The sequence below is a fragment of the Pseudophryne corroboree genome, unplaced genomic scaffold (genome assembly GCF_028390025.1).
Source record: "Pseudophryne corroboree isolate aPseCor3 unplaced genomic scaffold, aPseCor3.hap2 scaffold_383, whole genome shotgun sequence".
In the NCBI taxonomy this organism is placed as follows: domain Eukaryota; kingdom Metazoa; phylum Chordata; class Amphibia; order Anura; family Myobatrachidae; genus Pseudophryne; species Pseudophryne corroboree.
The window spans coordinates 127371-197594 of record NW_026970030.1 but is presented as its reverse complement, the minus strand read 5'-3'; the positions used below and the strand labels follow the sequence as shown (position 1 = coordinate 197594).

Below are 70224 nucleotides of genomic sequence, written 5' to 3'. Positions count from 1 at the left end.
GTCAGGGAATCCGACCACGCGACTCCAGCACTGCACATCCAGGCTGAAGCGATTGCTGGTCGCAGTATAACACCAGTATGTGTGTATATACTTTTTAGGATATTTTCCAGCCTTCTATCAGCTGGTTCTTTGAGGGTGGCCGTATCAGGAGACGGTAACGCTACTTGTTTAGATAAACGTGTGAGCGCCTTATCTACCCTAGGGGGTGTTTCCCAACGCGTCCTAACCTCTGACGGGAAAGGATATAGTGCCAATAATTTATTAGAAATTAGCAGTTTTTTGTCGGGGGAAACCCACGCTTTATCACACACCTCATTTAATTCATCTGACTCAGGAAAAACTATTGGTAGTTTTTTCACACCCCACATAATACCCTTCTTTGTGGTACTTGTAGTGTCAGAAATGTTCAATGCCTCCTTCATTGCCGTGATCATGTAACGTGTGGCCCTACTGGACATTACGTTTGTCTCCTCACCGTCGACACTAGACTCAGTATCTGTCTGAGACGCCTGGACAGGCACTAATTGATTTGCCGGCTGTCTCATGTCGTCAACAGTTTTTTGCAAAGTGCTGACATTATCACTTAATTCTTTAAATACGATCATCCAGTCAGGTGTCGACTCCGACTCCCTAGGGGGTGACATCACTAACCCAGGCAATTGCTCCGCCTCCACATCATTTTCCTCCTCATACATGTCGACACACACGTACCGACACACAGCACACACACCGGGAATGCTCTGATAGAGGACAGGACCCCACTAGCCCTTTGGAGAGACAGAGGGAGAGTCTGCCAGCACACACCAAGCGCTATATATATATACAGGGATAACCTTATATAAGTGTTATTCCCTTATAGCTGCTGTTTATTATTATTATTAGCTGCCAATAGTGCCCCCCCTTCTCTTTTTTACCCTGATTCTGTAGCAGGTCTGCAGGGGAGAGTCAGGGAGCCGTCCTTCCAGCGGAGCTGTGAGGGAAAATGGCGCTTGTGTGCTGAGGAGATAGGCTCCGCCCCTTCACGACGTCCTTATCTCCCGCTCTTTTCTGTAAAAATGGCAGGGGTTAAAATACATCCATATAGCCCAGGAGCTATATGTGATGTATTCTTTTGCCAACCTAAGGTATTATCTGTTTATATTGCGTCTCAGGGCGCTCCCCCCCCAGCGCCCTGCACCCTCAGTGACCGGAGTGTGAAGTGTGCTGAGAGCAATGGCGCACAGCTGCGGTGCTGTGCGCTACCTTAGTCTGAAGACAGGACCGTCTTCTGCCGCCGATTTCACCGGACCTCTTCGCTCTTCTGGCTCTGTAAGGGGGCCGGCGGCGCGGCTCCGGGACCCATCCAGGCTGAACCTGTGATCGTCCCTCTGGAGCTAATGTCCAGTAGCCTAAGAAGCCCAATCCACTCTGCACGCAGGTGAGTTCGCTTCTTCTCCCCTTAGTCCCACGATGCAGTGAGCCTGTTGCCAGCAGGACTCACTGAAAATAAAAAACCTAAAATAAACTTTTATTCTAAGCAGCTCAGGAGAGCCACCTAGCCTGCACCCTTCTCGTTCGGGCACAAAAATCTAACTGAGGCTTGGAGGAGGGTCATAGGGGGAGGAGCCAGTGCACACCACCTGATCCTAAAGCTTTTATTCTTGTGCCCTGTCTCCTGCGGAGCCGCTATTCCCCATGGTCCTTACGGAGTCCCAGCATCCACTAGGACGTCAGAGAAATGGTCATTACATAAATTGGTTAAACCCAAAATTTAACCAACTTGTTTAGGGGACCATTTTTGTCCATTTTCTAGTGTTTGAGAGTAAATCGTTGATGGTCATTTGCTCACATAGATAACCGGATTTCTATTCCAATCAGCCAGTGTTGGAGAGATGGTCTGCCAGATTACATAATGCATACCAGAGCCATAACTAGACTTTTTAGTGCCCTGTGACAGAGAATTATATGCCCCCCCCCCCCCCCCCACTATTTTTGCAATATGGACAAAAGGCGCATGCCTCGTGGGGAAGGGGCATAACAAGATTGGTCTCAGAGAAAGCACATGAGATATGAAGATATATCTAGTATACTTGACACTCAATGGTTTGTGGTATTGCCGGGGGGCCCTCCTTAAATGCATATACAGTCACACATGGCTTGCTTGTGCAAATGGCATATCAGCAGTCAGCACTAACTGGTGACATGCCATTTGTACAAGTAAGCCATGTGTGACTAATATATAAACACACTTTATTAAATAACACCTCAAACTACCATACCCAGGATTCAAACCTATAACCTGTTGAATTCTAATCAAACACCCTACCCATTGAGCTACTTGATCCTGCATAAAAATTGTGAACATTATATGAAGCTATTGGTACTTTGCAAAAAAATATTATTAGCATTGCAACTCAGCAGATCAATGCAGTGTGCAGCCACACACTCCATATATCTGCTCAGCCACAATGCTGATTATTTCTTCACAAAGTACAAGGTGAGCTCCAAATAGAATTCTCTAGCTTAGATTATACCTTTCTATGCAAGGGTAAATAGCTCAATTGTTTGACTGCAATGCCACAGGAAATGGTTTGGATCCAAGACAGTGTGACTGAATAATAAAGAAACCTTAAGATGAGTTCATGAATGTTGTATAAGTATTAGTGAGAGAAGGGGTCAGGAGCATGCTAGGCTGCAAAAAATAAGGTAGGCTGCAAGTGAAAGTAATGATCTCCTATATATTTTCCCAGATCTGTCACTCTGTGTGGCTAACTCTGGGGGAAGTCACATCAATGGGCGGAGACGGCATCTGCAGGACGATACACCAGTGCCAGCAGCAGACCGTAACAAAGTGACAGATTAGGGAGAATATATAGGAGGTAGGGAGGTGGCCATGGTACATGGCTGACCAAGGGACACTAGCTCATGTACCCCTTTACCACTGAGGCTAGCCACCAAGGATGGACCTGTCACCAGTGCACATGCAATAACCTCTTCTGCTGCCCTCTTTGCAACTCAGATTGCCCAGTGCTCCCTTTCGCTAACAGTCCACAAAGTTTCCCCATCTCACGATCTGCCTCCTCACCGCCACTTTCATCTCTACAGCACACGCGCATATCATACAAGATCCCATCATGCGTACGTAGGTCTGAAATGCCAGAGGGAGGTTGGGGGGAGATTGGCATGCGCCAGCAACACCACACAGCTCACTGTGACCACAGTGGAGAAGCGCTGCAACAGGACAATACACCAACCTCGGAGCAAGGAACTGCGTCGGTCAGGAGGAGAACTATTTCAATAGCATAAAAAGGTTAGTGCGTCCCACCCTATGGACACCAGACTCATCAAGTCACTGTTGCCAGAGTCTCATACAATGACTCTGAACCTCTAAGCACACTATTTGACTGTCCACACCCTGCTGTGCCTATTACCCATCTCCTCCACCACCCTCAACACTGACCCACACATCATTCACCCACAAAGATACAATAAAGGTAGTTTGGATAAATTAGCTAAATGAAATGGATTTAACCAATTTATCTAAATGACCATTTTTGGATGTTTTCCAGTGTTTGTGAGCAAATGGTCAATTGTCATTTGCTGCCACATATTAGCATAATTTTGTTTCAACTAGAAAAAAAAAATTGGACAGATAATCTAAGTGTGGATCCAGTTTAAAGGTCCGTATTCACGGCCCGATTTTGGGGAGATGTGTGCTGAGCGAACTGCTCAGCACACATCTCTCCCCCCGCTCAGCACAGCGTGATGTGTACTGAGCGTACGGGGGGTGGGGGGGGCGCTCATTTCACCCCCTGTGTAGGGCATTCTGTGTGTATCCAGCTTAACAGGTGTGAGCATCATACAACTACTGACTTGCGAGTAACTATACAGCAGCTCCATACCTTGTGACTTGAAGAAACACCAGTTAACCCCGGGAATGCTGCAGTCAAAGCAACAATTCCTCTTCTTACATTCCGCTGCACTTATTGTGGGGTAGCCGCAACCCCTTCTGCTGTACGGTTCCACATTACATTGTTTCTTGTCACTTCCTGTTGATGCAGTAAGGAAACATCCAGGAATTACAGCAGCTTAGTTTTTTTTTTTTTTTTTTAACTGGTGCAATTTAGCTAAAACAGCTAACAGGAAATTTCCACTTAAATGGTATTTTCTAATCTTATCTGACCATGACTAAGAATAAAGGATACACAAGATAAACTCTTATAGCTATGGACCTTATCCATGTTTAAGCTCCATCAAATCTGTAATCAATAGCACTACATGCTCCCACTCTACCACTGTACTGTATACTCTACCTGTGTTTTTATGGTAAAAACACCATTTAACCCCAGTGACACTTGAATTAAAGCAGCAGCCTCTATAATAGCATTCTTTAGCATTAATCCCAGGAAATCTGCAATCTTCACGCTCTTTGATAGCCACGCTACATTGCTGTTTACTTGGATGGAGCAGAGAGCACAACATCAGGACATAGGAAATATTACAATGCATGATAAGAAAGGTGTGAGCTCTACAGCAAGGCCTCTAACCCTTTGCCAGTGCCAAATACATAGGGCTTAACTCAGATCTGATCACAGCAGCAAATTTATTAGCTAAAACCATGTACACTGCAGGGGGGGGGGGGGTGTATAATATGTGCAGAGAGAGTTAGATTTTGGTGCGGTGTGTTCAAACTGAAATCTAAATTGCAGTGTAAAAACAAAACAGCCAGTATTTACCCTGCACACAAACAATATAACCCACCTAAATCTCTCTGCAAATGTTATATCTGCCCCCCCCCCATCCCTGCAGTGCACATGGTTTTGCCCACTAGCTAACAAATTTGCTGCATCTGGGAATTACAGCATCTTAATATTTCTTTTTACAGAAGGTTCAGCAAATTACATTATTTAGTGAAATACTGTAATCATAACAGTTACAGGGATATTGTAGGTAGATTTATTGTCAGTGGATAAATGTAAAAATTAAACCCTTAGGCATAGTTCCCAAATGCTGTCATTGCAATCCAGATTTTAAGGATATCATGCTTGAGCACAGGTGACTTAATTAGAACTTCGGTCAATGTGAATTAACCATTGGACTCAACCATGGTTATCCATAAAACCCAGGGGTCTATTTAAGATCGATCTTAATCGATGTTGGGCTTCCAGGTTGAAAAAAAACACACATTTACTAACATTTTAAAATTTATATAAAAAATCATCTGTTCGTAAATGCAGTGCACATGGTTTTGCCCAACTGCTAACAAAAATCCTGCTGCGATCAACTCAGAATTACCCCCCATGGCCCTCCTTCCGAGTTGTTCGCTCGCAAGCTGCTTTTAGCAGCATTGCACACGCTAAGCCGCCGCCTACTGGGAGTGAATCTTAGCATCTTAAAATTGCGAACGAAAGATTTGCAATATTGCGATAAGACATCTCTGTGCAGTTTCTGAGTAGCTCGAGACTTACTCTGCCAGTGCGATCTGTTCAGTGCTTGTCGTTCCTGGTTTGACGTCACAAACACACCCAGCGTTCGCCCAGACACTCCTCCGTTTCTCCAGCCATTACCGCGTTTTTCCCAGAAACGGTAGCATTTTTTCCCACACGCCCCTAAAACGGTCTGTTTCCGCCCAGAAACACCCACTTCCTGTCAATCACATTACGATCACCAGAACGATGAAAAAACCGTGAGTAATATTCCTAACTGCATAGCAAATTTACTTGGCGCAGTCGCAGTGCGAACATTGCACATGCGCATTAAGCGGAAAATCGCTGCGATGCGAAGAAAATTACCGAGCGAACAACTCGGAATGACCACCTATGTGCACTGCAGGGAAGGCAGATTTAACATGTGCAGAGAGAGTTAGATTTGGGTGTGGTGTGTTCAATCTGCAATCTAATTTGCAGTGTAAAAATAAAGCAGTCAGTATTTACCCTGCACAGAAACAAAATAACTCACCCAAATCTAACTCTTTCTGCACATGTTATATCTGCCTCCCCTGCAGTACACATGGTTTTGCCCAACTGCAAACAAAATTCCTGCTGCGATCAACTTGGAATTACCCCCATCGAATTACCCCCATTTTCACACTGCTCGTGTATATAAGACATAGTTTGGATCGTAATACGCGTTACAACCGCAAAAACTATGAAGAGGATGGGGGGCATATACGCAGGGTCCATCCTGTGCGTGTGCCTACATTTTCTCCGGGTGCCCCGCAGAAAATGCGAATGCCTCTGCCTGTCAATCAGTAGAGAGCGTACCTTCGCAGGTATATCGCGATCATGAGCCATGTCTCCCATTTTTGTCATTATAGGTGCTCTGTGAGCTGCTGGCCATGCCCCAGCCCCTCTGTCTCCCGTGAATAGACATTGAGGCTTATTCAGACCAGATCGCTTCAATTTATTTTCACCCAGCGGGCAATCAGGTCTGCACTGCACATGCGTATGCGCCACAATGCGTAAGTGCGACGGTCCGGAGATCACAAGAAGATTGACAAGAAGAGGGTGTTTGTGTGGGTGGCAACTGAATGTTTCTAGGGAGTGTCCGGAAAAACACTGGAGGGACCCGGCGTTTTGTGGGAGGATTTGTGACGTCACCTCAATGGCTGAGTAAGTGCTGAGCTGTGCAGCTCTTGTGCACATGTGATCACACACCTGCACAGCAAATTTTCCCTTCCGCTGTAGGCGGCAACTACCTGATTACAGGGATGCAAAAAACACACCCTAGCGATCAGGTCTGAATTACCCACAATGTGCATATTTGCAGAGCAACAAGCTACAGGGAGCCTTCCACCCCCCCCCCCTTCCCCATGACTATGGGACACTGCGGCCCCCACAGGGGGGGGGGGTTGGGTTAGCTGGACATTCCCAAAAAAAGTGACTGTCCTGCAAAAATTGGTATAGTTGGGAGGTATGTTCAAATACATTTATTATTTTGCATGCAGGGTAAATACTGGCTTCTTTGACATTTAGCCACAAATGCTGCACAGCTGAATTACAGTATTACACTGCAATTAACAGTTATGCTAGGACATTCCCCCTCCCAAATCTACCTCTCTCTGCATGTTACATCTGTCCCACAGTGGCGTGCGGTGAGGTCAGTGGCTAGTGAGGCACTACAGCCATAATTTCCGCCGAATCCTGCAGATGACCCTTAGCCAATGCCCGCTACTGCCTCTGAGCCGATACCCGCTGCCGCCGCCAATGGCTTACAAACTCTCCCACAATCAACTGACCCAGCCCTCCACCACTAATTTCTATCTCAGTCCGATGCCGCCAATGCCCGCTGCCTGCCTGCTCATTGTTCTTGTTATATATTATACATTTTTAAAGAAAAAAAAAATGAGTGTTTGGGACTGGGAAGGGTGAGGGAGGAGGACATGAATGCAATTTTGTTGTCCAGGGCTTCCATTAACTTAAAGGAGAAGGGTCTGAATGGGTTAAAAAAAAATGCGTGAGGTCCCCCCTCCTTAGTATAACCAGCCTCGGGCTCTTTGAGCCGGTCCTGGTTATTTAAATACTGGGGGAAAAATTGGACAGGGGTTCCCCGTATTTAGACAACCAGCACCGGGCTCTTAGAACGGTCCAGGTTCCAAAAATACGTGGGACAAAAGATGTAGGGGTCCCCCATATTTTTAAAACCAGCACCGGGCTCCACTAGCCAGAGAGATAATGCCACAGCCGGGGGACACTTTTATGTAGGTCCCTGCGTCCCTGGCATTACCCCTCCAACTAGTCACCCCTGGCCGGGGTTCCCTGGAGGAGTGGGGACCCCTTAAATCAAGAGGTTCCTCCCCTCGAGGCACCCAAGGGCCAGAGGTGAAGCCCGAGGCTGTCCCCAGCACCCCTGGGTGGTGGGTGCCGGGCTGATAGCCATGTGTGTAAAAAAAGAATATTGTTTTTTTTGTTGTGGAACTACAAGGCCCAGCAAGCCTCCCCCGCTTGCTGGTACTTGGAGAACCTCAAGTACCAGCAGGCGGGGAAATAATGGGCTTGCTGGTACCTGTAGTTCTACAACAACAAAAAATACCCAAATAAAAACACAAACACACACAGCGTGACAGTAAAATTATTGAGACAGGCTGTAGCATGTGGGTGCATGTAACCCTATAAAAGTGATGGATTGGGTGACTATTACAATACCCACTGTTGCTGTCTGAAAAATTATGGATTTATAGATTGCTCTGCCGAGACATGTTTTTTTCTAAAATGCACCACAGGTATGGATGGATAGTATACTTGACGACACAGAGGTAGGTAGAGCAGTGGCCTACTGTACCGTACTGTTATATATTATATTATTTATTATTATTATTATTATCCTTTATTTATATGGCGCCACAAGGGTTCCGCAGTGCCCAATTACAGAGTACATAAACAAATAATCAAACAGGAAAACAGCAACTTACAGTTGATGACAATATAGGACAAGTACAGGGTAAATAAACATAGCTACATCAGCAGATGACACTGGAATAAGTATCAGGTGGTAGAAGACTGCTGGATTTGGTGCAGCTGAAGATTATTAAAGTAAGAAAAGAGTAAGCACATGAGGGAAGAGGGCCCTGCTCATGAGAGCTTACATTCTAAAAGGGAGGGGTAGACAGACAGGGGTGAGACAGATGGGGTACATAGAGAGCGTGGAACAGAGGTTTAGGATGAGATTTGGCTGGGTTTGGTGAAGAAGTGGGTCTTGAGAGCCCGTTTGAAGTTTTGTAGAGAGGTGGAGAGTCTGAGGGGGAGAGGTAGGGAATTCCAGAGAAGTGGTGCAGCACGTGAAAAATCTTGAAGGTAGGAGTGGGAGGAAGTAATCCGTAGGCAGGAGTCGGTGTGCATTAGCAGAGCGAAGAGGACGGGTGGGAGTGTAAAGCGAGATAAGATCAGAGATGTAGATGGGAGAGGAGTGGGTGAGGGCTTTGTAAGCAAGTGTGAGAAGCTTGAAATGGATTCTGAAAGGGAAGGGGAGCCAGTGAAGGACTAGTAAGAGAGGAGAGGTGGACGTAGTGCGTTTGGTGAGGAAAATGAGCCGGGAAGCAGCATTGAGGATAGTGGGAGTGGAGAGAGGTATTTGTCAGGAATGCCAGTCAGGAAGAGATTACAGCAGTCCAGTCTGGAGATGACCAGTGAGTGGATAAGAGTCTTAGAAGCATCCTGGGTCAGAAAGGGTCTGATCCTGGAAATATTTTTTAGATGAAAACGGCAGGTTTGTGAGAGGTGCTGAATGTGTGGTTTGAAGGAGAGGGAGGAGTCAAGGATTACTCCAAGACAGCGCACTTGGGGGGTAGAGGAGATAGTAGTGCCATCAATAGATAATGAGATTGTAGGAGGTGAGATTATGCGGGAGGGAGGGAAGATGATCAGCTCGGTCTTAGACATGTTAAGTTTAAGAAAGAGCTGGGACATCCAGGAAGTGATAGCAGAGAGACAGTTGGAGATACGAGTGAGGAGAGTAGGGGAGAGGTCTGGAGAGGAAAGATAGATTTGAGTGTCATCAGCATAGAGATGATATTGGAAACCAAAAGAACTAATGAGCTTACCTAGTGAGGACGTATAGAGAGAGAAGAGAAGAGGACCAAGGACAGAACCTTGGGGTACCCCTACAGTTAGTGGAAGTGAGGGGGAGGTGGAGTCATGAGAGGAGACAGAGAATGAACGGTCAGAAAGGTAGGACGACAACCAAGAGAGGGCTGTGTTACGCAGACCAATGGAGTGAAGGATTTGCAGTAGGAGAGGATGGTCCACAGTGTCAAAAGCAGCAGAGAGATCAAGTAGAATAAGTAGAGAGTAGTGTCCCTTAGATTTAGCAGCATGGAGGTCATTGCATACTTTTGTAAGGGCAGTTTCAGTGGAGTGGAGAGGACGGAAGCCAGACAAGCAGTGATTGTGAGGAAAGAAAGGAAGTAAGGCGGTTGTAGACAATACGCTCAAGGAGTTTGGAGGCAAAAGGGAGGAGAGAGATGGGTCGGTAGTTGGAGAGAGTGTTTGGATCAAGGGTAGGTTTTTTAAGAATAGGAGAGATGAGAGCGTGCTTGAAGGCAGAGGGGACAGTGCCTGATGAGAGGGAGAGATTAAGAAGGTGGGAAAGATGGGAAAAAGCAGAAGAAGAGAGGTGGCAAAGGAGACGGGAGGGGATTGGGTCAAGTGGGGAGGTGGTGAGGGGACAGGAACGAATGAGGGCCATGACTTCCTCTCCAGATGCATGGGAGAAAGATGACAGAGTTGGTGCGAGGGATGGGGAGGGTTCGTAAGGGTTGGGAGAAGGCTGGTAACTGATAGTCTGGTGTGATGTGATGTCCTGACGTATGGAGTCAATTTTGGATGTGAAGTAAGTGGCAAAGTCAAGAGCAGAGAGTGAGGAAGGGAGACGAGGTGGAGGTGGGCAGAGGAGTGAGTTGAGAGTGGCAAAGAGGCGCCGGGGGTTGGAAGACTGGGAGGAGATGAGGTTCTTGAAGTAGGACTGTTTAGCAAGAGAAAGGGCAGCACTGAAGGATGAGAGCATAAGTTTGAAATGGAGGAAGTCTGCCTTAGAGCGTGATTTCCTCCAGTGTCGCTCAGCCGTACGTGAGCATTTTTGCAGATATCTGGTGCATTTGGTGTGCCAGGGTTGAGGTGTTAATTTGTGAGGGTGAATAGTGGTTGGTGGAGCAACAGAGTCAAGAGCAGAAGTAAGGGAAGCATTGTATGTGGAAGTGGCTTGTTCAGGGCATGAGAGAGAGAGAGAATAGGAGAGAGAAGTGAGTCAAACAGGGAGGAAAGGAATGTGGTGTCAATAGCTTCAATGTTACGCTTAGTGATGGTAGCCTTAGGAGGTAGAGATGGGGAAGTCGAGAGAGATAGGTTGAAGGAGAGCAGGTGGTGGTCAGAGAGGGGAAATGGGGAGTTGGAAAGATCAGAAATATTACAGCGGTGAGTGAAGACCAGATCCAGTGAGCTCCCATTCACATGGGAGGGTGAGGAGGTCCACTGGGAGAGACCAAGTGAAGAGGTGAGGTTAAGGAGTTTAGAGGCAGGGGATTGTGTGGGGATGTCAATAGGGATGTTGAAATCGCCTAGGATAATGGTGGGAATGTCAGAAGAGAGGAAGTGAGGAAGCCAGGAAGCAAAGTTGTCGATTAATTTGGAAGCAGTGCCAGGGGGGCGGTAAATGACAGCTACTCTAAAATGGACTGGTTGGAAGAGGCATATGGCGTGGACCTCAAATGTAGAGAATATAAGGGATGGTTCTGGTGGTATGAGTTGGTAGGAGTAACTAGAAGGTAAAAGGACCCCAACACCACCCCCATGGCGACCCCCAGGTCGGGGTGTGTGTGTGAATGTAAGGCCCCCAGCAGAGAGAGCAGCAGCAGAAGTAGTGTCAGAGGGCGTAATCCAAGTTTCAGTAATGGCTAGTAGGTGTAGGGAGTTGGAAATGAAAAGGTCATGAGTAGGGACCAGTTTGTTATAAACAGATCTGGCATTCCAGAGGGCACAGGATAGGGGGTATGAGTTTGTGGGAGAGATGTGAATTAGATTTTCAGGGTTGCTGTAGCGATGAGGTGGGATTAAGTTTGAGGGCAGGGATGATGAGAGAGTAGTGATGGTACGGGTGCCTGAGCTAGGAGGGGAAACTGCAGGAGGTGGGCAGGGAAGGAGGTCAGTGTGATGTGGATGGGGGTGTGGGGAGGTGACAGGGAAGGGAGAGAGGGAGCAGGGCTGAGTTGTGGGGTAGCAGGACCATGGGGCAGAGGTGAATGAAAGTGGGGTAACAGGAAAGGTGGGGGAAGGAAACAGAGGGATGGAGGGGAGACAGAGGAGGGGAGAGAGGAGGAGGTGGAGGAGACTAGGGGGGAAGGCTAAAGATACATTATTAGGTAGACACTGAGTGATGTGGGGAGTATAAGAAAACCTTGACATAGTGTTAAGTAGGTAAATAGGTTGAGGGAAAGTGGAAGTAGGAGAGGAGACTGTAAGGCAATCCGAGCAGAAGAATTGCAGAAATGCAGGTGAGAAAAGCAGTGTAGGCTCAAGGGGTGTAGATTTAGTATGAAATGAGTCAAAAGCGTAGATAAAGTGGGTGCAGAAAAGTATTTGGAGTGTAAGAAATGAAAGGATTGTGAGAGGTTTAAGAAGCAATGGTAATTATGTTAGATGTTTTAAGTGTTTGCAGGTAAAATTGCATTGGTGCAGCTGTGCTTAAAAAACAAAATTACAATAATACAGATACAGGCATTTGTAGGTGAAATGGATGGTTTATGAAATGTCCAAGTAAGGTAGTTCTGTGCTATGTAATCAGATGCAACAATCAGGAGGTGAGTGATCTGAGGAGTAAGTGACTCACATTTGTTATTAGTTCTTCAGTTTTCTTTGTTTTGTTAGATTGGTGTGCTTCTGTTTTCCTTCTTTTTCACTTCGATTGAACGCTGATTGAACACTGCTGTTATGTGTCAATTTTATCACGCTTTGATAAAAATGCACGCTTAGATCAATAAATGCACAGCCAAATGGCTTTGCACAGCCTACACCATTGGACTTAAGTAGAAGACTATTACAAGTGAAACCAATAATTGAAATCTGTAACCACACCCCACCCCCTCAAATGCCAGGCAATAAATTACCTTAAAAACAACAACCAAGCATTCCACAAAGATTAAACTGGGTCTATATCATTCAAAACTTTAAAAAAGTACTTCAAAATCACATACTATGCAATAATGTTTCAATTTGCATTACCCAGCAGAATTAGCTTTGCATATATAGATATAGTGCAGCAGAATATATTGGTGGTTGTAGTCAATTGTAATTACCCAGCAGAATTAGCTTTGCAAATATATAGTGCAGCAGAATATATTGGTGGTTGTAGTCAGTTGTAATTACCCAGCAGAATTAGCTTTGCATATATATAGTGCAGCAGAATATATTGGTGGTTGTAGTCAATTGTAATTACCCAGCAGCAGCTCTACTGCACTCAACATCACCAGTGCTCACAATATATATAATGCTATATACTATGCCATAGTGGTGCTTACTATATAACACCTCCTACTGCGTTCCCCCTGGCAATGAGCATGACACCCAGAGAGTGAAACCCCTGGCAATGAGCATGACACCCAGCACGTGAAACTCTTGGCATTGAGCAGTTTTTGTAAAAGTAATTAGAAGCTTTACTGTAGGGCATAGTTTCTCACAGATATTGTGGTGAGTGACATAATATGTTCCAAAGGGCATTAATGTGTGGGGCTTAACATGGTGGAAATTACTGTACTTTTTTCCCTGTGGTGGCCGAGGTCTGTTGGTGCAGGGTCAAGAACTGGGGTGTAAGGTAGTCTTTGCCTGCAAGGCTACGCCCAATTTATGGAGACCATACCCATTTTTGCGAGGTCACGCCCCCCCCCCATCCCGTCCGGAGCGGTCACGCAAATATAGTTTTTTTTATATATATATATATATATATATATATGGGGGAGGGGCACAATTTTTAATGCCAATGGTGGCGGGGGGCACGCATTTGAAGCCAAATTGTTTAGAAACACCCCTGCAAGAAAATATCTGTAAATCCAATGTTACCATAAGTGTGGCATATACCTGCGCTTGCTCGCGGGGTGAGAACATCTCCCTAATTGAATTCAGCGATATGAATAGAGGTTGTGCAGCAGCCACAGAAAGGGTTAATCTCTGCAGCTTGTCACTAAATTACATTGTTGCAATTTTAGCTGGGAGCTGCAATAATTACTCTAATATATAACACAGCCAACACTTCTATATTCACACAATATACTGCATGGTGAATATAGAAGTGGTGCTTACTAAACAGCACCTCCTACTGCATTCCACATCACCGCTGGTCACACTCATATCAGGCCCATAATGCTGTATACTATGCCATAGTGGTGCTTACTATATAACACCAGGTGCTGTGCAGTGGTCAAAACACACTAACTGGTCCCATGCTGTTGTTGAACTAAAGGCCTATACACACAATGAGATTCGGTCTATGCTAATAGGTTTAAAAAGGTTACATAAAAGCTACTTTATGTATTTATTTATTAAAGTTTTTAAGTTGTATTTTACAACCATACAATGATATGATATATAATGTATCGTATAATCATTACATAATGTTGATGGCATTGAATTGTCTCTGCCTTGACTAGTGGCAGCAGCTTCAGCACTAGGTGGAAGTGGATCTTGATCTTTCCCTATTTTACCCTCCACCTTTTTGTTCTCCATTTTTTAATGTGTGGAATTATATGCCAGTAATATATCTGGAATTAGACGGTGGTAATGTCTGGAATTAGATACCACTAGATAGATACCAGATATCACTGCATACCCTCCAACATTTTACACACAAAAATTGGTACAAATTAGAAAAAGGGGCGTGGTCATGGGTAAAGGGGGCGTGGTCACGCCCCTTTTCCTATACTTTCAATGGCAGTTTGGAGAGCCAAAAATAGGTACAGACCATGAAAAAAAGGTACTGTACCTATTAAAAAGGTACAGTTGGAGGGTATGTCACTGTGACTGGAATGATGACATATGCACAGTGACAGGACACTACCACAGCACCCTACAGCAGCCATATGCGGCACAAGACACTGGAGTATTAGTAATGTACTGTAGTATACTGAGCACCACAAGACAATGAGCAGTGATACGGAGCACTGATGAGATTACTAGAACTGACACTGAGCAGCCAGATGCAGCACTGGACTATTAGTAATGTTCTGTAGTATACTGAGCACCACAATGCAGCACAAAACAATGAGCAGTGATACTGAGCACTGATGAGGATACTAGAACTGACACTGAGCAGCAAGATGCAGCACTGGACTATTAGTAATGTACTCTAGTATACTGAGCACCACAATGCAGCACAAGACAATGAGCAGTGATACTGAGCACTGATGAGGATACTACTGAGAACTGACACTGAGCAGGAGAGACACACTACAATTTCATCTTGCGCCTCTTTTTTTATTTATCTTTGCATCATGTGCTGTTTGGGGCTATTTTTTTAAGTGCCATCCTGTCTGACACTGCAGTGCCACTCCTAGATGGGCCAGGTGTTTGTGCTGCCCACTTGGGTCGCTTAGCTTAGTCATCCAGGGACCTTGGTGCAAATTTTAGGACTAAAAATAATATTGGGAGGTGTGAGGTGTTCAGAATAGACTGGAAAGGAGTAGAAATTATGGTTATTGAGCTTAATACTATAGGATCAAAATTACCCCGAAATTCTATGATTTTAGCTGTTTGAGGTTTTAAAAAAAAATCACCCGAATCCAAAACCCAAAAGGGTGGTTTTGCCAAAACGCGTCCGTATCCAAAACACAACTGCGGATCCGAAACCAAAACCAAAACATGAAACACGAAAAATGCCCGCTGCACATCTCTAGTTAGGGGAGAAGCATGTAGCCTTGTAGACTATGCACAGCTATATCTAGAAAAATATACGATCTAATCTTTAACCAACCAATGCAAGAAAATATTTAATGTGAAAATACGAAACACTAGACTAATTGGAGGTGCGCCCTAAAGCAAATTACAATGTTAGGATTAGGGGGTTCGGAAAGACCTCTAGTGTATACACTACTATAATAAGAATTTACTCACCGGTAATTCTATTTCTCGTAGTCCGTAGTGGATGCTGGGAACTCCGTAAGGACCATGGGGAATAGCGGGCTCCGAAGGAGGCTGGGCACTCTAGAAAGATCTTAGACTACCTGGTGTGCACTGGCTCCTCCCACTATGACCCTCCTCCAAGCCTCAGTTAGGTACTGTGCCCGGACGAGCGTACACAATAAGGAAGGATTTTGAATCCCGGGTAAGACTCATACCAGCCACACCAATCACACCGTACAACTCGTGATATGAAACACAGTTAACAGTATGAAACAATAGAGCCTCTCAACAGATGGCTCAACAATAACCCGATTTAGTTAACAATAACTATGTACAAGTATTGCAGATAAACCGCACTTGGGATGGGCGCCCAGCATCCACTACGGACTACGAGAAATAGAATTACCGGTGAGTAAATTCTTATTTTCTCTAACGTCCTAGTGGATGCTGGGAACTCCGTAAGGACCATGGGGATTATACCAAAGCTCCCAAACGGGCGGGAGAGTGCGGATGACTCTGCAGCACTGAATGAGAGAACTCCAGGTCCTCCTCAGCCAGGGTATCAAATTTGTAGAATTTTGCAAACGTGTTTGCCCCTGACCAAGTAGCTGCTCGGCAAAGTTGTAAAGCCGAGACCCCTCGGGCAGCCGCCCAAGATGAGCCCACCTTCCTTGTGGAATGGGCATTGACAGATTTTGGCTGTGGCAGGCCTGCCACAGTATGTGCAAGCTGAATTGTACTACAAATCCAACGAGCAATAGTCTGCTTAGAAGCAGGAGCACCCAGCTTGTTAGGTGCATATAGGATAAACAGCGAGTCAGATTTTCTGACTCTAGCCATTCTGGAAACATATATTTTCAGTGCCCTGACAACGTCTAGCAACTTGGAGTCCTCCAAGTCCCTAGTAGCCTAGGCACCACAATAGGCTGGTTCAGGTGAAACGCTGACACCACCTTTGGGAGAAACTGGGGACGAGTCCTCAATTCTGCCCTATCCATATGGAAAATAAATAAGGGCTTTTACAAGACAAAGCCGCCAACTTTGATACTCGCCTGGCAGAAGCCAAGGCCAATAACATAACCACCTTCCACGTGAGTTATTTCAGATCCACGGTTTTTAGTGGTTCAAACCAATGTGATTTTAAGAAACTCAACACCACGTTGAGATCCCAAGGTGCCACAGGAGGCACAAACGGGGGCTGACTCTGCAGCACTCCTTTTATAAATGTCTGAACTTCAGGTACTGAAGCTAGTTCTTTTTGAAAGAAAATCGACAGAGCCGAGATCTGTACCTTAATGGAACCCAATTTAAGGCCCATAGTCACTCCTGCTTGCAGGAAATGCAGAAATCGACCTAGTTGAAATTCCTCTGTTGGGGCCCTTTCGGCCTCACACCATGCAACATATTTTCGCCATATGCGGTGATAATGAGTTGCTGTAACCTCTTTCCTGGCTTTAGTAAGCGTAGGAATGACTTCCTCCGGAATGCCCTTTTCCTTCAGGATCCGGCGTTCAACCGCCATGCCGACAAACGCAGCCGCGGTAAGTCTTGGAACAGACAGGGCCCCTGCTGCCGCAGGTCCTGTCTGAGTGGCAGAGGCCATGGGTCCTCCGATATAAATTCTTGAAGTTCTGGGTACCAAGCTCTTCTTGGCCATCCACGAGAGAAGGCTGGTTACTGATAGTCTGGTGTGATGTGATGTCCTGACGTATGGAGTCAATTTTGGATGTGAAGTAAGTGGCAAAGTCAAGAGCAGAGAGTGAGGAAGGGAGACGAGGTGGAGGTGGGCAGAGGAGTGAGTTGAGAGTGGCAAAGAGGCGCCGGGGGTTGGAAGACTGGGAGGAGATGAGGTTCTTGAAGTATGACTGTTTAGCAAGAGAAAGGGCAGCACTGAAGGATGAGAGCATAAGTTTGAAATGGAGGAAGTCTGCCTTAGAGCGTGATTTCCTCCAGTGTCGCTCAGCCGTACGTGAGCATTTTTGCAGATATCTGGTGCATTTGGTGTGCCAGGGTTGAGGTGTTAATTTGTGAGGGTGAATAGTGGTTGGTGGAGCAACAGAGTCAAGAGCAGAAGTAAGGGAAGCATTGTATGTGGAAGTGGCTTGTTCAGGGCATGAGAGAGAGAGAATAGGAGAGAGAAGTGAGTCAAACAGGGAGGAAAGGAATGTGGTGTCAATAGCTTCAATGTTACGCTTAGTGATGGTAGCCTTAGGAGGTAGAGATGGGGAAGTCGAGAGAGATAGGTTGAAGGAGAGCAGGTGGTGGTCAGAGAGGGGAAATGGGGAGTTGGAAAAATCAGAAATATCACAGCGGTGAGTGAAGACCAGATCCAGTGAGCTCCCATTCACATGGGAGGGTGAGGAGGTCCACTGGGAGAGACCAAGTGAAGAGGTGAGGTTAAGGAGCTTAGAGGCAGGGGATTGTGTGGGGATGTCAATAGGGATGTTGAAATCGCCTAGGATAATGGTGGGAATGTCAGAAGAGAGGAAGTGAGGAAGCCAGGAAGCAAAGTTGTCGATTAATTTGGAAGCAGTGCCAGGGGGGCGGTAAATGACAGCTACTCTAAGATGGACTGGTTGGAAGAGGCATATGGCGTGGACCTCAAATGTAGAGAATATAAGGGATGGTTCTGGTGGTATGAGTTGGTAGGAGTAACTAGAAGGTAAAAGGACCCCAACACCACCCCCATGGCGACCCCCAGGTCGGGGTGTGTGTGTGAATGTAAGGCCCCCAGCAGAGAGAGCAGCAGCAGAAGTAGTGTCAGAGGGCGTAATCCAAGTTTCAGTAATGGCTAGTAGGTGTAGGGAGTTGGAAATGAAAAGGTCATGAGTAGGGACCAGTTTGTTATAAACAGATCTGGCATTCCAGAGGGCACAGGATAGGGGGTATGAGTTTGTGGGAGAGATGTGAATTAGATTTTCAGGGTTGCTGTAGCGATGAGGTGGGATTAAGTTTGAGGGCAGGGATGATGAGAGAGTAGTGATGGTACGGGTGCCTGAGCTAGGAGGGGAAACTGCAGGAGGTGGGCAGGGAGGGAGGTCAGTGTGATGTGGATGGGGGTGTGGGGAGGTGACAGGGAAGGGAGAGAGGGAGCAGGGCTGAGTTGTGGGGTAGCAGGACCATGGGGCAGAGGTGAATGAAAGTGGGGTAACAGGAAAGGTGGGGGAAGGAAACAGAGGGATGGAGGGGAGACAGAGGAGGGGAGAGAGGAGGAGGTGGAGGAGACTAGGGGGGAAGGCTAAAGATACATTATTAGGTAGACACTGAGTGATGTGGGGAGTATAAGAAAACCTTGACATAGTGTTAAGTAGGTAAATAGGTTGAGGGAAAGTGGAAGTAGGAGAGGAGACTGTAAGGCAATCCGAGCAGAAGAATTGCAGAAATGCAGGTGAGAAAAGCAGTGTAGGCTCAAGGGGTGTAGATTTAGTATGAAATGAGTCAAAAGCGTAGATAAAGTGGGTGCAGAAAAGTATTTGGAGTGTAAGAAATGAAAGGATTGTGAGAGGTTTAAGAAGCAATGGTAATTATGTTAGATGTTTTAAGTGTTTGCAGGTAAAATTGCATTGGTGCAGCTGTGCTTAAAAAACAAAATTACAATAATACAGATACAGGCATTTGTAGGTGAAATGGATGGTTTATGAAATGTCCAAGTAAGGTAGTTCTGTGCTATGTAATCAGATGCAACAATCAGGAGGTGAGTGATCTGAGGAGTAAGTGACTCACATTTGTTATTAGTTCTTCAGTTTTCTTTGTTTTGTTAGATTGGTGTGCTTCTGTTTTCCTTCTTTTTCACTTCGATTGAACGCTGATTGAACACTGCTGTTATGTGTCAATTTTATCACGCTTTGATAAAAATGCACGCTTAGATCAATAAATGCACAGCCAAATGGCTTTGCACAGCCTACACCATTGGACTTAAGTAGAAGACTATTACAAGTGAAACCAATAATTGAAATCTGTAACCACACCCCACCCCCTCAAATGCCAGGCAATAAATTACCTTAAAAACAACAACCAGGCATTCCACAAAGATTAAACTGGGTCTATATCATTCAAAACTTTAAAAAAGTACTTCAAAATCACATACTATGCAATAATGTTTCAATTTGCATTACCCAGCAGAATTAGCTTTGCATATATAGATATAGTGCAGCAGAATATATTGGTGGTTGTAGTCAATTGTAATTACTCAGCAGAATTAGCTTTGCATATATAGATATAGTGCAGCAGAATATATTGGTGGTTGTAGTCAATTGTAATTACCCAGCAGAATTAGCTTTGCAAATATATAGTGCAGCAGAATATATTGGTGGTTGTAGTCAGTTGTAATTACCCAGCAGAATTAGCTTTGCATATATATAGTGCAGCAGAATATATTGGTGGTTGTAGTCAATTGTAATTACCCAGCAGCAGCTCTACTGCACTCAACATCACCAGTGCTCACAATATATATAATGCTATATACTATGCCATAGTGGTGCTTACTATATAACACCTCCTACTGCGTTCCCCCTGGCAATGAGCATGACACCCAGAGAGTGAAACCCCTGGCAATGAGCATGACACCCAGCACGTGAAACTCTTGGCATTGAGCAGTTTTTGTAAAAGTAATTAGAAGCTTTACTGTAGGGCATAGTGTATCACAGATATTGTGGTGAGTGACATAATATGTTCCAAAGGGCATTAATGTGTGGGGCTTAACATGGTGGAAATTACTGTACTTTTTTCCCTGTGGTGGCCGAGGTCTGTTGGTGCAGGGTCAAGAACTGGGGTGTAAGGTAGTCTTTGCCTGCAAGGCTACGCCCATTTTATGGAGACCATACCCATTTTTGCGAGGTCACGCCCCCCCCATCCCGTCCGGAGCGCTCACGCAAATATAGTTTTTTTTATATATATATATATATATATATATATGGGGGAGGGGCACAATTTTTAATGCCAATGGTGGCGGGGGGCACGCATTTGAAGCCAAATTGTTTAGAAACACCCCTGCAAGAAAATATCTGTAAATCCAATGTTACCATAAGTGTGGCATATACCTGCGCTTGCTCGCGGGGTGAGAACATCTCCCTAATTGAATTCAGCGATATGAATAGAGGTTGTGCAGCAGCCACAGAAAGGGTTAATCTCTGCAGCTTGTCACTAAATTACATTGTTGCAATTTTAGCTGGGAGCTGCAATAATTACTCTAATATATAACACAGCCAACACTTCTATATTCACACAATATACTGCATGGTGAATATAGAAGTGGTGCTTACTAAACAGCACCTCCTACTGCATTCCACATCACCGCTGGTCACACTCATATCAGGCCCATAATGCTGTATACTATGCCATAGTGGTGCTTACTATATAACACCAGGTGCTGTGCAGTGGTCAAAACACACTAACTGGTCCCATGCTGTTGTTGAACTAAAGGCCTATACACACGATGAGATTCGGTCTATGCTAATAGGTTTAAAAAGGTTACATAAAAGCTACTTTATGTATTTATTCATTAAAGTTTTTAAGTTGTATTTTACAACCATACAATGATATGATATATAATGTATCGTATAATCATTACATAATGTTGATGGCATTGAATTGTCTCTGCCTTGACTAGTGGCAGCAGCTTCAGCACTAGGTGGAAGTGGATCTTGATCTTTCCCTATTTTACCCTCCACCTTTTTGTTCTCCATTTTTTAATGTGTGGAATTATATGCCAGTAATATATCTGGAATTAGACGGAATTAGATACCACTAGATAGATACCAGATATCACTGCATACCCTCCAACATTTTACACACAAAAATTGGTACAGATTAGAAAAAGGGGCGTGGTCATGGGTAAAGGGGGCGTGGTCACGCCCCTTTTCCTATACTTTCAATGGAAGTTTGGAGAGCCAAAAATAGGTACAGACCATGAAAAAAAGGTACTGTACCTATTAAAAAGGTACAGTTGGAGGGTATGTCACTGTGACTGGAATGATGACATATGCACAGTGACAGGACACTACCACAGCACCCTACAGCAGCCATATGCGGCACAAGACACTGGAGTATTAGTAATGTACTGTAGTATACTGAGCACCACAAGACAATGAGCAGTGATACGGAGCACTGATGAGATTACTAGAACTGACACTGAGCAGCCAGATGCAGCACTGGACTATTAGTAATGTTCTGTAGTATACTGAGCACCACAATGCAGCACAAAACAATGAGCAGTGATACTGAGCACTGATGAGGATACTAGAACTGACACTGAGCAGCAAGATGCAGCACTGGACTATTAGTAATGTACTCTAGTATACTGAGCACCACAATGCAGCACAAGACAATGAGCAGTGATACTGAGCACTGATGAGGATACTACTGAGAACTGACACTGAGCAGGAGAGACACACTACAATTTCATCTTGCGCCTCTTTTTTTATTTATCTTTGCATCATGTGCTGTTTGGGGCTATTTTTTTAAGTGCCATCCTGTCTGACACTGCAGTGCCACTCCTAGATGGGCCAGGTGTTTGTGCTGCCCACTTGGGTCGCTTAGCTTAGTCATCCAGGGACCTTGGTGCAAATTTTAGGACTAAAAATAATATTGGGAGGTGTGAGGTGTTCAGAATAGACTGGAAAGGAGTAGAAATTATGGTTATTGAGCTTAATACTATAGGATCAAAATTACCCCGAAATTCTATGATTTTAGCTGTTTGAGGTTTTAAAAAAAAATCACCCGAATCCAAAACCCAAAAGGGTGGTTTTGCCAAAACGCGTCCGTATCCAAAACACAACTGCGGATCCGAAACCAAAACCAAAACATGAAACACGAAAAATGCCCGCTGCACATCTCTAGTTAGGGGAGAAGCATGTAGCCTTGTAGACTATGCACAGCTATATCTAGAAAAATATACGATCTAATCTTTAACCAACCAATGCAAGAAAGTATTTAATGTGAAAATACGAAACACTAGACTAATTGGAGGTGCGCCCTAAAGCAAATTACAATGTTAGGATTAGGGGGTTCGGAAAGACCTCTAGTGTATACACTACTATAATAAGAATTTACTCACCGGTAATTCTATTTCTCGTAGTCCGTAGTGGATGCTGGGAACTCCGTAAGGACCATGGGGAATAGCGGGCTCCGAAGGAGGCTGGGCACTCTAGAAAGATCTTAGACTACCTGGTGTGCACTGGCTCCTCCCACTATGACCCTCCTCCAAGCCTCAGTTAGGTACTGTGCCCGGACGAGCGTACACAATAAGGAAGGATTTTGAATCCCGGGTAAGACTCATACCAGCCACACCAATCACACCGTACAACTCGTGATATGAAACACAGTTAACAGTATGAAACAATAGAGCCTCTCAACAGATGGCTCAACAATAACCCGATTTAGTTAACAATAACTATGTACAAGTATTGCAGATAAACCGCACTTGGGATGGGCGCCCAGCATCCACTACGGACTACGAGAAATAGAATTACCGGTGAGTAAATTCTTATTTTCTCTAACGTCCTAGTGGATGCTGGGAACTCCGTAAGGACCATGGGGATTATACCAAAGCTCCCAAACGGGCGGGAGAGTGCGGATGACTCTGCAGCACTGAATGAGAGAACTCCAGGTCCTCCTCAGCCAGGGTATCAAATTTGTAGAATTTTGCAAACGTGTTTGCCCCTGACCAAGTAGCTGCTCGGCAAAGTTGTAAAGCCGAGACCCCTCGGGCAGCCGCCCAAGATGAGCCCACCTTCCTTGTGGAATGGGCATTGACAGATTTTGGCTGTGGCAGGCCTGCCACAGTATGTGCAAGCTGAATTGTACTACAAATCCAACGAGCAATAGTCTGCTTAGAAGCAGGAGCACCCAGCTTGTTAGGTGCATATAGGATAAACAGCGAGTCAGATTTTCTGACTCTAGCCATTCTGGAAACATATATTTTCAGTGCCCTGACAACGTCTAGCAACTTGGAGTCCTCCAAGTCCCTAGTAGCCTAGGCACCACAATAGGCTGGTTCAGGTGAAACGCTGACACCACCTTTGGGAGAAACTGGGGACGAGTCCTCAATTCTGCCCTATCCATATGGAAAATAAATAAGGGCTTTTACAAGACAAAGCCGCCAACTTTGATACTCGCCTGGCAGAAGCCAAGGCCAATAACATAACCACCTTCCACGTGAGTTATTTCAGATCCACGGTTTTTAGTGGTTCAAACCAATGTGATTTTAAGAAACTCAACACCACGTTGAGATCCCAAGGTGCCACAGGAGGCACAAACGGGGGCTGACTCTGCAGCACTCCTTTTATAAATGTCTGAACTTCAGGTACTGAAGCTAGTTCTTTTTGAAAGAAAATCGACAGAGCCGAGATCTGTACCTTAATGGAACCCAATTTAAGGCCCATAGTCACTCCTGCTTGCAGGAAATGCAGAAATCGACCTAGTTGAAATTCCTCTGTTGGGGCCCTTTCGGCCTCACACCATGCAACATATTTTCGCCATATGCGGTGATAATGAGTTGCTGTAACCTCTTTCCTGGCTTTAGTAAGCGTAGGAATGACTTCCTCCGGAATGCCCTTTTCCTTCAGGATCCGGCGTTCAACCGCCATGCCGACAAACGCAGCCGCGGTAAGTCTTGGAACAGACAGGGCCCCTGCTGCCGCAGGTCCTGTCTGAGTGGCAGAGGCCATGGGTCCTCCGATATAAATTCTTGAAGTTCTGGGTACCAAGCTCTTCTTGGCCATCCACGAGAGAAGGCTGGTTACTGATAGTCTGGTGTGATGTGATGTCCTGACGTATGGAGTCAATTTTGGATGTGAAGTAAGTGGCAAAGTCAAGAGCAGAGAGTGAGGAAGGGAGACGAGGTGGAGGTGGGCAGAGGAGTGAGTTGAGAGTGGCAAAGAGGCGCCGGGGGTTGGAAGACTGGGAGGAGATGAGGATCTTGAAGTATGACTGTTTAGCAAGAGAAAGGGCAGCACTGAAGGATGAGAGCATAAGTTTGAAATGGAGGAAGTCTGCCTTAGAGCGTGATTTCCTCCAGTGTCGCTCAGCCGTACGTGAGCATTTTTGCAGATATCTGGTGCATTTGGTGTGCCAGGGTTGAGGTGTTAATTTGTGAGGGTGAATAGTGGTTGGTGGAGCAACAGAGTCAAGAGCAGAAGTAAGGGAAGCATTGTATGTGGAAGTGGCTTGTTCAGGGCATGAGAGAGAGAGAATAGGAGAGAGAAGTGAGTCAAACAGGGAGGAAAGGAATGTGGTGTCAATAGCTTCAATGTTACGCTTAGTGATGGTAGCCTTAGGAGGTAGAGATGGGGAAGTCGAGAGAGATAGGTTGAAGGAGAGCAGGTGGTGGTCAGAGAGGGGAAATGGGGAGTTGGAAAAATCAGAAATATCACAGCGGTGAGTGAAGACCAGATCCAGTGAGCTCCCATTCACATGGGAGGGTGAGGAGGTCCACTGGGAGAGACCAAGTGAAGAGGTGAGGTTAAGGAGCTTAGAGGCAGGGGATTGTGTGGGGATGTCAATAGGGATGTTGAAATCGCCTAGGATAATGGTGGGAATGTCAGAAGAGAGGAAGTGAGGAAGCCAGGAAGCAAAGTTGTCGATTAATTTGGAAGCAGTGCCAGGGGGGCGGTAAATGACAGCTACTCTAAGATGGACTGGTTGGAAGAGGCATATGGCGTGGACCTCAAATGTAGAGAATATAAGGGATGGTTCTGGTGGTATGAGTTGGTAGGAGTAACTAGAAGGTAAAAGGACCCCAACACCACCCCCATGGCGACCCCCAGGTCGGGGTGTGTGTGTGAATGTAAGGCCCCCAGCAGAGAGAGCAGCAGCAGAAGTAGTGTCAGAGGGCGTAATCCAAGTTTCAGTAATGGCTAGTAGGTGTAGGGAGTTGGAAATGAAAAGGTCATGAGTAGGGACCAGTTTGTTATAAACAGATCTGGCATTCCAGAGGGCACAGGATAGGGGGTATGAGTTTGTGGGAGAGATGTGAATTAGATTTTCAGGGTTGCTGTAGCGATGAGGTGGGATTAAGTTTGAGGGCAGGGATGATGAGAGAGTAGTGATGGTACGGGTGCCTGAGCTAGGAGGGGAAACTGCAGGAGGTGGGCAGGGAGGGAGGTCAGTGTGATGTGGATGGGGGTGTGGGGAGGTGACAGGGAAGGGAGAGAGGGAGCAGGGCTGAGTTGTGGGGTAGCAGGACCATGGGGCAGAGGTGAATGAAAGTGGGGTAACAGGAAAGGTGGGGGAAGGAAACAGAGGGATGGAGGGGAGACAGAGGAGGGGAGAGAGGAGGAGGTGGAGGAGACTAGGGGGGAAGGCTAAAGATACATTATTAGGTAGACACTGAGTGATGTGGGGAGTATAAGAAAACCTTGACATAGTGTTAAGTAGGTAAATAGGTTGAGGGAAAGTGGAAGTAGGAGAGGAGACTGTAAGGCAATCCGAGCAGAAGAATTGCAGAAATGCAGGTGAGAAAAGCAGTGTAGGCTCAAGGGGTGTAGATTTAGTATGAAATGAGTCAAAAGCGTAGATAAAGTGGGTGCAGAAAAGTATTTGGAGTGTAAGAAATGAAAGGATTGTGAGAGGTTTAAGAAGCAATGGTAATTATGTTAGATGTTTTAAGTGTTTGCAGGTAAAATTGCATTGGTGCAGCTGTGCTTAAAAAACAAAATTACAATAATACAGATACAGGCATTTGTAGGTGAAATGGATGGTTTATGAAATGTCCAAGTAAGGTAGTTCTGTGCTATGTAATCAGATGCAACAATCAGGAGGTGAGTGATCTGAGGAGTAAGTGACTCACATTTGTTATTAGTTCTTCAGTTTTCTTTGTTTTGTTAGATTGGTGTGCTTCTGTTTTCATTCTTTTTCACTTCGATTGAACGCTGATTGAACACTGCTGTTGTGTGTCAATTTTATCACGCTTTGATAAAAATGCACGCTTAGATCAATAAATGCACAGCCAAATGGCTTTGCACAGCCTACACCATTGGACTTAAGTAGAAGACTATTACAAGTGAAACCAATAATTGAAATCTGTAACCACACCCCACCCCCTCAAATGCCAGGCAATAAATTACCTTAAAAACAACAACCAGGCATTCCACAAAGATTAAACTGGGTCTATATCATTCAAAACTTTAAAAAAGTACTTCAAAATCACATACTATGCAATAATGTTTCAATTTGCATTACCCAGCAGAATTAGCTTTGCATATATAGATATAGTGCAGCAGAATATATTGGTGGTTGTAGTCAATTGTAATTACTCAGCAGAATTAGCTTTGCATATATAGATATAGTGCAGCAGAATATATTGGTGGTTGTAGTCAATTGTAATTACCCAGCAGAATTAGCTTTGCAAATATATAGTGCAGCAGAATATATTGGTGGTTGTAGTCAGTTGTAATTACCCAGCAGAATTAGCTTTGCATATATATAGTGCAGCAGAATATATTGGTGGTTGTAGTCAATTGTAATTACCCAGCAGCAGCTCTACTGCACTCAACATCACCAGTGCTCACAATATATATAATGCTATATACTATGCCATAGTGGTGCTTACTATATAACACCTCCTACTGCGTTCCCCCTGGCAATGAGCATGACACCCAGAGAGTGAAACCCCTGGCAATGAGCATGACACCCAGCACGTGAAACTCTTGGCATTGAGCAGTTTTTGTAAAAGTAATTAGAAGCTTTACTGTAGGGCATAGTGTATCACAGATATTGTGGTGAGTGACATAATATGTTCCAAAGGGCATTAATGTGTGGGGCTTAACATGGTGGAAATTACTGTACTTTTTTCCCTGTGGTGGCCGAGGTCTGTTGGTGCAGGGTCAAGAACTGGGGTGTAAGGTAGTCTTTGCCTGCAAGGCTACGCCCATTTTATGGAGACCATACCCATTTTTGCGAGGTCACGCCCCCCCCATCCCGTCCGGAGCGCTCACGCAAATATAGTTTTTTTTATATATATATATATATATATATATATATATATATGGGGGAGGGGCACAATTTTTAATGCCAATGGTGGCGGGGGGCACGCATTTGAAGCCAAATTGTTTAGAAACACCCCTGCAAGAAAATATCTGTAAATCCAATGTTACCATAAGTGTGGCATATACCTGCGCTTGCTCGCGGGGTGAGAACATCTCCCTAATTGAATTCAGCGATATGAATAGAGGTTGTGCAGCAGCCACAGAAAGGATTAATCTCTGCAGCTTGTCACTAAATTACATTGTTGCAATTTTAGCTGGGAGCTGCAATAATTACTCTAATATATAACACAGCCAACACTTCTATATTCACACAATATACTGCATGGTGAATATAGAAGTGGTGCTTACTAAACAGCACCTCCTACTGCATTCCACATCACCGCTGGTCACACTCATATCAGGCCCATAATGCTGTATACTATGCCATAGTGGTGCTTACTATATAACACCAGGTGCTGTGCAGTGGTCAAAACACACTAACTGGTCCCATGCTGTTGTTGAACTAAAGGCCTATACACACGATGAGATTCGGTCTATGCTAATAGGTTTAAAAAGGTTACATAAAAGCTACTTTATGTATTTATTCATTAAAGTTTTTAAGTTGTATTTTACAACCATACAATGATATGATATATAATGTATCGTATAATCATTACATAATGTTGATGGCATTGAATTGTCTCTGCCTTGACTAGTGGCAGCAGCTTCAGCACTAGGTGGAAGTGGATCTTGATCTTTCCCTATTTTACCCTCCACCTTTTTGTTCTCCATTTTTTAATGTGTGGAATTATATGCCAGTAATATATCTGGAATTAGACGGTGGTAATGTCTGGAATTAGATACCACTAGATAGATACCAGATATCACTGCATACCCTCCAACATTTTACACACAAAAATTGGTACAAATTAGGAAAAAGGGGCGTGGTCATGGGTAAAGGGGGCGTGGTCACGCCCCTTTTCCTATACTTTCAATGGAAGTTTGGAGAGCCAAAAATAGGTACAGACCATGAAAAAAAGGTACTGTACCTATTAAAAAGGTACAGTTGGAGGGTATGTCACTGTGACTGGAATGATGACATATGCACAGTGACAGGACACTACCACAGCACCCTACAGCAGCCATATGCGGCACAAGACACTGGAGTATTAGTAATGTACTGTAGTATACTGAGCACCACAAGACAATGAGCAGTGATACGGAGCACTGATGAGATTACTAGAACTGACACTGAGCAGCCAGATGCAGCACTGGACTATTAGTAATGTTCTGTAGTATACTGAGCACCACAATGCAGCACAAAACAATGAGCAGTGATACTGAGCACTGATGAGGATACTAGAACTGACACTGAGCAGCAAGATGCAGCACTGGACTATTAGTAATGTACTCTAGTATACTGAGCACCACAATGCAGCACAAGACAATGAGCAGTGATACTGAGCACTGATGAGGATACTACTGAGAACTGACACTGAGCAGGAGAGACACACTACAATTTCATCTTGCGCCTCTTTTTTTATTTATCTTTGCATCATGTGCTGTTTGGGGCTATTTTTTTAAGTGCCATCCTGTCTGACACTGCAGTGCCACTCCTAGATGGGCCAGGTGTTTGTGCTGCCCACTTGGGTCGCTTAGCTTAGTCATCCAGGGACCTTGGTGCAAATTTTAGGACTAAAAATAATATTGGGAGGTGTGAGGTGTTCAGAATAGACTGGAAAGGAGTAGAAATTATGGTTATTGAGCTTAATACTATAGGATCAAAATTACCCCGAAATTCTATGATTTTAGCTGTTTGAGGTTTTAAAAAAAAATCACCCGAATCCAAAACCCAAAAGGGTGGTTTTGCCAAAACGCGTCCGTATCCAAAACACAACTGCGGATCCGAAACCAAAACCAAAACATGAAACACGAAAAATGCCCGCTGCACATCTCTAGTTAGGGGAGAAGCATGTAGCCTTGTAGACTATGCACAGCTATATCTAGAAAAATATACGATCTAATCTTTAACCAACCAATGCAAGAAAGTATTTAATGTGAAAATACGAAACACTAGACTAATTGGAGGTGCGCCCTAAAGCAAATTACAATGTTAGGATTAGGGGGTTCGGAAAGACCTCTAGTGTATACACTACTATAATAAGAATTTACTCACCGGTAATTCTATTTCTCGTAGTCCGTAGTGGATGCTGGGAACTCCGTAAGGACCATGGGGAATAGCGGGCTCCGAAGGAGGCTGGGCACTCTAGAAAGATCTTAGACTACCTGGTGTGCACTGGCTCCTCCCACTATGACCCTCCTCCAAGCCTCAGTTAGGTACTGTGCCCGGACGAGCGTACACAATAAGGAAGGATTTTGAATCCCGGGTAAGACTCATACCAGCCACACCAATCACACCGTACAACTCGTGATATGAAACACAGTTAACAGTATGAAACAATAGAGCCTCTCAACAGATGGCTCAACAATAACCCGATTTAGTTAACAATAACTATGTACAAGTATTGCAGATAAACCGCACTTGGGATGGGCGCCCAGCATCCACTACGGACTACGAGAAATAGAATTACCGGTGAGTAAATTCTTATTTTCTCTAACGTCCTAGTGGATGCTGGGAACTCCGTAAGGACCATGGGGATTATACCAAAGCTCCCAAACGGGCGGGAGAGTGCGGATGACTCTGCAGCACTGAATGAGAGAACTCCAGGTCCTCCTCAGCCAGGGTATCAAATTTGTAGAATTTTGCAAACGTGTTTGCCCCTGACCAAGTAGCTGCTTGGCAAAGTTGTAAAGCCGAGACCCCTCGGGCAGCCGCCCAAGATGAGCCCACCTTCCTTGTGGAATGGGCATTGACAGATTTTGGCTGTGGCAGGCCTTCCACAGTATGTGCAAGCTGAATTGTACTACAAATCCAACGAGCAATAGTCTGCTTAGAAGCAGGAGCACCCAGCTTGTTAGGTGCATATAGGATAAACAGCGAGTCAGATTTTCTGACTCTAGCCATTCTGGAAACATATATTTTCAGTGCCCTGACAACGTCTAGCAACTTGGAGTCCTCCAAGTCCCTAGTAGCCTAGGCACCACAATAGGCTGGTTCAGGTGAAACGCTGACACCACCTTTGGGAGAAACTGGGGACGAGTCCTCAATTCTGCCCTATCCATATGGAAAATCAAATAAGGGCTTTTACAAGACAAAGCCGCCAACTTTGATACTCGCCTGGCAGAAGCCAAGGCCAATAACATAACCACCTTCCACGTGAGATATTTCAGATCCACGGTTTTTAGTGGTTCAAACCAATGTGATTTTAAGAAACTCAACACCACGTTGAGATCCCAAGGTGCCACAGGAGGCACAAACGGGGGCTGACTCTGCAGCACTCCTTTTATAAATGTCTGAACTTCAGGTACTGAAGCTAGTTCTTTTTGAAAGAAAATCGACAGAGCCGAGATCTGTACCTTAATGGAACCCAATTTAAGGCCCATAGTCACTCCTGCTTGCAGGAAATGCAGAAATCGACCTAGTTGAAATTCCTCTGTTGGGGCCCTTTCGGCCTCACACCATGCAACATATTTTCGCCATATGCGGTGATAATGAGTTGCTGTAACCTCTTTCCTGGCTTTAGTAAGCGTAGGAATGACTTCCTCCGGAATGCCCTTTTCCTTCAGGATCCGGCGTTCAACCGCCATGCCGACAAACGCAGCCGCGGTAAGTCTTGGAACAGACAGGGCCCCTGCTGCCGCAGGTCCTGTCTGAGTGGCAGAGGCCATGGGTCCTCCGATATAAATTCTTGAAGTTCTGGGTACCAAGCTCTTCTTGGCTATCCACGAGTATCGTTCTTACTCCTCGCCTTCTTATTATTCTCAGTACCTTTGGTATGAGAGGCAGAGGGGAGAACACATAAACCGACTGGTACACCCACGGTGTTACCAGAGCGTCCATAGCTATCGCCTGAGGGTCCCTTGACCCGGTGCAATATCTTTTATAGCTTTTTGTTGAGGCGGGACGCCATCATGTCCACCTGTGGCCTTTCCCAATGGTGTACAATCCTATTGGAAGACTTCTGGAGGAAGTCCCCATTCTCCCGGGTGGAGGTCGTGTCTGTTGAGAAGATCTGCTTCCCAGTTGTCCACTCCGGGAATGAACACTGCTGACAGTGCTAACACATGATTTTCCGCCTATCGGAGAATCCTTGTGGCTTCTGCCATCGCCATCCTGCTTCTTGTGCCGCCCTGTTGGTTTACATGGGCGACTGCCGTGATGTTGTCTGATTGGATCAGTACCGGCTGGTTTTGAAGCAGAGGACTTGCCGGCCTCAGGGCATTGTAAATGGCCCTCAGGTCCAGAATATTTATGTGTAGGGAAATAACCTGACTTGACCAAAGTCCCTGGAAATTTCTTCCCTGTGTGACTGCCTCCCAGCCTCAAAGGCTGGAATCCATGGTCACTAGGACCTAGTCCTGTATGCCGAACCTGCGGCCCTCTTGAAGATGGGCACTCTGCAGCCACCACAGTAGAGATACCCTGGTCCTTGGAGACAGGGTTATCAGCCTATGCATCGGAAGATGCGATCCGGACCACTTGTCCAACAGGTCCCTCTGAAAAGTTCTTGTATGGAACCTGCCTAATGGGATTGCTTCGTAGGAAGCTACCATTTTTCCCAGGACTCGCGTGCAATGATGCACCGCTACCTATTTTGGCTTCAGGAGGTCTCTGACTAGAGATGACAACTCCTTGGCTTTCTCCTCCGGGAGAAACACTATTTCTGGTTTATGTCCAGAACCATCCCCAGGAACAGTAGACGTGTCATAGGAACCAGCTGTGACTTTGGACTGTTTAGAATCCAACCATGCTGTTGTAGCACTTTCCAAAATAGTGCTACCCCGACTACCAACTGCTCCTTGGACCTCGCCCTTATAACGAGATTGTCCAAGTACGGGATAATTACAACTCTTTTTTTTTTGAAGGAGTATCAACATTTCGGCCATTACCTTAATAAAACACCCTCGGTGCCATGTACAGTCCAAACGGCAGTGTCTGGACTTGGTAATGGTAATCCTGTACCACAAATCTGAGGTACTCCTGGCGAGGATGGTAAATGGGGACATGCAGGTAAGCATCCTTGATGTCCCAGGATACCATGTAATCCCCCTCGTCCAGGCTTGGAATAACCGCCCTGAGCGATTCCATCTTGAACTTGAATTTTTTTGTTCAAGGATTTTAAATATAAAATGGGTCACACCGAACCATGCGGTTTCGGTACCCCAACCCGTGTGGAATAGTAACCCCGTCCTTATTGAAGTAGGGGCACCTTGAGTATTACCTGCTGGGAATACCGCTTATTAATTGCCTCTAGCACAGCCTCCCTGCCTGAGGGAGTTGTCAGCAAGGCATATTTTAGGAAACGGCTGGGGGGAGACATCTCGAATTCCAGCTTGTACCCCTGGGCGTGCAGGGCATGGCGGCCTTTTGCGGCAATTGGATGACCCCTAGTTCGCATTAAACACCTCCACCCTCCTTCGGTGTGGGGCTCATGTTGGCTATGCCCCAGCCCCTGAAGAATTCAAGCTGATTTCTTGCAGCAGCTAGGCACTGTAACAGCTCCAGAGCTGCTCTGTAAGGGAAGTAAAAGGGCTTGGGCCCTGCAGCACTACCTGTAGTTCGCATTGTGCGTTGGAAGGCACAAATTAAGCAGACGAGAGAAGTCAGGATAGTGCGCAAGGGCATAGAAGGGAGCGGCTCAAGAAAAATGAAGTGTAAACAGACAGCAAACTAGGCTGGAGAGAGACATGAGACAAAGAGATCTGAATTATACGAGAGCCGACCAGGGGAAACACAAATTATGCAGTCAAGTTTCCCACATTTGGGGGAATCGCAGGAGCAGCACACCCAGAGTGCAATTGGTGAGCCTTGCCCTGGGAGAAGCACATTCATGATCATAGTATCTTACCTAGCAGGTAAGAAGGAGTTGGGCTAGAGCTGGGGAGGGTCGCTGCTCGGGCACCCCCCTGTCAAGTGAAGGAGATCCAACTGAGGCAGCACAAGGGAACTCTCGAAAGAAGAACAAGGCTAGAGGAAGATCTGAGACAAAGAAATCTGACTTTTACCAGAGCTGACCAGAGGAAAGCACAAACACAGTCCCCCACTACCACAAATAATGCTGTCAAGTTTACAACATTTGGGGAAATAACAGGGGTCAGCATACCCAGAATGCAATGAATGAACCTCACCCTGGGAGAACAATCTTCATGACCATGGTATCTCCTATGCAAAATAAGTATGATTTGGGATAGGGCTGGGGAGGGCCGCTGCTCAGGCACATCTCTGTCAAGTAAAGGAGATTCAACTGAGGCAGCACAAGGGAACTCTCATCTGGGGACAACAACTGCAGGAGGTACACATATTTTCAGATGAACATGGGAGGGCAGAAGGCTGCCTAATACTGAAGCACCCCCAAACAACAAACCAAATGCAACAACTAGTGCAAGCATTCCTGGGGGAAGGCCTGCAGCAGATGGATTTGCATATGGTGATGTCATCCAAGCAGTGGGTCAAAGTTGGCTTCAACCCTCGTCTGCATATGAAAAGAGAAAATTGGCATGCAGGGCATGGCGGCCTTTTGCGGTGCTTGGATGACCCCTAGTTCGCATTAAACACCTCCACCCTCCTTCGGTGTGGGGCTCATGATGGCTATGCCCCAGCCCCTGAAGCATTCAAGCTGATTTCTTGCAGCAGCTGGGCACTGTAACAGCTCCAGAGCTGCTCTGTAAGGCAAGTAAAAGGGTGTGGGCCCTGCAGCACTACCTGTAGTTTGCATTGTGCGTTGGAAGGCACAAAGTAAGCAGACGGGAGAAGTCAGGATAGTGCGCAAGGGCATAGAAGGGAGCAACTCAAGAAAAGAGAAGTGGAAACAGACTGCAAATTAGGCTGGAGAGTGACCTGAGACAAAGAGATCTGAATTATACGAGAGCCGACCAGGTGAAACACAAATTATGCAGTCAAGTGTCCAACATTTGGGGAAACCGCAGGAGTAGCACACCCAGAGTGCAATGGGTGAGCCTTGCCCTGGGAGAAGCACCTTCATGATCATAGTATCTCACCTGGCAGGTAAGTAGGAGCTGGGCTAGAGCTGGGGAGGGTCGCTGCTCGGGCACCCCCCTGTCAAGTGAAGGAAATCAAACTGAGGCAGCACAAGGGAACTCTTGAAAGAAGAACAAGGCTAGAGGAAGATCTGAGACAAAGAAATCTGACTTTTACCAGAGCTGACCAGAGGAAAGCACAAACACAGTCCCTCACTACCACAAATAATGCAGTCCAGTTTCCCACATTTGGGGAAATCACAGGGGTCAGCATACCCAGAATGCAATGAATGAACCTCACCCTGGGAAAACAATCTTCATGACCATGGTATCTCCTATGCAAAATAAGTATGATTTGGGATAGAGCTCGGGAGGGCCGCTGCTCAGGCACATCTCTGTCAAGTAAAGGAGATTCAACTGAGGCAGCACAAGGGAACTCTCATCTGGGGACAACAACTGCAGGGAGAACACATATTTTCAGATGAACATGGGAGGGCAGAGGCTGCCTAATACTGAAGCACCCCCAAACAACAAACCAAATGCAACAACTAGTGCAAGCATTCCTGGGGGAAGGCCTGCAGCAGATGGATTTGCATATGGTGATGTCATCCAAGCAGTGGGTCAAAGTTGGCTTCAACCCTCATCTGCATATGAATAGAGAAGAGGGGCGTGCAGGGCATGGCGGCCTTTTGCGGCGCTTGGATGACCCCTAGTTCGCATTAAACACCTCCACCCTCCTTCGGTGTGGGGCTCATGTTGGCTATGCCCCAGCCCCTGAAGCATTCAAGCTGATTTCTTGCAGCAGCTGGGTACTGTAACAGCTCCAGAGCTGCTCTGTAAGGCAAGTAAAAGGGTGTGGGCCCTGCAGCACTACCTGTAGTTTGCATTGTGCATTGTAAGGCACTAAGTAAGCAGACGGGAGGAGAAGTCAGGATAGTGCACTAGGGTATAGAAGGGAGGGGCTCAAGAAAAAAGAAGTGGAAACAGACAGCAAACTAGGCTGGAGAGAGACCTGAGACAAAGAGATCTGAATTATATGAGAGCTGACCAGGGGAAACACAAATTATGCAGTCAAGTTTCCCACATTTGGGAAAATCGCAGGAGCAGCACACCCAGAGTGCAATGGGTGATCCTTGTCCTGGGAGAAGCAACTTCATGATCATAGTATCTCACCTGGCAGGTAAGTAGGAGTTGGGCTAGAGCTGGGGAGGGTCGCTGCTCGGGCACCCCCCTGTCAAGTGAAGTAGATCCAACTGAGGCAGCACAAGGAAACTCTCGATAGAAGAACAAGGCTAGAGGAAGATCTAAGACAAATAAATCTGACTTTTACCAGAGCTGACCAGAGGAAAGAACAAACACAGTCCCCCACTACCACAAATAATGCAGTCGAGTTTCCCACATTTGTGGAAATCACAGGGGTCAGCAAACCCAGAATGCAATGAATGAACCTCACCCTGGGAGAACAATCTTCATGACCATGGTATCTCCTATGCAAAATAAGTATGATTTGGGATAGGGCTGGGGAGGGCCGCTGCTCAGGCACATCTCTGTCAAGAATTTATAAAGTCTATACATATATATAACCAAATGTCAATATATATATAGAACCCAGTGCTCCTATCAAAACTTATCTATTTCACCAATTTGTTGCTTATTTAATCTTTATACATCTATTAATTTTCACCATATATTATAAAATGGTGCTCCCATAGGTAGTACTGTTCTACTAATAATAAACCAAATTTTAAAGATAATCACACTTGTTATCAAGGGAGCGCAAAAAATAAAATATACAAGCTCTTTATTTTTAAAAAATATATATAGACAGAAGAAACCCACATTCAATAAAATACAATGGAGTCAACATATATAGGCACCACTATCCATATCTAAATGTAATCAGGATCTATTTCATATTGCCCTTGATGACAACGGAATGTTTATTAAAGTGTCCAAAAAATCCTCCTGGATACAGCTGTTGTAATTTAATCATTACTTTCCAATTGTAATTGATACATTAAATTCCTTCTTGTGGATGAACAGCAACAGTTGTAACCAACGCCTCTTATTTACTGCAGTTAAAGTTCATATGTAACTCACGTGAGTAATGAAAGAAAACAGGGGGAGAGCGCTGTGATGGTTGGTGAAACACAGCGGTATGCTACGACCCCCGTTAACCGTGGCTGGATCTTATTGGCACTCGCGGTCGGGATATTTCTCCCTGCCGTGGGGTAGAGACCTCCTTTTGCTCGGTCTCAAATTGCTTTTTCCCCTTCACCGCTGTCTTTACATCAGACGTCCGCCGTGATGTAGCTCGTTCATGAACGGGCTTATATCTCAGCAATCAGAGTGTCCGGTAATCACCTTTCTTACGCGTTTCTCCGCTGTTATCCAAGAGCGGTTTCGTCAGAGGATACATCAGCAGCCTAGCAGGCTCTTTTTAAAATGCACCGGACCAATAGTATTACTAATTAGTTGATTGGATACATACATGTACTAATTGGATGCATACATGTAATGACTCACATATGGAACAACTTTCTAATTGCATTTGCACATATAAAGGCATTTCATAATATAAAAATAAGCAACATGGTGATTAAAAATAATAATAAAATAAGCAACAAGGTGGTTTAAAAAATAACAGAAAATATATAATCTATATACAGATTAACCTATAATCTTTCAATCAATACCTCATATCTATAATCACATATACATAATTCAGAGACTCAGCACTAAGGATCCCCATTTACTTATATAAAACCTTTTAGGGTAACATAAATCCAGGCCACTACTAAAGCAGTTCTTGTGGCGCAGGGGAAACATCACCTGCATTCTATGCAGCTAGTCCCATGTTCGAATTCAACCCGCTCAGCTTAACATCAATATTATTTATTTACTTTTAATGGGATCATTCTATCAATTCATTTTTACCTTTAATTTTTGTTAATATTATTTCTATATTTCATTATTTTAACCCCTGGAATAATTACATTGCTGTTTAAACAACAAAAAGAATTGAAGAAAAAATAAATATTAAACAGACAATTTAAGGATTCGAAGATTTAAATATTTAAAGATTTTAAAATTTAAAACAGGGAGGGGGGGGGAGGGAGGGGGGCCTTTTGGGAGAAGGAGGGGAAAATAATAAAAATAGAAAAAAAATATATATATAGAACCAAGAGAAAGTGTAAAAAGAGGATGGAGGAAGAAATCTGATGTTCATCATTACTAGTGGATTTTACTAAGGAACTTTAAAGAAATACACACAACAGGGTTATACAGTTTCATCCTAAGAGGAAAGCTGTTTCCAAAATAGCTACTTCTAATAATTTTGTTTATTTATTAAACATACAATAAATGGATATTCAATAAATAATATATTAGGTAAATCAATAGATAAAATCTTCAGAGACTGCCAATGTTGTTCAGTTCGATGCTCTCATTCAGACCATCAGGTGTAAGGGTACCCAAAGAAAAAATCCAAAATGCCTCCCTTGTCAAGTAAAGGAGATTCAACTGAGGCAGCACAAGGGAACTCTCATCTGGGGACAACAACTGCAGGGAGAACACATATTTTCAGATGAACATGGGAGGGCAGAAGGCTGCCTAATACTGAAGCACCCCCAAACAACAAACCAAATGCAACAACTAGTACAAGCATTCCTGGGGGAAGGCCTGCAGCAGATGGATTTGCATATGGTGATGTCATCCAAGCAGTGGGTCAAAGTTGGCTTCAACCCTCGTCTGCATATGAAAAGAGAAAAGGGGCGTGCAGGGCATGGCGGCCTTTTGCAGCGCTTGGATGACCCCTAGTTCGCATTAAACACCTCCACCCTACTTCGGTGTGGGGCTCATGTTGGCTATGCCCCAGCCCCTGAAGCATTCAAGCTGATTACTTGCAGCAGCTGGGCACTGTAATAGCTCCAGAGCTGCTCTGTAAGGCAACTAAAAGGGTGTGGGCCCTGCAGCACTACCTGTAGTTCGCATTGTGCGTTGGAAGGCACAAAGTAAGCAGACGGGAGAAGTCAAGATAGTGCGCAAGGGCATAGAAGGGAGTGGCTCAAGAAAAGAGAAGTGTAAACAGACAGCAAACTAGGCTGGAGAGAGACATGAGACAAAGAGATCTGAATTATACGAGAGCCAACCAGGGGAAACACAAATTATGCAGTCAAGTTTCCCACATTTGGGGAAATCGCAGGAGCAGCACACCCAGAGTGCAATTGGTGAGCCTTGCCCTGGGAGAAGCACCTTCATGATCATAGTATCTTACCTAGCAGGTAAGAAGGAGTTGGGCTAGAGCTGGGGAGGGTCGCTGCTCGGGCACCCCCCTGTCAAGTGAAGGAGATCCAACTGTGGCAGCACAAGGGAACTCTCGAAAGAAGAACAAGGCTAGAGGAAGATCTGAGACAAAGAAATCTGACTTTTACCAGAGCTGACCAGAGGAAAGCACAAACACAGTCCCCCACTACCACAAATAATGCTGTCAAGTTTACCACATTTGGGGAAATAACAGGGGTCAGCATACCCAGAATGCAATGAATGAACCTCACCCTGGGAGAACAATCTTCATGACCATGATATCTCCTATGCAAAATAAGTATGATTTGGGATAGGGCTGGGGAGGGCCGCTGCTCAGGCACATCTCTGTCAAGTAAAGGAGATTCAACTGAGGCAGCACAAGGGAACTCTCATCTGGGGACAACAACTGCAGGAGGTACACATATTTTCAGATGAACATGGGAGGGCAGAAGGCTGCCTAATACTGAAGCAACCCCAAACAACAAACCAAATGCAACAACTAGTGCAAGCATTCCTGGGGGAAGGCCTGCAGCAGATGGATTTGCATATGGTGATGTCATCCAAGCAGTGGGTCAAAGTTGGCTTCAACCCTCGTCTGCATATGAAAAGAGAAAATTGGCATGCAGGGCATGGCGGCCTTTTGCGGTGCTTGGATGACCCCTAGTTCGCATTAAACACCTCCACCCTCCTTCGGTGTGGGGCTCATGATGGCTATGCCCCAGCCCCTGAAGCATTCAAGCTGATTTCTTGCAGCAGCTGGGCACTGTAACAGCTCCAGAGCTGCTCTGTAAGGCAAGTAATAGGGTGTGGGCCCTGCAGCACTACCTGTAGTTTGCATTGTGCGTTGGAAGGCACAAAGTAAGCAGACGGGAGGAGAAGTCAGGATAGTGCACAAGGGTATAGAAGGGAGGGGCTCAAGAAAAAAGAAGTGGAAACAGACAGCAAACTAGGCTGGAGAGAGACCTGAGACAAAGAGATCTGAATTATATGAGAGCCGACCAGAGGAAACACAAATTATGCAGTCAAATTTCCCACATTTGGGGAAATCGCAGGGGCAGCACACCCAGAGTGCAATGGGTGAGCCTTGCCCTGGGAGAAGCAACTTCATGATCATAGTATCTCACCTGGCAGGTAAGTAGGAGTTGGGCTAGAGCTGGGGAGGGTCGCTGCTCGGGCACCCCCCTGTCAAGTGAAGGAGATCCAACTGAGGCAGCACAAGGGAACTCTCGAAAGAAGAACAAGGCTAGAGGAAGATCTGAGACAAAGAAATCTGACTTTTACCAGAGCTGACCAGAGGAAAGCACAAACACAGTCCCCCACTACCACAAATAATGCAGTCGAGTTTCCCACATTTGGGGAAATCACAGGGGTCAGCATACCCAGAATGCAATGAATGAACCTAACCCTGGGAGAACAATCTTCATGACCATGGTATCTCCTATGCAAAATAAGTATGATTTGGGATAGGGCTGGGGAGGGCCGCTGCTCAGGCACATCTCTGTCAAGTAAAGGAGATTCAACTGAGGCAGCACAAGGGAACTCTCATCTGGGGACAACAACTGCAGGGAGAACACATATTTTCAGATGAACATGGGAGGGCAGAAGGCTGCCTAATACTGAAGCACCCCCAAACAACAAACCAAATGCAACAACTAGTGCAAGCATTTCTGGGGGAAGGCCTGCCGCAGATGGATTTGCATATGGTGATGTCATCCAAGCAGTGGGCCAAAGTTGGCTGGAACCCTCATCTGCATATGAAAAGAGAAAAGGGTTATGCAGGGCATGGCGGCCTTTTGCGGCGCTTGGATGACCCCTAGTTCGCATTAAACACCTCCACCCTCCTTCGGTGTGGGGCTCATGTTGGCTATGCCCCAGCCCCTGAAGCATTTAAGCTGATTTCTTGCAGCAGCTGGGCACTGTAACAGCTCCAGAGCTGCTCTGTAAGGCAAGTAAAAGGGTATGGGCCCTGCAGCACTACCTGTAGTTTGCATTGTGCGTTGGAAGGCACAAAGTAAGCAGACGGGAGAAGTCAGGATAGTGCACAAGGGCATAGAAGGGAGCGGCTCAAGAAAAGAGAAGTGGATCAGACAGCAAACTAGGCTGGAGAGAGACCTGAGACAAAGAGATCTGAATTATACGAGAGCCGACCAGGTGAAACACAAATTATGCAGTCAAGTGTCCCACATTTGGGGAAATCGCAGGGACAGCACACCCAGAGTGCAATGGGTGAGCCTTGCCCTTGGAGAAGCAACTAAGTAGGAGTTGGGCTAGAGCTGGGGAGGGTCGCTGCTCGAGCAGCCCCCTGTCAAGTGAAGGAGATCCAACTGAGGCAGCACAAGGGAACTCTCGAAAGAAGAACAAGGCTAGAGGAAGATCTGAGACAAAGAAATCTGACTTTTACCAGAGCTGACCAGAGGAAAGCACAAACACAGTCCCCCACTACCACAAATAATGCAGTCGAGTTTCCCACATTTGGGGAAATCACAGGGGTCAGCATACCCAGAATGCAATGAATGCACCTAACCCTGGGAGAACAATCTTCATGACCATGGTATCTCCTATGCAAAATAAGTATGATTTGGGATAGGGCTGGGGAGGGCCGCTGCTCAGGCACATCTCTGTCAAGTAAAGGAGATTCAACTGAGGCAGCACAAGGGAACTCTCATCTGGGGACAACAACTGCAGGGAGAACACATATTTTCAGATGAACATGGGAGGGCAGAAGGCTGCCTAATACTGAAGCACCCCCAAACAACAAACCAAATGCAACAACTAGTGCAAGCATTCCTGGGGGAAGGCCTGCCGCAGATGGATTTGCATATGGTGATGTCATCCAAGCAGTGGGCCAAAGTTGGCTGGAACCCTCATCTGCATATGAAAAGAGAAAAGGGTTATGCAGGGCATGGCGGCCTTTTGCGGCGCTTGGATGACCCCTAGTTCGCATTAAACACCTCCACCCTCCTTCGGTGTGGGGCTCATGTTGGCTATGCCCCAGCCCCTGAAGCATTCAAGCTGATTTCTTGCAGCAGCTGGGCACTGTAACAGCTCCAGAGCTGCTCTGTAAGGCAAGTAAAAAGGTGTGGGCCCTGCAGCACTACCTGTAGTTCGCATTGTGCGTTGGAAGGCACAAAGTAAGCAGACGGGAGAAGTTAGGATAGTGCGCAAGGGCATAGAAGGGAGCGGCTCAAGAAAAGAGAAGTGGAAACAGACAGCAAACTAGGCTGGAGAGAGACCTGAGACAAAGAGATCTGAATTATACGAGAGCCGACCAGGGGAAACACAAATTATGCAGTCAAGTGTCCCACATTTGGGGAAATCGCAGGAGCAGCACACACAGAGTGCAATGGGTGAGCCTTGCCCTGGGAGAAGCACCTTCATAATCATAGTATCTCACCTGGCAGGTAAGTAGGAGTTGGGCTAGAGCTGGGGAGGGTCGCTGCTCGGGTACCCCCCTGTCAAATGAAGGAGATCCAACTGAGGCAGCACAAGGGAACTCTCGAAAAAAGAACAAGGCTAGAGGAAGATCTGAGACAAAGAAATCTGACTTTTACCAGAGCTGACCAGAGGAAAGCACAAACACAGTCCCCCACTACCACAAATAATGCAGTCGAGTTTCCCACATTTGGGGAAATCACAGGGGTCAGCATACCCAGAATGCAATGAATGAACCTCACCCTGGGAGAACAATCTTCATGACCATGGTATCTCCTATGCAAAATAAGTATGATTTGGGATATGGCTGGGGAGGGCCGCTGCTCAGGCACATCTCTGTCAAGTAAAGGAGATTCAACTGAGGCAGCACAAGGGAACTCTCATCTGGGGACAACAACTGCAGGGAGAACACATTTTCAGATGAACATGGGAGGGCAGAAGGCTGCCTAATACTGAAGCACCCCCAAACAAAAAACCAAATGCAACAACTAGTACAAGCATTCCTGGGGGAAGGTCTGCAGAAGACGGATTTGCATACGGTGATGTCATCCAAGCAGTGGGCCAAAGTTGGCTGGAACCCTCATCTGCATATGAAAAGAGAAAAGGGGTATGCAGGGCATGGCGGCCTTTTACGGCGCTTGGATGACCCTTAGTTCGCATTAAACACCCCCACCCTCCTTCGGTGTGGGGCTCATGTTGGCCATGCCCCAGCCCCTGAAGCATTCAAGCTGATTTCTTGCAGCAGCTTGGCACTGTAACAGCTCCAGAGCTGCTCTGTAAGGCAAGTAAAAGGGTGTGGGCCCTGCAGCACTACCTGTAGTTTGCATTGTGCATTGTAAGGTACAAAGTAAGCGGATGGGAGGAGAAGTCAGGATAGTGCACAAGGGTATAGAAGGGAGGGGCTCAAAAAAAAAGAAGTGGAAACAGACAGCAAACTAGGCTGGAGAGAGACCTGAGACAAAGAGATCTGAATTATATGAGAACCGACCAGGGGAAACACAAATTATGCAGTCAAGTTTCCCACATTTGGGGAAATCGCAGGGGCAGCACACCCAGAGTGCAATGGGTGAGCCTTGCCCTAGGAGAAGCAACTTCATGATCATAGTATCTCACCTGGCAGGTAAGTAGGAGTTGGGCTAGAGCTGGGGAGGGTCGCTGCTCGGGCACCCCCCTGTCAAGTGAAGGAGATCCAACTGAGGCAGCACAAGGGAACTCTCGAAAGAAGAACAAGGCTAGAGGAAGATCTGAGACAAAGAAATCTGACTTTTACCAGAGCTGACCAGAGGAAAGCACAAACACAGTCCCCCACTACCACAAATAATGCAGTCGAGTTTCCCACATTTGGGGAAATCACAGGGGTCAGCATACCCAGAATGCAATGAATGAACCTAACCCTGGGAGATCAATCTTCATGACCATGGTATCTCCTATGCAAAATAAGTATGATTTGGGATAGGGCTGGGGAGGGCCGCTGCTCAGGCACATCTCTGTCAAGTAAAGGAGATTCAACTGAGGCAGCACAAGGGAACTCTCATCTGGGGACAACAACTGCAGGGAGAACACATATTTTCAGATGAACATGGGAGGGCAGAAGGCTGCCTAATACTGAAGCACCCCCAAACAACAAACCAAATGCAACAACTAGTGCAAGCATTTCTGGGGGAAGGCCTGCCGCAGATGGATTTGCATATGGTGATGTCATCCAAGCAGTGGGTCAAAGTTGACTTCAACCCTTGTCTGCATATCAAAAGAGAAAAGGGGCGTGCAGGGCATGGCGGCCTTTTGCGGCGCTTGGCTGACCCCTAGTTTGCATTAAACACCTCCACCCTCCTTCGGTGTGGGGCTCATGTTGGCTATGCCCCAGCCCCTGAAGCATTTAAGCTGATTTCTTGCAGCAGCTGGGCACTGTAACAGCTCCAGAGCTGCTCTGTAAGGCAAGTAAAAGGGTATGGGCCCTGCAGCACTACCTGTAGTTTGCATTGTGCGTTGGAAGGCACAAAGTAAGCAGACGGGAGAAGTCAGGATAGTGCACAAGGGCATAGAAGGGAGCGGCTCAAGAAAAGAGAAGTGGAAACAGACAGCAAACTAGGCTGGAGAGAGACCTGAGACAAAGAGATCTGAATTATACGAGAGCCGACCAGGTGAAACACAAATTATGCAGTCAAGTGTCCCACATTTGGGGAAATCGCAGGGGCAGCACACCCAGAGTGCAATGGGTGAGCCTTGCCCTGGGAGAAGCAACTTCATGATCATAGTATCTCACCTGGCAGGTAAGTAGGAGTTGGGCTAGAGCTGGGAAGGGTCGCTGCTCGGGCACCCCCCTGTCAAGAGAAGGAGATCCAACTGAGGCAGCACAAGGGAACTCTCAAAAGAAGAACAAGGCTAGAGGAAGATCTGAAACAAAGAAATCTGACTTTTACCAGAGCTGACCAGAGGAAAGCACAAACACAGGCCCCCACTACCACAAATAATGCAGTCAAGTTTCCCACATTTGGGGAAATCACAGGGGTCAGCATACCCAGAATGCAATGAATGAACCTAACCCTGGGAGAACAATCTTCATGACCATGGTATCTCCTATGCAAAATAAGTATGATTTGGGATAGGGCTGGGGAGGGCCGCTGCTCAGGCACATCTCTGTCAAGTAAAGGAGATTCAACTGAGGCAGCACAAGGGAACTCTCACCTGGGGACAACAACTGCAGGGAAAACACATATTTTCAGATGAACATGGGAGGGCAGAAGGCTGCCTAATACTGAAGCACCCCCAAACAACAAACCAAATGCAACAACTAGTGCAAGCATTCCTGGGGGAAGGCCTGCCGCAGATGGATTTGCATATGGTGATGTCATCCAAGCAGTGGGTCAAAGTTGGCTTCAACCCTCGTCTGCATATGAAAAGAGAAAAGGGTTATGCAGGGCATGGCGGCCTTTTGCGGCGCTTGGCTGACCCCTAGTTTGCATTAAACACCTCCACCCTCCTTTGGTGTGGGGCTCATGTTGGCTATGCCCCAGCCCCTGAAGCATTCAAGCTGATTTCTTGCAGCAGCTGGGCACTGTAACAGCTCCAGAGCTGCTCTGTAAGGCAAGTAAAAGGGTATGGGCCCTGCAGCACTACCTGTAGTTTGCATTGTGCGTTGGAAGGCACAAAGTAAGCAGACGGGAGAAGTCAGGATAGTGCGCAAGGGCATAGAAGGGAGCGGCTCAAGAAAAGAGAAGTGGAAACGGACAGCAAACTAGGCAGGAGAGAGACCTGAGACAAAGAGATCTGAATTATACGAGAGCCGACCAGGGGAAACACAAATTATGCAGTCAAGTTTCCCACATTTGGGGAAATCGCAGGAGCAGCACACCCAGAGTGCAATGGGTGAGCCTTGCCCTGGGAGAAGCACCTTCATGATCATAGTATCTCACCTGGCAGGTAAGTAGGAGTTGGGCTAGAGCTGGGGAGGGTCGCTGCTCGGGCACCCCCCTGTCAAGTGAAGGAGATCCAACTGAGGCAGCACAAGGGAACTCTCGAAAGAAAAACAAGGCTAGAGGAAGATCTGAGACAAAGAAATCTGATTTTTACCAGAGCTGACCAGAGGAAAGCACAAACACAGTCCCCCACTACCACAAATAATGCAGTCGAGTTTCCCACATTTGGGGAAATCACAGAGGTCAGCATACCCAGAATGCAATGAATGAACCTCACCCTGGGAGAACAATCTTCATGACCATGGTATCTCCTATGCAAAATAAGTATGATTTGGGATAGGGCTGGGGAGGGCCGCTGCTCAGGCACATCTCTGTCAAGTAAAGGAGATTCAACTGAGGCAGCACAAGGGAACTCTCATCTGGGGACAACAACTGCAGGGAGAACACATATTTTCAGATGAACATGGGAGGGCAGAAGGCTGCCTAATACTGAAGCACCCCCAAACAACAAACCAAATGCAACAACAAGTGCAAGCATTCCTGGGGGAAGGCCTGCAGCAGATGGGTTTGCATATGGTGATGTCATCCAAGCAGTGGGTCAAAGTTGGCTTCAACCCTCGTCTGCATATGAAAAAAGAAAAGGGGCGTGCAGGGCATGGCGGCCTTTTGCGGCGCTTGGCTGACCCCTAGTTTGCATTAAACACCTCCACCCTCCTTCGGTGTGGGGCTCATATTGGCTATGCCCCAGCCCCTGAAGCATTCAAGCTGATTTCTTGCAGTAGCTGGGCACTGTAACAGCTCCAGAGCTGCTCTGTACGGCAAGTAAAAGGGTGTGGGCCCTGCAGCACTACCTGTAGTTTGCATTGTGCATTGGAAGGCACAAAGTAAGCAGACGGGAGAAGTCAGGATCGTGCGCAAGGGCATAGAAGGGAACGGCTCAAGAAAAGAGAAGTGGAAACAGACAGCAAACTAGGCTGGAGAGAGACCTGAGACAAAGAGATCTGAATTATACGAGATCCGACCACGGGAAACACAAATTATGCAGTCAAGTTTCCCACATTTGGGGAAATCGCAGGAGCAGCACACCCAGAGTGCAATGGGTGAGCCTTGCCCTGGGAGAAGCACCTTCATGATCATAGTATCTCACCTGGCAGGTAAGTAGGAGTTGGGCTAGAGCTGGGGAGGGTCGCTGCTCGGGCACCCCCCTGTCAAGTGAAGGAGATCCAACTGAGGCAGCACAAGGGAACTCTCGAAAGAAAAACAAGGCTAGAGGAAGATCTGAGACAAAGAAATCTGACTTTTACCAGAGCTGACCAGAGGAAAGCACAAACACAGTCCCCCACTACCACAAATAATGCAGTCGAGTTTCCCCCATTTGGGGAAATCACAGGAGTCAGCATACCCAGAATGCAATGAATGAACCTCACCCTGGGAGAACAATCTTCATGACCATGGTATCTCCTATGCAAAATAAGTATGATTTGGGATAGGGCTGGGGAGGGCCGCTGCTCAGGCACATCTCTGTCAAGTAAAGGAGATTCAACTGAGGCAGCACAAGGGAACTCTCATCTGGGGACAACAACTGCAGGGAGAACACATCTTTTTTAGATGAACATGGGAGGGCAGAAGGCTGCCTAATACTGAAGCACCCCCAAACTAAAATTCTAGTTTCTCTAATGTCCTAGAGTATGCTGGGGACTCCGTAAGGACCATGGGGATAGACGGGCTCCGCAGGAGACATGGGCACTTTAAGAAAGACTTTTGTTCTGGGTGTGCACTGGCTCCTCCCTCTATGCCCCTCCTCCATACCTCAGTTTGATACTGTGCCCATTTGAAACTGGGTGCTTTTCAGGAGCTCTCCTGAGCTTTCTGACAGAAAGTATTTTGTTAGGTTTTTAATTTTCAGGGAGCACTGCTGGCAACAGACTCCCTGCATCGAGGGACTGAGGGGAGAGAAGCAGCTCTACTCTCTGAGTTGCAAGGTCCTGCTTCTTAGGCTACTGGACACAATTAGCTCCAGAGGGATTGGTACGCAGGATCTCACCCTCGCCGTCCGTCCCAGAGCCGCGCCGCCGTCCCCCTTGCAGATTCAGAAGATAGAAGCCGGGTGAGTATGAGAAGAAAAGAAGACTTCAGAGGCGGCAGAAGAGTTCATGATCTTCACTGAGGTAACGCACAGCACTGCAGCTGTGCACCATTGCTCCCATACACCTCACATACTCCGGTCACTGTAAGGGTGCAGGGCGCAGGGGGGGCGCCCTGGGCAGCAATATAAACCTCTTTTTGGCAAAAATATAACATATATACAGCTGGGCACTGTATATGTATGAGCCCCTGCCAATTTTACAGTTTAAGCGGGACAGAAGCCCGCCGCCGAGGGGGCGGGGCTTCTCCCTCAGCACTCACCAGCGCCATTTTTTCTCCACAGCACCGCTGAGAGGAAGCTGCCCGGACTCTCCCCTGCTTATACCATGGTAGACAAGAGGGTTGAAAAGAGAGGGGGGGCACATAATTCGGCGCAAATGACATACAGCAGCGCTACTGGACAAACATTAAGTTACTGTGTTATTCCTGGGTTATATAGCGCTGGGGTGTGTGCTGGCATACTCTCTCTCTCTGTCTCTCCAATGGGCCTTGTGGGGAAACTGTCTTCAGAAAAGCATTCCCTGTGTGTGTGTGGTGTGTCGGTACACGTATGTCGACATGTCTGAGGAAGATGGCTATATTAGAGAGGAGCGGGAGCAAATGAATGTGGTGTCTCCGCCGACACCTGATTGGATGGATATGTGGAATGTTTTAAATGCTAGTGTAAACTCATTGCACAAAAGATTAGACAAGGCTGAAGCTTTGGGACAGTCAGGGTCTCAACCCATGCCTGATCATATGTCGCAGGGACTGTCAGGGTCTCATAAGTGCACACTATCCCAGATTGTTGACACAGATACCGACACGGATTCTGACTCCAGTGTCGATTACGTTGATGCAAAGTTACAGCCAAAATTGGCAAAATCCATTCGATATAGGATTATGGCAATAAAAGATGTTTTGCACATCACAGAGGAACCCCCTGTCCCTGACTGTCCCGAAGCTTCAGCCTTGTCTAATCTTTTGTGCACTGAGTTTACACTAGCATTTAAAACATTCCACATATCCATCCAATCAGCTGTCGCAGAGACACCACATTAATTTGCTCCCGCTCCTCTCTAATATAGCCTTCTTCCTCAGACATGTCGACACACGTGTACCGACACACCACACACACAGGGAATGCTTTTTCTGAAAACAGTTTCCCCACAAGGCCCTTTGGAGAGACAGAGAGAGAGAGTATGCCAGCACACACCCCAGCGCTATATAACCCAGGAATAACACAGTAACTTAATGTTTGCCCAGTAGTGCTGCTGTATGTAATTTGCGCCGAATTATGTGCCCCCCCCCTCTTTTCAACCCTCTTGTCTACCGTGGTTTCAGCAGGCGAGAGTCTGGGGAGCTGCCTCAGCGGTGCTGTGGAGAAAAAATGGCGCTGGTGAGTGCTGAGGGAGAAGCCCCGCCCCCTCGGCGGCGGGCTTCTGTCCCGCTTAAACTGTAAAATTGGCGGGGGCTCATACATATATACAGTGCTCAGCTGTATATATGTTATATTTTTGCAAAAAGAGGTTTATATTGCTGCCCAGGGCGCCCTGCACCCTTACAGTGACCAGAGTATGTGAGGTGTATGGGAGCAATGGCGCACAGCTGCAGTGCTGTGCGTTACTTCAGTGAAGATCATGAAGTCTTCTGCCACCGCTGAAGTCTCTTTTCTTCTCATACTCACCCGGCTTCTATCTTCCGGCTCTGCGAGGGGGACGGCGGCGCGGCTCTGGGACGGACGGTGAGGGTGAGATCCTGCGTACCAATCCCGCTGGAGCTAATGGTGTCCAGTAGCCTAAGAAGCAGGACCTTGCAACTCAGAGAGTAGGGCTGCTTCTCTCCCCTCAGTCCCTCGATGCAGGGAGTCTGTTGCCAGCAGTGCTCCCTGAAAATTAAAAACCTAACAAAATACTTTCTGTCAGAAAGCTCAGGAGAGCTCCTGAAAAGCACACAGTTTCCACTGGGCACAGTATCAAACTGAGGTATGGAGTAGGGGCATAGAGGGAGGAGCCACTGCACACCCAGAACTAAAGTCTTTCTTAAAGTGCCCATGTCTCCTGCGGAGCCCGTCTATCCCCATGGTCCTTACAGAGTCCCCAGCATCCTCTAGGACGTTAGAGAAAATAGGATTTTAATACCTACCGGTAAATCCTTTTCTCTTAGTCCGTAGAGGATGCTGGGCACCCGTCCCAGTGCGTACTGTGTCTGCAGTTATTAAATGGCCCTTAACTCCAGAACATTTATGTGGAGACAACTTTCCCGACTTGACCATCTTCCTTGGATGTTTTCCCCCTGTGTGACTGCTCCCCAGCCTCGGAGGGTTGCATCCGTGGTCCCTAGGATCCAGTCCTGGATCCCGAACCATCGCCCCTCTAGGAGGTGAGAACTGTGCAGCCGCCAATGGAGTGATATTCTGGTCTTGGAAGACAGGATTATCCTCCGGTGCATGTGTAGGTGGGATCCGGACAACTTGTCCAACAGGTCCCACTGGAACACTCTAGCATGGAACCTGCCAAACTGAATGGCCTCGTTGGCCGCAACCATCTTCCCCAGCAACCGAATGCATTGATGGATTAACACTCTTGCTGGTTTCAGAATTTGTTTGACCAGACTCTGGATCTCCATAGCCTTTCCACTGGAAGAAAACCTCTTCTGTGTCCAGTATCACTCCCAAAAACAACAACCGCGTCATTGGGACCAACTGCAATTTTGGCAAGTTTAGGAGCCAACCATGTTGTTGAAGAACTGTCAGGGAGAGTGCAATGTTTTGCAACAACTGGTCCCTGGATCTCGCCTTTATCAAGAGATCATCCAAGTACGGGATAATTGTGACTCCTTGCTTGCGAAGGAGAACCATCATTTCCGCCATCACCCTGGTGAAAATCCTCGGAGCCGTGGACAGACCAAACGGCAACGTCTGAAATTGGTTTTGACAATACTGAATTGCAAACCTCAGGTAGCTTGATGCAGTGGCTAAACGGAACATGTAAGTAGGCATCCTTATGTCTACCAAAACCATGAAATCTCCTTCCTCCGGACTGGAGATCCCTACCCTGAGAGATTCCATCTTGAAATTGAATTTCTTTAGGTAGAAATTGAGGGATTTCAGATTTCAGATTGGTCTGACTGAGCCTTCCGGCTTCGGGACCACGAAGAGGCTTGAATAAAAGCCTTCTCCCTGCTGACTAAGGCCGATTTGAACAATCGGTGAGGGGGAACGTCTTGAAACCCCAGTTTGTACCCTTGGGACACTATTTGTAAAACCCACGAGTCCAGGTCCAAATTAATCCAGAACTGACTGAAGTGTTTTAGACGTGCCCCCACTGGTGTGGGCTCCTGCAAGAGAGCCCCAGCGTCATGCAGTGGATTTGGCAGAAGCAGAGGACGATCTCTGCTCCTGCGATCTTGAAGAGGCTACAGACCTCTTCCCTCTTCTCCTTCCTCTACCTGCAAAGAAAGGGGAATCTTAACTTCTTGCATATCTATTGGGCCAAAATGACTGCGTTAGATAATGATGCGTCTTCATCCGTTGAGAGGGAACATAGGGCAAGAAGGTTGACTTACCTGCGGGAGCTGCCGAGATCAAATTAACTAGGCCGTCGCCAAACAAGGCTTCACCTTCATAGGGAAGAAACTCCCTTTCTTCTTGGAGTCAGCATCAGCATTCCCTTGGTGAATCCACAATGCCCTCCTATCCGAGACTGCCATGAAATTGGCCCGTGAACTCAAGAGTCCAATATCCCTTGCAGTCTCACACTGGTTGAGAAATCCCCTGCAGAATCTTGGAGATCCGTCAAATTTTGCTGGCGTTGGAAGATGAAGACGTGGAGCAGAAATGGGTAAGGTGGGTGGGGTTATAGCTGGAGTCACTGTGGTTGACGCACCAGACGCGCCTGATCCACGGAGAGTTGTCTGAATCCCATCCAGCCGAGTAGAGAGATCCTGGAGACAGCGGATGATGTGGCCCTGTGCAGCCTCCTGATGTTCTAGTCGGGCTGCCAGTTCTTGCATCGGCCTGGCAATGGGTGAGCCTTGCCCTGGGAGAAGCAACTTCATGATCATAGTATCTCACCTGGCAGGTGAGATGAACATGGGAGGGTAGAAGGCTGCCTAATACTGAAGCACCCCCAAACAACAAACCAAATGCAACAACTAGTAAAAGCATTCCTGGGAGAAGGTCTGCAGAAGACGGATTTGCATACGGTGATGTCATCCAAGCAGTGGGCCAAAGTTGGCTGGAACCCTCATCTGCATATGAAAAGAGAAAAGGGTTATGCAGGGCATGGCGGCCTTTTGCGGCGCTTGGATGACCCCTAGTTCGCATTAAACACCTCCACCCTCCTTCGGTGTGGGGCTCATGTTGGCTATGCCCCAGCCCCTGAAGCATTCAAGCTGATTTCTTGCAGCAGCTGGGCACTGTAACAGCTCCAGAGCTGCTCTGTAAGGCAAGTAAAAAGGTGTGGGCCCTGCAGCACTACCTGTAGTTCGCATTGTGCGTTGGAAGGCACAAAGTAAGCAGACGGGAGAAGTTAGGATAGTGCGCAAGGGCATAGAACGGAGCGGCTCAAGAAAAGAGAAGTGGAAACAGACAGCAAACTATTATCCAAGTACGGTATAATTGTGACTCCTTGCTTGCGAAGGAGAACCATCATTTCCGCCATCACCCTGGTGAAAATCCTCGGAGCCGTGGACAGACCAAATGGCAACGTCTGAAATTAGTAATGACAATCCTGAATTGCAAACCTCAGGTAGCTTGATGCAGTGGCTAAATGGGAACATGTAAGTAGGCATCCTTTAAGTTTACCAAAACCATGAAATCTCCTTCCTCCGGACTGGAGATCACTACCGTGAGAGATTCCATCTTGAAATTGAATTTCTTTAGGTAGAAATTGAGGGATTTCAGATTTCAGATTGGTCTGACTGAGCCGTCCGGCTTCGGGACCACGAAGTGGCTTGAATAAAAACCTTCTCCCTGCTGTCTAAGGCTGATTTGAACAATCGGTGAGGGGGAACGTCTTGAAACCCCAGTTTGTACCCTTGGGACACTATTTATAAAACCCACGAGTCCAGGTCCGAATGAATCCAGAACTGACTGAAGAGTTTTAGACGTGCCCCCACTGGTGCGGGCTCCTGCAAGAAAGCCCTAGCGTCATGCAGTGGATTTGGCAGAAGCAGAGGACAATCTCTGCTCCTGCAATCTTGAAGAGGCTACAGACCTCTTCCCTCTTCTCCTTCCTCTACCTGCAAAGAAAGGGGAATCTTAACTTCTTGCATATCTATTGGGCCGAAATGACTGCATCAGATAATGATGCGTCTTTATCCGTTGAGAGGGAACATAGTGCAAGAAGGTTGACTTACCTGCGGGAGCTGCCGAGATCAAATTAACTAGGCCGTCGCCAAACAAGGCTTCACCTTCATAGGGAAGAGACTCCCTTTCTTCTTGGAGTCAGTATCAGCATTTCCTTGGTGAATCCAGATATACAGGGAATGGGGGGAAGGGGATGTGTTCTGCACCAGCTATTAAATTCTAAATATTTGTATGAAGAGGCCCCAATAAATGTCCATCAGTTATATTAAATATTAATTGTAGGACGTTCGGGGGTGCTACCAGAGACAAGTAATGTTATGCAGGAAAGGAGAAGAGAAAAGAATGTCTCTTTTGCTGGCGCACAAATGATGATTTAAAAATTTACTTTTAATAAATTCGTTAAAATTGTCTAAACACGAGATAAAGTACAATAAGTTTGTATAATGTAATTACCATATATAATAAATGGAAATACATTTATTAATATCAAGGTTCGCTACCTGTGTTGTGTCTTTATTATTGATCCAAATTGACTTTATCAATTAGTCTGATACTGAATTACTGGACACTATGTAATATTAGTTGAATGTATATTAGTAATTCACTTGACAAATGTCAGAACCTGGCAATAGTTCTACATATCATACACTTACAGCACTCTTTCCACAATATTTTCCCTTTATTCCAGATCAAATGGTATAATCCCCCACAGTAATTATTCCTGTTGTAGTATAGTACAGTATGGTTGCTGGGGACGTCTTTAATGAAAAGAGAGGGAACATCTAATGTGTCTTCTTATGGGTAAAATACTTGCAAGCTAAGTGCTATGAATAGCATCAGCATGTAGATAAATGCTGAGTGTTAGGTGAGTAATGCAGATAAATAGGGATATCTAATAATTCTATAGAATAGTGGGTGAATTATTAGATATCCCTATTTATCTGCACCTCTAAGCACACTATTTGACTGTCCACACCCTGCTGTGCCTATTACCCATCTCCTCCACCACCCTCAACACTGACCCACACATCATTCACCCACAAAGATACAATAAAGGTAGTTTGGATAAATTAGCTAAATGAAATGGATTTAACCAATTTATCTAAATGACCATTTTTTGATGTTTTCCAGTGTTTGGGAGCAAATGGTCAATTGTCATTTGCTGCCACATATTAGCATAATTTTGTTTCAACTAGAAAAAAAAATTGGACAGATAATCTAAGTGTGGATCCAGTTTAATGCTGATTTCAGAGCCAACTATAGACTTGATTGAGGTACTGTGTCCCCGGTACCAAATACCAATTAAAATAATATTGTGAGGTGTGAGGTGTTCAAAAAAGACTGAAAATGAGTGGAAATTATGGTTATTGAGGTTAATAATACTATGGGATCAAAATGACCCCCAAATTCTATGATTTAAGCTGTTTTTTAGGGTTTTTTGAAAAAAACACCCGAATCCAAAACACACCCGAATCCGACAAAAAAATTTCGGTGAGGTTTTGCCAAAACGCGTCCGAACCCAAAACACGGCCGCGGAACCGAACCCAAAACCCGAAAAATTTCCGGTGCACATCACTACTTAATTAGAACTTCGGTCAATGTGAATTAATTATTGGACTCAACCATGGTTATCCTTAAAACCCAGGGGTCTATTTAAGATCGATCTTAATCGATGTTGGGCTTCCAGGTTGAAAAAAACACACATTTACTAACATTTTAAAATTTATATAAAAAATCATCTGTTCGTAAATGCAGTGCACATGGTTTTGCCCAACTGCTAACAAAATTCCTGCTGCGATCAACTTGGAATTACCCCCATCGATTGATGTTTTCACACTGCTCGTTCCAACCCCAAAAACTATGAAGAGGATGGGGGCATATACGCAGGGTCCATCCTGTGCATGTGCCTACATTTTCTCCGGGTGCTCCGCAGAAAATGCGAATGCCTCTGCCTGTCAATCAATAGAGGGCGTACCTTCGCAGGTATATCGCGATCATGAGCCATGTCTCCCATTTTTGTCATTATAGGTGCTCTGTGAGCTGCTGACCATACCCCAGCCCCTCTGTCTCCCGTGAATAGACATTGGGGCTTATTCAGACCAGATCGCTTCAATTTATTTTCACCCAGCGGGCAATCAGGTCTGCACTGCACATGCGTATGCGCCACAATGCGTAGGTGCGACGGTCCGGAGATCACAAGAAGATTGACAAGAAGAGGGTGTTTGTGTGGGTGGCAACTGAATGTTTCTAGGGAGTGTCCGGAAAAACACTGGAGGGACCCGGCGTTTTGTGGGAGGATTTGTGACGTCACCTCAATGGCTGAGTAAGTGCTGAGCTGTGCAGCTCTTGTGCACATGTGATCACACACCTGCACAGCAAATTTTCCCTTCCGCTGTAGGCGGCAACCACCTGATCACAGGGATGCAAAAAACACACCCTAGCGATCAGGTCTGAATTACCCACAATGTGCATATTTGCAGAGCAACAAGCTACAGGGAGCCTTCCACCCCCCCCTTCCCCATGACTATGGGACACTGGGGGGGGGGGTTATTTGGGTTAGCTGGACATTCCCAAAAAAAGTGACTGTCCTGCAAAAATTGGGTTAGTTTGGAGGTATGTGCAAATACATTTATTGTTTTGCATGCAGGGTAAATACTGGCTTCTTTGACATTTAGCCACAAATGCTGCACAGTTGAATTACAGTATTACACTGCAATTAACAGTTATGCTAGGACATTCCTTCTCCCAAAATCTACCTCTCTCTGCATGTTACATCTGTCCCACAGTGGCGTGCGGTGAGGTCAGTGGCTAGTGAGGCACTACAGCCATAATGTCCGCCGAATCCTGCCGATGACCCTTAGCCAATGCCAGCTACTGCCTCTGAGCCGATACCCACTGCCACCGCCAATGGCTTACAAACTCTCCCACAATCAACTGACCCAGCCCTCCACCACTAATTTCTATATCAGTCCGATGCCGCCAATGCCCGCTGCCTGCCTGCTCATTGTTCTTGTGATATATTATAAATTTTTAAAGAAAAAAAAATGAGTGTTTGGGACTGGGAAGGGTGAGGGAGGAGGACATGAATGCAATTTTGTTGTCCAGGGCTTCCATTAACTTAAAGGAGAAGGGTCTGAATGGGTTAAAAAAAATGTGTGCGGTCCCCCCTCCTTAGTATAACCAGCCTCTTTGAGCCGGTCCTGGTTATTTAAATACTGGGGGAAAAATTGGACAGAGGTTCCCCGTATTTAGACAACAAGCACCGGGCTCTTAGACGGGTCCTGGTTCCAAAAAATACGTGGGACAAGAGATGTAGGGGTCCCCCATATTTTTAAAACCAGCACCGGGCTCCACTAGCCAGAGAGATAATGCCACAGCCAGGGGACACTTTTATGTAGGTCCCTGCGGCCCTGGCATTACCCCTCCAACTAGTCACCCCTGGCCGGGGTTCCCTGGAGGAGTGGGGATCCCTTAAATCAAGAGGTTCCTCCCCTCGAGGCACCCAAGGGCCAGGGGTGAAGCCCGAGGCTGTCCCCAGCACCCCTGTGTGGTGGGTGCCGGGCTGATAGCCATATGTGTAAAAAAAGAATATTGTTTTTTTGTTGTGGAACTACAAGGCCCAGCAAGCCTCCCCCACTTGCTGGTACTTGGAGAACCTCAAGTACCAGCAGGCGGGGAAATAACGGGCTTGCTGGTACCTGTAGTTCTACAACAACAAAAAATACCCAAATAAAAACACAAACACACACACCGTGACAGTAAAATTATTGAGACAGGCTGTAGCATGTGGATGCATGTAACCCTATAAAAGTGATGGATTGGGTGACTAATACAATACCCACTGTTGCTGTCTGAAAAATGATGGATATATAGATTGCTCTGCCGAGATATGTTTTTTTCTAAAATGCACCACAGGTATGGATGGATAGTATACTTGACGACACAGAGGTAGGTAGAGCAGTGGCCTACTGTACCGTACTGCTATATAATATATTATTTATTATTATTATCCTTTATTTATATGGCGCCACAAGGGTTCCGCAGCACCAAATTACAGAGTACATAAACAAATAATCAAACAGGAAAACAGCAACTTACAGTTGATGACAATATAGGACAAGTACAGGGTAAATAAACATAGCTACATCAGCAGATGACACTGGAATAAGTATCAGGTGGCAGAAGACTGCTGGATTTGGTGCAGCTGAAGATTATTAAAGTAAGAAAAGAGTAAGCACATGAGGGAAGAGGGCCCTGCTCATGAGAGCTTACATTCTAAAGGGGAGGGGTAGACAGACAGGGGTGAGACAGATGGGGTACATAGAGAGCGTGGAACAGAGGTTTAGGATGAGATTTGGCTGGGTTTGGTGAAGAAGTGGGTCTTGAGAGCCCATTTGAAGTTTTGTAGAGAGGTGGAGAGTCTGAGGGGGAGAGGTAGGGAATTCCAGAGAAGTGGTGCAGCACGTGAAAAATCTTGGAGGTGGGAGGAAGTAATCCGTAGGCAGGAGAGTCGGCGTGCATTAGCAGAGCGAAGAGGACGGGTGGGAGTGTAAAGCGAGATAAGATCAGAGATGTAGATGGGAGAGGAGTGGGTGAGGGTTTTGTAAGCAAGTGTGAGAAGCTTGAAATGGATTCTGAAAGGGAAGGGGAGCCAGTGAAGGACTAGTAAGAGAGGAGAGGTGGACGTAGTGCATTTGGTGAGGAAAATTAGCCGGGCAGCAGCATTGAGGATAGATTGGAGTGGAGAGAGGTATTTGTCAGGAATGCCAGTCAGGAGGAGATTACAGTAGTCCAGTCTGGAGATGATCAGTGAGTGGATAAGAGTCTTAGTAGCATCCTGGGTCAGAAAGGGTCTGATCCTGGAAATATTTTTTAGATGAAAACGGCAGGTTTGTGAGAGGTGCTGAATGTGTGGTTTGAAGGAGAGGGAGGAGTCAAGGATTACTCCAAGACAGCGCACTTGGGGGGTAGAGGAGATAGTAGTGCCATCAATAGATAATGAGATTGTAGGAGGTGAGGTTATGCGGGAGGGAGGGAAGATGATCAGCTCGGTCTTAGACATGTTAAGTTTAAGAAAGAGCTGGGACATCCAGGAAGAGATAGCAGAGACAGTTGGAGATACGAGTGAGGAGAGTAGGGGAGAGGTCTGGAGAGGAAAGATAGATTTGAGTGTCATCAGCATAGAGATGATATTGGAAACCAAAAGAACTAATGAGCTTACCTAGTGAGGACGTATAGAGAGAGAAGAGGACCAAGGACAGAACCTTGGGGTACCCCTACAGTTAGTGGAAGTGAGGGGGAGGTGGAGTCATGAGAGGAGACAGAGAATGAACGGTCAGAAAGGTAGGACGACAACCGAGGGCAGTGTTACGCAGACCAATGGAGTGAAGGATTTGCAGTAGGAGAGGATGGTCCACAGTGTCAAAAGCAGCAGAGAGATCAAGTAGAATAAGTAGAGAGTAGTGTCCCTTAGATTTAGCAGCATGGAGGTCATTGCATACTTTTGTAAGGGCAGTTTCAGTGGAGTGGAGAGGACGGAAGCCAGACTGGAATGGGTCAAGCAGTGAGTGTGAGGAAAGAAAGGAAGTAAGGCGGTTGTAGACAATACGCTCAAGGAGTTTGGAGGCAAAAGGGAGAAGAGAGATGGGTCGGTAGTTAAAGAGAGAGTTTGGATCAAGGGTAGGTTTTTTAAGAATAGGAGAGATGAGAGCGTGCTTGAAGGCAGAGGGCACAGTGCCTGATGAGAGGGAGAGATTGAGAAGGTGGGAAAGATGGGAACAAGCAGAAGAAGAGATGTGGCAGAGGAGGCGGGAGGGGATAGGGTCAAGTGGGGAGGTGGTGAGGGAACAGGAACGAATGAGGGCCATGACTTCCTCTCCAGATGCATGGGAGAAAGATGACAGAGTTGGTGCGAGGGATGGGGAGGGTTGGTAAGGGATGGGAGAAGGCTGGTTACTGATAGTCTGGTGTGATGTGATGTCCTGACGTATGGAGTCAATTTTGGATGTGAAGTAAGTGGCAAAGTCAAGAGCAGAGAGTGAGGAAGGGAGATGAGGTGGAGGTGGGCAGAGGAGTGAGTTGAGAGTGGCAAAGAGGCGCCGGGGGTTGGAAGACTGGGAGGAGATGAGGTTCTTGAAGTATGACTGTTTAGCAAGAGAAAGGGCAGCACTGAAGGATGAGAGCATAAGTTTGAAATGGAGGAAGTCTGCCTTAGAGCGTGATTTCCTCCAGTGTCGCTCAGCAGTACGTGAGCATTTTTGCAGATATCTGGTGCATTTGGTGTGCCAGGGTTGAGGTGTTAATTTGCGAGGGTGAACAGTGGTTGGTGGAGCAACAGAGTCAAGAGCAGAAGTAAGGGAAGCATTGTATGTGGAAGTGGCTTGTTCAGGGCATGAGAGAGAGAGAGAATAGGAGAGAGAAGTGAGTCAAACAGGGAGGAAAGGAATGTGGTGTCAATAGCTTCAATGTTACGCTTAGTGATGGTAGCCTTAGGAGGTTGAGATGGGGAAGTCGAGAGAGATAGGTTGAAGGAGAGCAGGTGGTGGTCAGAGAGGGGAAATGGGGAGTTGGAAAAATCAGAAATATCACAGCGGTGAGTGAAGACCAGATCCAGTGAGCTCCCATTCACATGGGAGGGTGAGGAGGTCCACTGGGAGAGACCAAGTGAAGAGGTGAGGTTAAGGAGTTTAGAGGCAGGGGATTGTGTGGGGATGTCAATAGGGATGTTGAAATCGCCTAGGATAATGGTGGGAATGTCAGAAGAGAGGAAGTGAGGAAGCCAGGAAGCAAAGTTGTCGATGAATTTGGAAGCAGTGCCAGGGGGGCGGTAAATGACAGCTACTCTAAGATGGACTGGTTGGAAGAGACATATGGAGTGGACCTCAAATGTAGATAATATAAGGGATGGTTCTGGTGGTATGAGTTGGTAGGAGTAACTAGAAGGTAAAAGGACCCCAACACCACCCCCATGGCGACCCCCAGGTCGGGGGGTGTGTGTGAATGTAAGGCCCCCAGCAGAGAGAGCAGCAGCAGAAGTAGTGTCAGAGGGCGTAATCCAAGTTTCAGTAATGGCTAGTAGGTGTAGGGAGTTGGAAATGAAAAGGTCATGAGTGGGGACCAGTTTGTTACAAACGGATCTGGCATTCCAGAGGGCACAGGATAGGGGGTATGAGTTTGTGGGAGAGATGTGAATTAGATTTTTAGGGTTGCTGTAGCGATGAGGTGGGATTAACTTTGAGGGCAGGGATGAGAGAGTAGTGATGGTACGGGTGCCTGAGATAGGAGGGGAAACTGCAGGAGGTGGGCAGGGAGGGAGGTCAGTGTGATGTGGATGGGGTGTGGGGAGGTGACAGGGAAGGGAGAGAGGGAGCAGGGCTGAGTTGTGGGGTAGCAGGACCATGGGGCAGAGGTGAATGAAAGTGGGGTAACAGGAAAGGTGGGGGAAGGAAACAGAGGGATGGAGGGGAGACAGAGGAGGAGGTGGAGGAGACTAGGGGGGAAGGATAAAGATACATTATTAGGTAGACACTGAGTGATGTGGGGAGTATAAGAAAGCATTCACATAGTGTTAAGTAGGTAAATAGGTTGAGGGAAAGTGGAAGTAGGAGAGGAGACTGTAAGGGAATCCGAGCAGAAGAATTGTAGAAATGCAGGTGAGAAAAGCAGTGTAGGCTCAAGGGGTGTAGATTTAGTATGAAATGAGTCAAAAGCGTAGATAAAGTGGGTGCAGAAATGTATTTGGAGTGTAAGAAATGAAAGGATTGTGAGAGGTTTAAGAAGCAATGGTAATTATGTTAGATGTTTTAAGTGTTTGCAGGTAAAATTGCATTGGTGCAGCTGTGCTTAAAAAACAAAATTACAATAATACAGATACAGGCATTTGTAGGTGAAATGGATGGTTTATGAAATGTCCAAGTAAGGTAGTTCTGTGCTATGTAATCAGATGCAACAATCAGGAGGTGAGTGATCTGAGGAGTAAGTGACTCACATTTGTTATTAGTTCTTCAGTTTTCTTTGTTTTGTTAGATTGGTGTGCTTCTGTTTTCCTTCTTTTTTCACTTCGATTGAACGCTAATTGAACACTGCTGTTATGTGTCAATTTTATCACGCTTTTATAAAAATGCACGCTTAGATCAATAAATGCACAGCCAAATGGCTTTGCACAGCCTACACCATTGGACTTTAGTAGAAGACTATTACAAGTGAAACCAATAATTGAAATCTGTAACCACACCCCACCCCCTCAAATGCCAGGCAATAAATTACCTTAAAAACAACAACCAGGCATTCCACAAAGATTAAACTGGGTCTATATCATTCAAAACTTTAAAAAAGTACTTCAAAATAACATACTATGCAATAATGTTTCAATTTGCATTACCCAGCAGAATTAGCTTTGCATATATAGATATAGTGCAGCAGAATAGATTGGTGGTTGTAGTCAATTGTAATTACCCAGCAGAATTAGCTTTGCATATATAGATATAGTGCAGCAGAATAGATTGGTGGTTGTAGTCAATTGTAATTACCTGTAGGTGACAAGAAGAGAAGAAACGTCAATTCACAATCGATATCAGCTGAAGATAAATTAACGCTGATTGAACGCTGCGTTGTGTCAATTTTATCACGCTTTGATAAAAATGCATGCTTAGATCAATAAATGCACAGCCAAACAGCTTTGCACATCCTACACCATTGGACTTAAGTAGAAGTCTGGTGGTCAGCAAAATTTTGCACTGTCCTCCTACTATATATAGTGCGCACAACTACTAAAATACTCCACAGGTATGGATGGATAGTATACTTGACGACAGAGGTAGGTAGAGCAGTGGCCTACTGTACCGTATTGCTATATATTATATACTGGTGGTCAGCAAAATTCTGCCCTGTCCTCCTACTATATATACTGCGCACAACTACTAAAATACACCACAGGTATGGATGGATAGTATACTTGACGACACAGAGGTAGGTAGAGCAGTGGCCTACTGTACCGTACTGCTATATATTATATACTGGTGGTCAGCAAAATTCTGCCCTGTCCTCATACTATATAATACAATGCAGCACAGATATGGAGCATTTTTCAGGCAGAGAACGTAGATATTTTCAGCACACTGAGCACAGATATTTGCAAGCACACTGAGCACAGATATTTGCAGCACACTGAACACAGAAACTGAGAAAACGCTGCACGTCCTCTCCCTATCATCTCCAATGCACAAGTGAAAATGGTGGCGACTCGTGGCTCCTTATATAGAATAGAATAGCTGCTGACGGGCACGATTGAGGGAGGAAAGGGACATTTGAATCCAGCCCATAGATGCAATGTGAATATGTAATTTGTACCTTCCTATCTTAAAATGTATATACAGTGTATATGTCACAACTGAGGGCCTGAGCTGACTGGAGGCAGCCTCAGTTGTAGGGGCTGAGGTGTAGTGGAACCTGGGAGGTTGTATCAGACCCCTGGACATGTAAGTTAAATGTAGAAGAATTGCCCGAAGGCGTGCCCACGACAACCAGGATAAAAGTCAATGATGTTTATTTTGACAAACTCCATGCATCACAGCAGTAATAAAAGAGAAACATAAAATCAGCAGAGAAATAATACAGTTCCTGGGTACTACAGGAGGACAAGGACCACAGGGCTCTGGTAGTATGAGACAGTTCTTATTATCTTCTAGTTGGAAAGTCCTTACCAGGCCCGACTGTAGCAATGGAGATAGCCCAGGATCATACTAGCTGGTGTTCCAGGAAAAGCTGGGCTGCTGTGGATAAAATGGCTGCTGTGGGTACTGGCTGAAACCAAACTGATGTAAGCACGGAGTGGATTGCTGGATGGAACCAGCCAAATAATAAATGAAGCTTGAGAGCGATGAAATATGATTGATATATGGCGTTTGAGAGCGGTGAAATAATAGTGCCGGTGGTGAGTGGTAATCTGCGGAAATGATACCGGCACTTTAAGAAGAGCTGATCTCTGCTGGAAGCTAGGCTGGAAGCAGGTAAATCTGTAACTGGAAACAGATGAGTCCCAGAGGACTGGAGAGTCAGGCTGCACCGCAGGTGGTAGACTAGAGCGGGTCTCTTTAGTGGAGGTTTGGAGATGGTAACTGGAACCTGGAAAACAACCACGGGAGAGAGACAAACTGGAACTAGGTTTGACAACCAAATCACTGACGCCTTCCTTGCTCAGGCACAGAATACTTATACCTGCAGCAAGGAAGGGATTGGCTAGGCAATTATGCAGATTACAATGGAAACAGCGGATTGGTGGAAATGAACAGGTGACAGAATCCAACATGGCTGCGCCCATGCAGACACTTGGAGGGAAGATTGGTTTGATAATCCATGTGGGAACTTTAACAGCAATGGCGGCGCCGGCCACAGTAAACAGGAGACGCCAGACTGATGAGTGCACATTTGAACCACGCGGGCAACAGCGGAGGCCGCGGCTGACATAAGCGCCACTCTGACATCCTGCATGCAGAAACTCAGGGATGGCGGCGGAGGCCGCGGGAGATGCCATTCAAGATGTAACATGGCGCCGCTGTGACAGCGTCTCAGAGTGACAGGAGAGGAGGCAGGAATGGGGACATCAGAATAACAGATGGGATCCGGTCCTGGAGCGCTGAGCCAGCCTTAGGAGGCATCTGAAAGGTAAGTTATGGCGTCCAGATACCCGGATCGTGACAGTATACACTAGAGGTCTTTCCGAACCCCCTAATCCTAACATTGTAATTTGCTTTAGGGCGCACCTCCAATTAGTCTAGTGTTTCTTGCTGCCTTTCCAATGAAGCAAGTTTAATTTAGTAATAGGTGAAAAACCATCCCTACAAAGGTGTTAATCAGAGACTTGGCTTTGTGGACACTTTTCAGAGAACAACTTTGTTAGCATAAAAGTAAAGCCAGAAAATGAAGAGCTGTTTAATCACTCAATTGGATTTTTTTGCCAGCATATTTCTTTTTCTCTGCAACCCACTGCTAAATTGTGCTTCCTAGCTGTTTTTATAAAATCACTGAATCAAATCTAACTCTGATTACATCAGAGAAGGCCAGGTACCCTACACCATAACAGGGGGTTTGAAATTTTGACTTGTCTACTTAAAGATCACCAAAATCTGATCACAAGGTCAATTACGTCCCTGGGTGGGATTGAACCACCAACCTTTTGGTTAATAGCCGAACACACTAACCGATTGCGCCACAGAGACACTTTGCAAAAAGTACATACTGACAAAGGCTAATAAGCATTTATCTAGAACGTTTCCTAGAAAAACTTTAAAAAGTCAATAATCTGGAGAGTTTTTGTAAAATGTTTCTTCCATCAACCAACGAAGAAACACATTGGTACTTTTCCATGATGAGTGAGTGCTTCAGGTTCTCTTGCACTTACATGTGCAGCAGAGTACTGCAATGGAAGCATGCTGGGCCCATAACCCAGAGGTAGGCAGATTGAAACTATCCTCTGCTATATGCATTTTTTTTTGTTAATTAAAGTAATCCAAAACTGGGATTGATATTTTGGTTCTTTTATTTTTACTTAAAGTACAATAACTTTTACCATTTTAATTTGTTTTAATAGTATATTGACAGTATTGTTTTCTTTCAAAAATCCACTTAATTTTCTTTACCCTATTAGTAAAATGGTAATTGACAAAAAACAAACTACATTGTCACCAGAAGAGCAATACAAAATGTACAAGTGATATATTAAAATCATCTTTCCAGCTTGAATTTCAATGATGCATTGGGGCAACGATTTTGTTAGCAACATCTTCACCCTTAAATAAAGATTTTCTTAATTCCTTACCTGTGTGCTAATTAGATATCACCTTGTTTTCACATTAAACAGACTTCCACATGAGAAAGCAGCAAGGATGCAGTGGCGTTAATGTTTCCTGGTGTCAACCCGTATTATTTCAGTAGACATTGAAATGAGGATGCATCTTGCTGCCTTTCCAATGAAGCAAATTTAATTTAGTAATAGGTGAAAAACCATCCCTACAAAGGTGTTAATCAGAGACTTGGCTTTGTGGACACTTTTCAGAGAACAAATTTGTTAGCATAAAAATAAAGCCAGAAAATTAAGAGCTGTTTAATCACTCAATTGGATTTTTTTGCCAGCATATTTCTTTTTCTCTGCAACCCACTGTTAAATTGTGCTTCCTAGCTGTTTTTATAAAATCACTGAATCAAATCTAACTCTGATTACATCAGAGAAGGCCAAGTACCCTACACCATAAGAGGGGGTTTAAAATTTTGACTTGTCTACTTAAAGATTACCAAAATCTGATAACAAGGTCAATTACGTCCCTGGGTGGGATTGAACCACCAACCATTTGGTTTATAGCCATACACACTAACTGATTTCGCCACAGAGACACTTTGCAAAAGTCCATTCTGACAAAGGCTAATAAGCATTCATCTAAAACGTTTCCTAGAAAAACTTTAAAAAGTCAATAATCTGGAGAGTTTTTGTAAGATGTTTCTTCCATCAACCAACGAAGAAACACATTGGTACTTTCCCATGATGAGTGAGTGCTTCAGGATCTATTGCACTTACATGTGCAGCAGAGTACAGCAATGGAAGCATGCTGGGCACATAACCCAGAGGTAGGCAGATTGAAACTATCCTCTGCTATATGCATTTTTTTTTGTTAATTTAAGTAATCAAAACTGGGATTGATATTTTTGCTCTTTTATTTTTACTTAAAGTACAATAACTTTTACCATTTTAATTTGTTTTAATAGTATATTGACAGTATAGTTTTCTTTAAAAAATCCACTTAATTTTCTTTACCCTATTATTAAAAGGGTAATTGACAAAAACAAACTACATTGTCACCAGAAGAGCAATACAAAATGTACAAGTGATATATTAAAATCATCTTTCCAGCTTGAATTTCAATGATGCATTGGGGCAACGATTTTGTGAGAAACATCTTCACCCTTAAATAAAGATTTTCTTAATTCCTTACCTGTGTGCTAATTAGATATCACCTTGCAGGCCTGTTCAAGTACAATCGGACAACGCCACCACGGTAGTGTACACAAATCATCAAGGCGGCACTCGAAATTGCATAGCAAAGCTGGAAGTATCAAAAATCCTCAGTTGGGTAGAACGTCATCTGCCAGCAATATCGGCAGTGTTCATTCCCGGAGTCCTCAACTGGGAAGCGGATTTCCTCAGTCGTCAGGACGTTCACGCTGGAGAGTGGAGAGGCCGCAGCAGAAATGTCTGCACTGGTGTCAGTAGGTGACTGAGGCAGGGATGACTGGGAGATAGTGGGTGACTGAAGCATGTATGAGTGGGAGATAGTGGGTGACTGAGGCCGGGGTGACTGGGAGATAGTCAGTGACTAAGGCAGGGGTGATAGGGATATAGTGGATGACTGTGGCAGGGGTGACAGGGACAGTAGGAGACTGAGGCAGGGGTGACAGGGATAGTGGGTGACTGAGGCAGGGGTGATATGGAGATAGTGGTTGACTGAGGCAGGGGTGACTGGTATAGTGGTTGACTGAGGCAGGGGTCGCAGGTATAGTGGTTAACTGAGGCAGCGGTGACTGGGAGATAGTGGGTAACTGGGGCAGGGGTGACAGGGAAAGTGTGTGACTCAGGCAGGGGTGATAGGGAGATAGTGGGCAGCAGATCACTGCCTTGCTGACAGCAGCACATCCCTGCTTCACTGACAGCAGCACATCCCTGCCTCATTGACAGCAGCACATACCTGCCTCATTGACAGCAGCACATACCTGCCTCACTTATAGAAGCACATCCCTGCCTTACTGACAGCAGCAGATCACTGCCTCACTGACAGCAGCAGATCACTGCTTCACTGACAGCAGCAGATCCCTGCCTCACTGGCAGCAGCAGATCCCTGCCTCACTGGCAGCAGCAGATCCCTGCCTCACTGGCAGCAGCAGATCCCTGCCTCACTGGCTGCAGCAGATCCCTGCCTCACTGGCAGCAGCAGATCCCTGCCTCACTGGCAGCAGCAGATCCCTGCCTCACTGGCAGCTGTATATAGGGCCTAATTCAGACCTGATCTCTGCTGTGCATATTCACACAACAGGAGATCAGGTCTGAAGTGTGTGTGTGTGCTGGTGCCGCAGTGCACCGGCACATGCCAGAGATGCGATCAGCATCTCTGCCCAGTGAGCGCCTCTGCCAACACATACTTATCTTGCATATGAGATCTCTTGATCATAAAGATAGTTCTCACAGGGTGAGGTTCATCCATTACATTTTAAAGTAGGAAGGTACAAATTACATATTCAAATTACATATATGTGCTGGATTCAAATGTTTTCCCCCCTTCCTTTCTCAATTGTGCCCATCAGCAGCTATTCTAATGTTGCTGCCAATGGGTGTGACACATTCATTTCTTCTGTGGGGTACACTGGACTCCACAAGGATTCACATTGGGGTGTAGAGTAGGATCTTGATCTGAGGCACCAACAGGCTCAAAGCTTTTGACTGTTCCCAAGATGCTCAGCGCCCCCTGCTCTATAACCTCGCTTCCATGAACAGGGAGCTCAGTTTGTAGTTGGTGCCTTCAGTAGCAGGCCACTTAACAGGGTGCTGCCTCAGGCAGCCTATTCTTAGCTATTAATTTTGACAAGAAAAGAAGAACTTTTTTTATAAGAATCAACAAGGGCTGCAGCAGGCTAGGACTAATAGACATCTTTACTGCAGCTCCATCACTCCCAGCGGCGCAGTATACTCCCGTGCCCTGGTTGCTGGGTCACTGCAGCGGAGGCTCCGGTTTCTTCCTAAGGTCAGTCACACACACACCGCCCTCCGGGATCACGAGGCCGCTGATGAAAGGGAGGTAAGGGGCTTCTGTGCCCACACTATACCGAGATCCAGCGTGGCTGTAGGGGGCGGGCCGTGTGCGCACTGGCGTGGACACTGATTACTGGGCAGCTGCTCCACTAGCCACCAGGGACAGTTAAGGAGCACAGCTCTGGGGGTTTTTCTCCTATATTAACCCCATTTTGTACTACCTGCAGTGCATTGTGATAGGTAATAGAGCCTGATTCGGGTTGGATTGTAATCGCAATAAGCAATCCAACTGCAAAAATTGCTAAGAGCATACGCATGCGCCTGCATTTTCTGTGGCACCCCGCAGATAATGCGATCACCTCTGACTGTCAATCGGTGCAGGGGGGGGGTCAGCAACAATCCATTTCAAAGTCGGAGATGGAGCGGTGCAGGGGCAGGGCTACAAAATGGGGTCGGCAACGGAGAAACAGGAGGCGTGGTCAGAGCGGCTGCATGACATCACATGCAGCCGCTGCGATCACAAAAATGGTGGCGGCTTCCTGCGCACACGTACAGTCTGCACTAACAGGAGGCTAACCCATTTTTTATGATCACGCTGAACTGCACTGAGACTGCAATTTCAGCGTGGTCAAGAAGGGAGGCGGCATGCTGGGTGGCCATGCCCTGTGATGGGTGGCCCCAGCATGCGAACCAAAGGATTGCAAATTCTGTTACTTAGCAGAATTTGCAATCCTTACTGAATTAGGCCCATTGATTACAAAATTGTAAACAATATTTGAAGTTTTTCTTCAGGGACTAACACAAAAGATGCTTGGGGCTACTAACACATGGGTAAGCCACGTAAAGCTTCCCATGGGTCAGTGGCATCACAACAGGGTTGCGGCACACACCCGAGTGTCACCCGCCAAGGGCGGTGACACCAAAGTGCCGGCTCTTCTTCAGTGACAGAATATGGGTGTTTCATTGTGACATTACGTGCAACACCCAGTTTCTGTCACTGTGCAGGAGCCAGCACCACTCACACACTAGTCCCCGGGTGCAGCCACCAACCCCCGGGATACCTTGAGCAACAAAATGGTGATTCAGGCCACGCCCCTACCTATGAGACCATGCCTCCTTTTTACCATTGCGCTGCTTATCTGCGCGCACTGCATTACAATCTCCTTCGCCACCTCTCTGGGTGTCACCAGTGATAGTGACACCTCTGCCATGCTTGTAGCAGCTGGTCCTAAGATCTACGCCTCCAGCCCTGAGTGTTTGCCCATGTGACTTGTTGATCATCATAGCGAAGCAGATGCTTACAGAAAACTGCAGGGGCTTAGATTGAAAAGAAAAACATTGATGAACCCATCATTTCAGCGACAGGGTCTGCCACACGACTGACTGAAATGACTGGTTGGTTTGTGCCCCCACCAAAAAAGAATCAATCAATCAATCTCTCCTTGCACAAACTGGCTCTACAGAGGCAAGATGTCCACCTCATCATCCTCCGATTCCTCACCCCTTTCACTGTGTACATCCCCCTCCTCACAGATTATTAATTCGTCCCCACTGGAATCCACCATCTCAGATCCCTGTGTACTTTCTGGAGGCAATTGCTGGTCAATGTCTCCACGGAGGAATTGATTATAATTCATTTTGATGATCATTATCTTCTCCACATTTTCTGGAAGTAACCTCGTACGCCGATTGCTGACAAGGTGAGCGGCTGCACTAAACACTCTTTTGGAGTACACACTGGAGGGAGGGCAACTTAGGTAGAATAAAGCCAGTTTGTGCAAGGGCCTCCAAATTGCCTCTTTCCTGCCAGTATACATACTGACGTGCCTACCTGGATGCAGTCACTCATATAATTCTCCACCATTCTTTCAAAGGTGACAGAATCATATGCAGTGACAGTAGATGACATGTCAGTAATCGTTGCCAGGTCCTTCAGTCCGGACCAGATGTCAGCACTCACTCCAGACTGCCCTGCATCACCGCCAGCGGGTGGGCTCGGAATTCTTAGCCTTTTCCTCGAACCCCCACTTGCGGGAGAATGTGAAGGAGGAGCTGTTGACGGGTCACGTTCCGCTTGACTTGACAATTTTCTCACCAGCAGGTCTTTGAACCTCTGCAGACTTGTGTCTGCCGGAAAGAGAGATACAATGTAGGTTTTAAATCTAGGATCGAGCACGGTGGCCAAAATGTAGTGCTCTGATTTCAA

At 46.2% G+C, this 70224-nt stretch overlaps 19 non-coding genes and 2 pseudogenes across 19 annotated transcripts; all 21 read right to left on the bottom strand.

Moving 5' to 3' along the window:
• Positions 1-33362: 33362 nt before the first annotated feature.
• On the bottom strand, positions 33363-33525 carry LOC135022156 (U1 spliceosomal RNA). Its single transcript, XR_010219315.1, has one exon. It is a non-coding gene; the product is annotated as a U1 spliceosomal RNA (small nuclear RNA).
• A 152-nt stretch (positions 33526-33677) lies between these two features.
• LOC135022108 (U1 spliceosomal RNA) lies at positions 33678-33841 on the bottom strand. The gene has a single exon (XR_010219273.1). It is a non-coding gene; the product is annotated as a U1 spliceosomal RNA (small nuclear RNA).
• A 671-nt stretch (positions 33842-34512) lies between these two features.
• LOC135022142 (U1 spliceosomal RNA) lies at positions 34513-34675 on the bottom strand. Its single transcript, XR_010219304.1, has one exon. It is a non-coding gene; the product is annotated as a U1 spliceosomal RNA (small nuclear RNA).
• A 152-nt stretch (positions 34676-34827) lies between these two features.
• LOC135022186 (U1 spliceosomal RNA) lies at positions 34828-34991 on the bottom strand. Its single transcript, XR_010219344.1, has one exon. It is a non-coding gene; the product is annotated as a U1 spliceosomal RNA (small nuclear RNA).
• A 694-nt stretch (positions 34992-35685) lies between these two features.
• Positions 35686-35827, bottom strand: LOC135022135 (U1 spliceosomal RNA; annotated as a pseudogene).
• A 152-nt stretch (positions 35828-35979) lies between these two features.
• LOC135022178 (U1 spliceosomal RNA) lies at positions 35980-36143 on the bottom strand. Its single transcript, XR_010219336.1, has one exon. It is a non-coding gene; the product is annotated as a U1 spliceosomal RNA (small nuclear RNA).
• Positions 36144-38767: 2624 nt separating this feature from the next.
• Positions 38768-38930, bottom strand: LOC135022155 (U1 spliceosomal RNA). The gene has a single exon (XR_010219314.1). It is a non-coding gene; the product is annotated as a U1 spliceosomal RNA (small nuclear RNA).
• A 152-nt stretch (positions 38931-39082) lies between these two features.
• Positions 39083-39246, bottom strand: LOC135022188 (U1 spliceosomal RNA). The gene has a single exon (XR_010219346.1). It is a non-coding gene; the product is annotated as a U1 spliceosomal RNA (small nuclear RNA).
• Positions 39247-39920: 674 nt separating this feature from the next.
• On the bottom strand, positions 39921-40083 carry LOC135022127 (U1 spliceosomal RNA). The gene has a single exon (XR_010219290.1). It is a non-coding gene; the product is annotated as a U1 spliceosomal RNA (small nuclear RNA).
• Positions 40084-40235: 152 nt separating this feature from the next.
• Positions 40236-40399, bottom strand: LOC135022164 (U1 spliceosomal RNA). Its single transcript, XR_010219322.1, has one exon. It is a non-coding gene; the product is annotated as a U1 spliceosomal RNA (small nuclear RNA).
• Positions 40400-41355: 956 nt separating this feature from the next.
• Positions 41356-41519, bottom strand: LOC135022170 (U1 spliceosomal RNA). The gene has a single exon (XR_010219328.1). It is a non-coding gene; the product is annotated as a U1 spliceosomal RNA (small nuclear RNA).
• A 671-nt stretch (positions 41520-42190) lies between these two features.
• On the bottom strand, positions 42191-42353 carry LOC135022137 (U1 spliceosomal RNA). The gene has a single exon (XR_010219299.1). It is a non-coding gene; the product is annotated as a U1 spliceosomal RNA (small nuclear RNA).
• Positions 42354-42505: 152 nt separating this feature from the next.
• Positions 42506-42669, bottom strand: LOC135022159 (U1 spliceosomal RNA). The gene has a single exon (XR_010219317.1). It is a non-coding gene; the product is annotated as a U1 spliceosomal RNA (small nuclear RNA).
• Positions 42670-43341: 672 nt separating this feature from the next.
• LOC135022120 (U1 spliceosomal RNA) lies at positions 43342-43504 on the bottom strand. The gene has a single exon (XR_010219283.1). It is a non-coding gene; the product is annotated as a U1 spliceosomal RNA (small nuclear RNA).
• Positions 43505-43656: 152 nt separating this feature from the next.
• LOC135022174 (U1 spliceosomal RNA) lies at positions 43657-43820 on the bottom strand. Its single transcript, XR_010219332.1, has one exon. It is a non-coding gene; the product is annotated as a U1 spliceosomal RNA (small nuclear RNA).
• Positions 43821-44491: 671 nt separating this feature from the next.
• LOC135022130 (U1 spliceosomal RNA) lies at positions 44492-44654 on the bottom strand. Its single transcript, XR_010219293.1, has one exon. It is a non-coding gene; the product is annotated as a U1 spliceosomal RNA (small nuclear RNA).
• A 152-nt stretch (positions 44655-44806) lies between these two features.
• On the bottom strand, positions 44807-44970 carry LOC135022180 (U1 spliceosomal RNA). Its single transcript, XR_010219338.1, has one exon. It is a non-coding gene; the product is annotated as a U1 spliceosomal RNA (small nuclear RNA).
• A 671-nt stretch (positions 44971-45641) lies between these two features.
• LOC135022118 (U1 spliceosomal RNA) lies at positions 45642-45804 on the bottom strand. The gene has a single exon (XR_010219281.1). It is a non-coding gene; the product is annotated as a U1 spliceosomal RNA (small nuclear RNA).
• A 152-nt stretch (positions 45805-45956) lies between these two features.
• Positions 45957-46120, bottom strand: LOC135022165 (U1 spliceosomal RNA). Its single transcript, XR_010219323.1, has one exon. It is a non-coding gene; the product is annotated as a U1 spliceosomal RNA (small nuclear RNA).
• Positions 46121-46802: 682 nt separating this feature from the next.
• LOC135022116 (U1 spliceosomal RNA) lies at positions 46803-46954 on the bottom strand (annotated as a pseudogene).
• A 152-nt stretch (positions 46955-47106) lies between these two features.
• Positions 47107-47270, bottom strand: LOC135022171 (U1 spliceosomal RNA). Its single transcript, XR_010219329.1, has one exon. It is a non-coding gene; the product is annotated as a U1 spliceosomal RNA (small nuclear RNA).
• Positions 47271-70224: the final 22954 nt, after the last annotated feature.